A 61,153-nucleotide genomic window follows, 5' to 3' on the forward strand; every position below is an offset into this window, starting at 1 on the left:
TTTGAGATACCTGCTTGGACCATGATGTGGAAGCAGGACACCTTGTAGATAACAATGTCCTGAGTGGAAAATTCGGCAGGAGCCTGGTCAGAGGAAGCCTTTGGAGTCACTGAAGGAGTCCCTTAAACATGCTGCCAGGTACTCAGCAACAGGGAGTGTGTGAATGAGCACTCAATGGCTCAGGCCCTGTGTGCTGGCAGACTGCCAGGGCAGGTATTCACTTGTGCCATCCCAAATCTTCTGGGGTTAAAAGGACCCAAATTATCAAGATGACAGATTATTTAAAGTGAGTAATTTCACCCAACTGATTCCAACAGAAGGACATTTGGGAGCAGTGTCACCAGCATGCTGTCTCCACCAGAGATGAGCAGCAGGAACTATTATTTGGTTTGAGAATAGCAGGGTACCACACACACCCTTCTAGAAACAACCAAGAGATATGCAGAGGACAGGACAAATGATTCAAGTATTTCAAGCAAAGGCTTGAAGGTGATGGCTGTATTTAGCAAGCAGATATTTACTGTGAAGTAGACAACACAGTTTTACAAAGGCTGTAGGGCTACTGCTGAAATGTGAAGGTGCTGAGACACTGTTTTGTGGAGTTCAGACCAACACCCTTTGTGGCATTGCCAATCCCCCAATCCACGCAAAGAAAAAGTAGAGAAAAATTTATGCATCTACCTATCAAGTCAACTAGCTCCTGCTAGTCCCCTTTCCTGCCAGCACTGGCAGCTGTGGGAGGTGTAGTAGGGTGAATGCACAAGTGGTCAGACAGGGTGTGGAAGGAAGGTTGTGCATGGTGGGAATGTGAGGGCAAGGAATGGTCCTGTTGTGGGAGACACTGTGCTCCAAGCTTCTTCCCAAAATGAGTAAATCCTTTTGTTTACACTTTTGGATTATCACAGTAGAAGAAGCTGGGGCAATGCTCCTGCAATGTCTCTGGGCACATTTTTGTCCCTGCTCAGCCCTAGGCCTTTGTTCTGGAGTGATGCCTTCCCACTTACATAGATCTGCAGCAGGTGAAAAACAGCTGAATTGGAGGAGAGAATGGGTGTAAGAACTTGGGCTGTACCTCTTGTTTCCAGCAGAACCCATCCTTACCTAGAGCAATTCATAGAAAATAGTAGATTCCCTTTGGATTTACACCAGAATAGAAAAGCAGAAGCTCCTGAGAAGTTCATGTTCCCAGAAGAGCTATGTACTTTAGTACAAAGCACACCCACCCTTTTCTCTGGCCTCTTCTTTAGGATGACTCATGCAGATTTCTGGTTGCTGTTGCCTTCGATCACTCCAGTGAGTCTGCTGTGATTCAGCTGTTCTCATTTTGAACTCCCTCAGAGCATTTAGTCAATCCCAGTTTACCAAGATTGGAAACTAATGAAAACAACATGATACAATTTCCAGAGATGCCTGGTATGCTTGATGCTCAGCCACCTTTCTCTGCTGAATTGTCATACAGCTTCTCTGCAGGAACGCCACCAGCTTTAAATCCAGTTGGGACAGCAGGCATGGGGATGTTTGCCAGCATCTCCATTGAATAGTTCACATTCCAACCAAGTATTTTTTATCACATGTTATGAAGAAAATATGATGTTACATACACTAGAAATAGCTGGGAATAATATTTTACAGGGCCAGATGGTATAGGGCTGTCACTGTGGGCCTCAAGAGTCATGTCTTCCCTCTAAGAAGGTGATGGCCTGTCTGAAACACAAAGATGCAAAATTAGGAAGGGTCCATCTCCAAGGATGTGCAGCATATGGAGCAGATGAGTTGGAAACTTCTCTGTTTAGACCTGGAAGGTTGAGAGGGAGTCACATCTATGAGCTCAAGTACATGTTTGAGTGGGAAAATGGATACAAAGGGGATCTTGAAATGAACAGCTGGTAGGGGGAACCAGAGCAATGTGTCCACAGACCAGCCTGGCTTTTTGCAATAAATAGTAAAAATAAATACTTGAAGAGGACAACAAGCTGTTTTAAGTGGGAAGAGATGAAGGAAAAGAAAAAACCACAGACTTGTTGATTAGAAAGTAACATTACATTTAGCAAAGGCCTGAAGGAACTATGGGATGAGGAAAGACTTATTTTGGAGAAGGCTGCCAACTGAGCTGTGATGTTATTGTAAAAAAACTATTTTGGTTCTTGCGCAAGTCTTGGGAGACAGTATTTTAAAATTCCAGGGAAAAGAGAAACCAAAGCAACCAGATCAAGTGGAATCTCTTTTCTGTCTTCTTTTGTAAGCAATAACAGCTCAAGTTACAAATGAAGATTATTTGTGTTCAGGATTCAGCATGCTACCTTTTAATTTCCAGTGCACATCTGTGAACCATCTAAGAAGTTCTACAGCAAAAACAGGAAAGATAAATGATGACATTACCCAGTGAAGCAAATTAGGTAAAAAAAAAAAATCCTAAACAACCCAAAAAAATCCTGTTTGGAAGGAAACTAAAAACAAAGAGTTCCCCCCCCCCCCCCCCCCTTTTAAATCTACTATAAAGAGCATAAAGGGCACACATATAATTCCTTTTCCTTTGGGACACAATTGCAAACCACATAATGGAAAAAAACACTCAAACTCAAAAAGACACTCAAAAGTTGGCCAGAAGAATGGAGCAAATGTGTGGCTCATGTGGAAATACCTCAGCCTTGATTTCAGGTTGCTGATCTCAGGACCTCTGCTTCATCTCAAGTAAAAGTTCCAGCAGCACTGCACACCCACAGATTGGATCAGCCTTTGGCTCATGAGTGACAGAGCAAAAAACTTGAGTTCTGTCGAGCTCAGGACATTGCCTGGCCATCTGCAGTCTCCTGGGCACAGGGCCTGAGGAGATCAAAGGAACAAACCTGGTTGCTCTGGGGAACTACCAGCACCATCCACAAGGCCTTTTGTTTTCTGGAAACAAATGCTTTTCTTTTAAGCAAGTTACTTCCTTGCTCCCAGGTGACCAGATTTCACACCCACCTCTGTTCTTTGAAAGGTGAGTTCATTAAAAAGTCATTATCACACCACACCCATCTCCTCTCTAATGTGAGCAATCCTGGCTTTCCAGGCTTCCCTCTTGAGGAAGCTGTTCCCTTTGTCCTTTTTGGTTACCTTTCTCTAACCCGCTCTATTCTAGTGATGCAGAATTCAGAACCACACACACACGACCCCAAATGTGGGTGTACCACACTGGAAGAGCTTCCCTGAGGATGCTCACCATTTTCCTGGCTTTCTGGCTGCCATGGCACACTGAGCTGAGGTTTTAAGAGAATAAGCCATGGTGACTCCAGCAGCATTTTCTTTAAGTGGTGGCTGCCAGTTGTGAGTTCAGAACCATGTAAACATGATTCAGATTATTCTACAGATTTTTCTAGCCAAGACACCACCTTGGTGAACACAGAAGCTCATGTGTCACCCTTCTGCCCCCTCCCCTGGCTTTGTTAAGTACTTCTGGAGTTCTTCACCTGCAGCTCAGCACTTCACCAGACAAATGAGCTTGCCATTGAGAGCAAACCTGGGCACACACTGTTACTCCAGGCTGAAGGTGAGGATGTTAAGTAACACCAGAGCGACTTCTAGGGGTTCTGTTGCTGCTGTTTTCCATCCTAAAAAAAAGTCACAGTTGAGCCCTTAACTTTCCTTTCCATTTTCAAATCACAAAAGGACTTTTCATTCAGTCCACGATGACTTAGTATCTCCATAGCCTTTGTTGAGAAATTGTCAAAAGCTACCTGAAAATCTAAATACAATATGTCCAGTATCTCTACATTCTTGTTACCACCCCTATGGACTTCCAGCAGACTGATTGCAGGGTTGTCCCTTACAGAAATCCTGTTGGCCTCTTCCCTTGACATCACACTTTCCTGTGTGTACATGGTTTTTTTGGCTTTGCTGTTGTAGGAGGGATGGAAGTCAAACTCTCTGGCCTGTTGTTTCCCAAGACCCCTCTAGCTGAGGGGCTACAGTGGCAATTCTGCCCTCCTTCTCTGGCACAGAGGCCACCTGTAATGGCAGTTTACACACCTTGGGCCACCAGTTCTACAGCTTCACATGTGAAATATTCTGTAAATGGTGCCTGGTCCTGCTGGTTTACTGACCTCCAGCTTATCTGTTTGGTCTATTATTTCCTGTTCCAATTCTAATTAACTAACTAACACCTCTGCAGAATTGCTGTCAAGAATATGCTGGGTTTGGGGCTCTCTCTCACGTCTTCAACAGGAAAGACTGGAACATTAAACCCAGTGAGCATTTCTGCTGTTTTCTTGTCTTCCCTAAGTGCCCTTTTACATATTTGTCCTCAAACTAGTTGGCTTCCTGCCTTTCCTATACAAAGAACTATTTACTACCAGTCTCTGCAAGGCTCAATTCACCTTATTTTTTAACCCTTTTAATTTCTGGTATATGGTTGACTTGCCTTATTTTATGGGCTTTCTTGTACTCCTAATTTGGGTAAGCTTCTAATTTTTTAAACATTAACTTATTGCTTGTGATAGCATCCGTAATGTACCTATTGAGCTGTGAAGTGGCCTGTCTGGATTGCATTGTTTTCTTCTGAAATTATGTAAAAATTTTTACCTGAGATTTTAATATAGTATTTTTTAACAGCACCCAGGCTGCCTGTTCCCTTCTGGCTTTTGCGCTGCTCTGTTTAACACTTGCTTCCTTTCTTTCCTTTTTCCTCTTTATTTTCTTCTTTTTCTCTTTTTTCTTTTTTTTCGTTAATCTCATTTTGATAAACCTCTCTTGAAAATGAGCTATATACTGAATCTGCTTGGGTTGTTCTCTCCTGCAACAATGCCCTAACCATACTGTGATTACTGACACAGAATTGCTCTCCCAGTATCATCTGAAGCAGGTTCTGTGTGCCACCCAACACCTACTCCAGAATAACATATTTTGTGGGTTCTGTGGCTAGATTTGGTTTGTTTTCTTTTCTAAACAATCTTTTATTTGTGTCTCTGCATCTCATGTTGATGAAGATTCAAATGTGGATTATCCTAAAACCTGCCTTAAACATGTAGCTTTAATCTCACTTAACAGTTCACAGAATCAGAGAATAGTTGAGGATGGAAGATACCTCATCAACCCACCCCTGCTCAAAGGAAGATCCAGGCATAGCAGGTTGCTCAGGGCTGTGTTCAGTTGTGTTTTGGGTATCAAGGATGCAAGCTTAACAACCTCTCTAGCAAACTGTTCCAGTGTTAGACCACATTCACAGTGAAAGGTTTTTTTATTACATTTAAATGGAATTTCCTGTATTTCAGTTTCTGCCCATTGTCTCTTGTTCTTTCTTTAAATATCTTTGAGAAACCTCCTCTAAGTAATTGTAGTGATAGAGTTCTGAGAGATCTCAGCACAGCCTGGCCAGTTTTTACTTCATGACAGTCTTTTTCTTTGTTAGGATCCATGTAAAGATCCCTGCTGTTTAGTACTCATGAGGCTGCATTTGGACCACTGAGTCCAGTTTGGGGCTCCTAGGAGAACATTGACAAACTGGAGAGAGTCCAGTAGAAGGTCACCAAGATGGTGATGACTCACTGTGGGAACAGGACTCAGAAAACTGGATTTGTCCTGGAGAGAAGATTGAGGGAAGGTCGTTACATCTTCCTTGTGGGGAGTTACAGGAAAGACTGAGTTATGTGCTTATTGGTTGTGCATAGCAAAAGGAGAGAAATTCCAGCTGGACATATGGAAAACAATTTCATGGGGGTACTAGCCAGGGGAACATGTTGCTCAGAAAGGTGGTGGGATCTCCATACCTAGAGACACTCGACACCTGGGCGAAACTAGACCCTGAGAAACATGAAGTAACTTAGAACTTAGCTGTGCTTTGAGCAGTAATTCTTCCTCCACCCTTGCTTTTGGCATACCTTTTCCTTAAAGTTCACCTATAACTTGTGGCAAGATAATTGCCTTCTCTGGGCATAAGCATTTCTGAATGCCAGGCTTCATTCCCAGTCAGAGCAGAGAGCACACTTAATGACACAGCTCTCTGGTAACAGAACACGTTTGGCATCTCCCACTGCCTCACAGTGCCTGGAAGCATAAAGCTGAGTGCCCTCCAGGGCAGTGAGAGCAAATACAAGATGAATAACTCTTCTACTACAAGGGAAGATGGAAAAGACTCAGAACAGTCATGAAAATATTGCTCCTTTGCAGGCAAACTTATCCTTGCTTTTCCATCCTTTCATGTAATCCACCCACCACAGAAGGTTTCTAATGAGGACTTGGGAAGTAAAATGTGCATTAAATGAATGGGTTTGGCAAAGGGAACATCTGTTTATAAGTAACTTCTTGTTCTCTGCATATGATAATAGTTATGGATTAGTGTGCAGAATACTGAACTTGTTTACAGCTCCTAGGAACTGTATGTTTTGAATCGTTAATAAGGAGCATTTTCAAATGCAGAATTTCTCATCAACACAAGTGTTGCTGCTTTTCCCCTCCCTCAATAAGTGCAATTCAATTTGCAAATTAAATATCATTGAGAATCACTTAATGTCACTCTTTCAGCAGCCACAGAGATCAACATTTTTATTGTCACAGTCTGTTCTATTTAGTATATTGATATTCATGACACTTGCCCAGCAAAGATAGAACCATTTTCACATGATCTCTGAAAGATATTCCAGTTTTAATGTCATGACACCAAAGAAAGTAGGAAATGTTTACTAGGGGGCAGGGGGGAGGAGGAGGAGGCGAGTAGTGTCTGCTTTTTTAAAATAAATCTGGGAAACAGAGAATCTAAAATGAAATTATCTCCAGCTCTGACTAAATATATTTACATTTCTTTCTCCTTACAGAAGGGCAGTACCTTCTAGGGGAGATGGGCTAACCACAAGATCAATGAGGAGGACTCTGCATCTAGTGCTCATCTTTAATGAGTTCTCCATGATCTGACTCTCACCTTTTTTCAGGTCAGATGCTTCCTTCTCCTCTTGCTTTTAACTCTACTCTTTAGGCAGCTCATTCTCTTGTGGAGACACTGCCTTTAAAAGCCGTAAAATTACTTTTTAGTAGAAGTGCATGTGTGCAAATCCCAGCTAGCTGTTACGCTGACTTAAATTCCAGCCAGTGTTAAACACAGGTTTGGAGGGCTGGGATTTGCTGAGCTCCCTACAGACAGCACATGTCTTTTGCTTGTTTCTCCCTGTCATTTTCATGTGGTATTGCCTCTGCCTTGATGCTTATTTTCTCTAGATTGCAACGTGAGCCTCCCGAATGCCACCACTAGTGTGTGACTGGGAGGTCTGCATTCCAGTTTCCCATCTGAGCTGGGAGCAGAGAATAATCCATGACATATTCCAGTAGGAATGCCTTTTTAAAAAGAGCTTTTTGGCAGCACTCCAAACACAGCAAGTGCGGGATGAGGATCTGATTTCACCTCTAATGCAAGAGATATTCATGTGAAAACTTCTCTTCCGTAGAAGAGATTTCAACAACAGTTAAAAGTTGTAATTAGTTTCCCTTCCTTATCTGATTTTGATGAGCGTGCACCACACCCTCCACCACCATGCTCACGTCCTCTCTTAGCTAAACTAATCTGAAGGAAATCGGTTGTCTGTTTTTTCCTGCATCCAAAGGGATAAACAAAAGTACTTGGGGATGGCTGGACAATTTTATCAGACAAGACAACAAGAAGAAAGTATTAAATAAAAAGAAAATTCACATGACTCTGTTTTGGACTTCCTATTACTGCTTTGCCCAGTGCAGAACCTGAGGGAGGAAGATTCAGGCTAGGATGTGCAGTGATCTCTAAGCAAGCAACCCACATAACCTTTAAACCAGCTATCCACAAGAGAGCATTTTTCATAAAACAACTAACCCATTCTCCACTCAGCAGTTTTCAAGAAGGACCTACCAAAAAAAAAAAAGCCAAGGGATAGTGTTTACCTCTACTAGCTACTAAAAATCATCAGGTCAGCAGAGATGTTTGCTTCATGTCATCCTGCAGTGTTTCACACATCCTTCACCTGCAAATACCTTACAGTCTCAGTATTTCCTGTCTTGCTGTGTATCACCTCTCCCCTTACCAGACACTCTGTAGTCCATGAGTGTCTTACCTTAGACTGTCAAAATTATTGCATGAAAAAGAAACTGATTTCAAAGCGACTGTTTCTAACCAGTACCATGAAAATTGCATCTTGTCTCAGACCTGCAATACATGTCCAGATTCACAAATAATAGAAGTAGTTTAGTTTTTGAGTGCATAGATAGGTTGATCTCATGTACCATTCACCTACAGTCCTGTCCTCGTTTGTGTCCTTGGACCTTCAGAGCTATTATGATATGTAATGTCAGGGTCTGGACACAGGCACTTCCCATAATAACAGGGAGGCTTAGGCTCCCTTCTGGAATCAAATCACTCAAACAGCAAAGATTTTGACTCACAGCAGAGGTAGATTGGTTCCTTTGCTATCTCTGATGGTTTCTATGAATGTTTAAGACATGCAGACGCAGCAGAGAAAAAAAACATTAGCAACTATATGCAGACAAACTTAGAAGTCTTCATAGCAGGAAAAATCCCCCACCCTTTTGGCTGAAAGACAATGTCTTTGTTCCCAGCTCCAAGGTGTTGTAGCTCCTATTTGATTTCTTCTGCTCTAAAAGAAACAGACTTCTGCACATGCTTTGTAAATGAAAGGGATTGCATTGAAAAAATGTTTACTGTTATCTTTTTCTTCTTAACAAAAAGTGCCTGTGGGATCCCTCCTCTCAATCAAGGGCTTGTCAGAAAGCATCAACAGTGACACTGAAGGAGTTTGATGTGTTACTTTCATCCCTATTAGCTATTATTGATCCAGAGGAAGGAGAAGCAAGTTGCATTGGATGTCCCTGAGCACGGACTGCCTGTATTGGAATTGATCAGATATTTGAGCTTTGATAACTTTGCTCATAAATGCTCCAACACCCTATTAAAGAGAGGATGCAGTCTGTGTCAGATATGAGCCTGAGAGTTCCTCTTGAAAGGATTAAATATACCATCTATTCTATGAAGATTTGCACAGTAAGGAAAATTACAAACTTAAAAACATTCCAACTCACCTTCTGAAAACGAGACAACATATCAAAATGTTATAGTTTACTCATTTTTATATTTGAAAGTGCAAGTATTTTTAAAAGCTCAAGATTATTTCCATCCAAAATCTCAAGAAGAAGAAACCATCCATCTGGATCTTGAATTGTTATATAGGTATATCTACTTACAGGTACAAAATTTATAATAATATAATAGGGTGTTTTTCAAGTCTGAAAATTCCAAAGTTTAACACCTTTAATAAACCATCTTCTCCAGTGCTGAACACTGAATAATCTAAAAATACAATTAAGACACCCAAATATCTTGAACTCTGCCTTATTCCTCACTGTATCATGTTGATTTTTTTCCTCCTGTGAAGTCCCCAGGATAACAGAGATGTGAAAAGATGCCATGGGGGACAAGTGTGTGGGACATTAGCTCCTGATGACAATTACCATGGTGGCAGAGCTGACTGTGGAAATGTAAGGTGCCATGGCAGCTGGGTGCCTGACCCTTTCCCTTGTCTCTGAGCTGTAAAAAATCTCTTTACTTAATTCTGGGGATCAGACTTCTTAGGTCTGTTGTCACAAGCTATCAGAAATACTGGTCTTATTACCATGACATAAAACTATTTATTAAGGCTAATAGTCTAACAAATAACAGCCCCCTGCCAAATTGTGCATAACCTCTCACACAATGTCTTTCTAAATCTGAAGATTTATTAACAGAAAAACAAAAAGTTAACATAGCAGGGTGATGGGAAAAAAACAGTGACCCCTTTGACTCCATCACCCCTCTGAACGTGTCAGGCAGCGCATTTTCTGTCTCCAGCCATAGCAGGCAGATCTGGGCAGGCTCTTTTGTGACCATGAACTGTACTCTGAAGGTATAAACAAGACAAGAACCTCTCCAAACCCAGAGGGCCACAGAACCGCCTGCTGCAGCATCCTTCACTTCCAGCAGGCAGTGGAGGGCAGAGGGGTAAAGGATGGGAGCCTGCTGGGAAATGGGACTGTGCAGCTGGGACAGGGGCCTGTGTCGAACTCTTGAAGACAAAAGGCTCGCCTGTACATGAAGAGCATTTTAAAAGCTTCCTCTCATGGACTGAGTGTTCACAGGCTTGGTAGACAGACTCTACTAAAGCTATTTTAAAACTTTTCTTGCCTGACTTGAACACAGTGGGTCTGTTGAGGAAAGAGACATTTTCCTCTGGAGATGCATCCTGGCTAGGATGTGGTAAAGCATTTTTTGAGAAAAACTTTGTTAGCAGTCTAGCAGGGACACCCTCCCCTTTCACAGCCCCAAGAAGTGAGGTGGGGATGGCACTGGGCCAATGCAAATGGCTGGGACAGGAAACGAAAAAACCAGGAAGGGGACTGGGGTACAGGGACCAAAGCAAGGATCCAGGATCAATGCTTGAGCAGAACCAGGATCAAGCCAGCAAATATGTTGTAAAAGACTCCCTGGGATTCCCAGGGTGTCTGTGGGAAGCCAAGTTCTCTTAGGTTCCTTGGGAGTTCCCAAATGTGCCTGTGGTGCCCAAAGGCAGTTTCAATCATCCTTGAGCCTCACCCAAGTACAAGCCAGTTGCAAGTCAGGATGGTCAATTTTTGACCATCAAATCCATCAAGCATAATCTTCCCTGTATTCACCAACCAATTTGGGAACTGGATAGAGTCTCTGTAACATTCAAGACAACGTAGTTTAACACTAATAGCTAGCGCACAGATGGCATCGTAGCTTTAGCTGGTCCACCTGCTCTCCCCAAATTCCCTGTAGCTACCAACAGCATAAAAATAAATTCCTCCTGCTTCTCATTTTGCTATCACCATTATCACAGTACAAGTGTGCCTGCATCTGGATGGCTGGGGATAGGTATCACTCTATTGCAGGAGTGAGCAGGGGCCAGGACCTTGCTTATAGTAGGCACTGGTTACCCAGGAAGAGGCAATGCCCACTTGGAAGAACTCACAACTGCAGTGGAAGATGAAAATGGAAAGATGAAAAATCGAATGTTCATCTGAATGCAGTCTGGATTCAGCTGAAGGAGAATGATCAGGGCCAATTTTCCCCTAAATTCACCTCTTCAGACTTGGCTGACAGAATGATGTCTAGGACACTGTCAGGCTGATGGGAGCTTTTTCCATCCATAATTAACAGCAAAAGAGGTGATGAAGAAGCAGGCAACAAAGATTTTATGTGATATTTAGGACAGATTTACATCTCTTTGTGCTGTCTGATACAAGGAAGATAAAGGCCACTATCACTGAGAGCATTTTAATCTTGTAGTTGGTCATGAAGTCTGTGCCACAGCTGGTTACCACCATCTCTCTTGCCACACAAAAAAGCATCACAGTCATGATACACAACGCACATCATAACGCAGCACAGTCACAACCACATGAGCTTAAAGTCTGAAGTCTCATTCTTGCTCTTTTTTTCCTGTGTGAAGTTTCTGTTTAGGTCAAATGCATCATTACTGTGGGAGACACAGAAATAGAGCTCTATTATTTATGATTATGATCTATTTTGGGACATACTTTGCATTTCAGAGGTGTTAATCTCAAAATAGTGGCCAATTTCTTTGTGTTCACAATGTCCTTCTATTTCAGAAATTGCAGTGTTTGCGGTGTGAGGAAGCCCTTTCTTTACTGTTTGTTTTAAAGTTGCTGGATGGTCCTGCCCTAAGGGTGCCATGTAGACCTGGTCAAAAATTTCTAACTGAATTATTTTCCCTGTAAGAATGCCTCACTTACCCTTTCCAGAGTTACTTTTCCAGATAAAGTATATGCTGTGCCAGGGAAAGAGGAGGGAGGCTAACACTTTCTGCCTGAAGGTCAGGGCACCCTTTCTTGATGAAAGAGCTTGAGGCTTAGTTACTGTTTGATTACCTGAGAAACATCTGATCTTTTCTCATGTCCTTCTACAGAAACAAAAAACAAAACAAAACTAAAAAATCCTTGGTGTTAGCCAACTAGAATACTTTGAAAATTCTAAAATCTAAACTGTTCTTGTAGGATGGCAAGAACTTTTCATTTCACAATCCCCTGAGCCAGTAAGTTTCATAACTTCTTTGCATGGAAGCAGCAAATTTTAGTGGGACTGGACTTCCCCTCAGCAGCTCTTCCCTCTGGAATTGGGGTAATTTAGATTGGAAGAGACCTTAGAAGTCATCTTGTCCCTCCTCCCATTAAACATTAGTCCAGCAAGATCAGATGGCTCAATACAGTGTAAGTCAAGTTTTGAAGGTCTGGAAATGACACAGATTCTCTGGGCAGCCTGTTCTGGAAGGAAATCCCTTCATGGTGAGAATTATCTTCCTAACACCTGAATGAATTTGCTGTGCTGCAGTTGGTGCCCATTGCCTTTTATCCTGTCAGTGTGCACCACACAGAAGAGTCTGACTCACATTACTGAGCTGGAGACTAAAACCATCTCCCTTGGCCTTCTCTTCATGGGACTGGACAAAGCCAGCTCTGACTGCTTCTCTTCAAACACCATTTGCTGATGTCCCCTCACTGTCCTGGTGACTCTCTGCTGGTCTTGCTCCAATTTGTCAGTGAACTTCTTGAACTGGGGAACTTCCAGAGCAGACACAGTACCCCAGCTGTGGAATTCACAAGTGTGGAATATGAGAGAGGAACAACTACTCTTGGCCTGCTGGCTATATTCCTGCTAACAGCCCAACTTATGGCTGGTCTTTGCCAGCATATTACAGATCACAGAATATTCTGAGCTGGAAGGGACCCAGCAGTATCATCAAGTCGAGGTCTTGAATGAATGGTCCATACAGGGATTGAACCACAACCTTGGTGTTATCAGCACCACGCTCTGACCAACTCAGCTAATCTCACATCCTCCTTGAGGCACACCAGGACACTCAAGCCTTTTCTATAAAGCTGCTTCCTGGACAATTGGCCAGACTAAGATGTTGCACAGACTTATTCCATCCCATGAATGGGACTTGACATTTGCCCTTGCTGATTGTCATGATGCTCCTGTCAGTCCATTCTTCCCACTGTCAGGGTCCCTGTAAATAGCAGCCTTGCCCTCCAGAATGTTAACCACATCCCTGCAATTTGGTACTACCCACATACACACATTAATAAGTGTTGGCCCCAGTACCAGTCCCAGGGGAACACCACCAGTACTTCCCTGCCACCAGATGGATGTTGTACTGCTGATCCCAACCTTTTGAATCAGGCAGTCCAGTCAATTTTCTATCCACCTAATTGTCACTTACACACTCCATATCTGACTTTACAGAGAAATAGTGAAGATTTTTTGGTGTCTGTAAGATGTTTTGAGAGCTGCAGCCTCTGTGTGAAAAGAAAACCAAAATAAATTCAGATAAAAATATATGTGCTACATTTTCTGAGTGCTTGACTTTGCAAAAAACCTGAGTTTTTGTTTATACAATTGAATTTATATTTAAACCAAGTGGAAACTGTTAATATGGGGCTCAAATCCTTTTAAATACTGGGGGATGTGCATGTGGATATGCTAGTGTGTTGTTTTTTGTTTCAGTTTGGTTTTGGCTTTTTTTTTCTGCTAGTTACTTTGAAATCCTGTGGGTGAAAGATGCAGTAGGAATAACTGAGTGATTTTTCCTGACCAGTCTCACTCACTGCAGTGACAGTGACCAATACCACGGATGTCCTACTTTTCCACAAATCTTCTGCCTCCAGTAATGGATTATGTGATTATTCAGGTTCCTCTCCATTTGCTTGCTGTTCCTCTCTGTGCTACCTGAGGGATGAAGACATCCCTCCAGCTGCAGCAGTCATTAGCTTCCCATGGCACTGGCAATGGCAGAAGCACCTCTGACTTCAGGACCACTGCAGTCTTTCCCTGTCCCTTTCCTTCTCACATTAGAGCAGGTAATCCTTGCAACAGCAAAAAATCAGTTTCAGTTACAGTGCTGAGAAACTTTGAACTCCATTTGAACAGGTGCCGAGTTTACTTCACAACCAACATTAAATGGGACAGCAGGGGATGGGGGAGGAGGATAGAAGGATTGCATTTGAGATGGGAGGGTTTTTTTGCAAAGAAACTGAAGAAAACTTATTGAGGAAGTTCATTACTCTTTACTATACCATTATCTGGCAGGCATGGCTGTGAAATGCTCATGCATACTGAAATTTCTGGTTTGCTTCTGCTTAGGCAATAGAAGAGCTTAGTGACAGCTTTCCAACAACCAAAATTAAGGAACTGCTCAAAGGAACTGTTCAACTGCTTTGAAATAGGGAAAAGGAAATAATACACGAGTTCATAAAAAAGCTATTTTGAGAAAAAAAGTCCCTGTTTTCCCACAGCAGCTGCAACTGCTGAAGCTATTCATTAGCCTGCTGAGTTGTTTTGGATATCTGGATGAAGATGGGTGTTATCTGAGGAAGGGAAGCTTGACCAAAAATAGGGGGGAGGGGGGAAAAGGGAAACAGGGCCTAGAGAGACTGATGCTTTCTTGTTGAAAAGTTCAACTGGAAAGCACAAACACAATGCAGCAGTGAGAGATCAAACCCCACTGGACACATGCTAGGAACAGTGCTTAAGGCAGTACTGGAATGCACTCAGAGATGATGGGGATGTGGCTAGTCATAAGAGCCAATGTAGAATGAAAGCTTTGTAAAATTTGGCATTGCTGTAAGTTCAAATGGTTGTATCTCAGGGTGGAAAATTGTTTCTTGCTTTTGTCATTGAGTTTTCAGCATACATTGGGACACAGAGACCCAGGAGAGCAATGGCTTACCATGTTCTTACTCTGTGAGGGTTGTCCTCACAGGAAGCCAGGTACCTCATAGCTGGACAGTGTGAGTAATGGGTACTATTTAATGCACCCATGCAAATATTTTGGTGATATTTTAAAAATATAAATTAAAAAGTAATGGTATGCTTTAGAAGAAATCCCAAAGCTGATTGCAAATTAATACCATAGACACAAAACAGAATGAAGTAACTTTTGGGGAGGAAAAAGACAATTTTTCTTCCATGTAGCATAATGATGCTCAAGCTTGTCAGAGAATGAGGAATACTAAGGTCAGCTCTAATGGTCTGTGCTTTTAATTCTGTTTAGCATGAAAAGTGACAACTCTGCTCAGAAACACTGCTATCTACAGAAAATGTTTTGCTGACTTCTGCAGACTATTGTAATGTCAGCTGGTATCTCTTCAGAAGTAATTTATTCTTTGAAATAACCTTGAAGATATAAAAACTCCATTATTATTATTATTACTGAGCTTTGCCATCAGCAGTCTCAGCTTAAGGGTACCCTGATGATTAATACTTGGGGAATGTCTGAACAGGGTTTGAATGCTGTGGAGGAACAGGATGCTTGTGCTGTGCCTAACACAAACAGCTCTGGCTCTGAGCTGCAGAACACAAGGTTAGACATGGTAAAGAACACAGGTACTCTTGGCAAAATGGTGAATCATATTACACTGACAGAAAGAGGTTATTTCAGGGCAAGAACTAGAAGGCTGTGGAGAAGCATGAAGTCAGTGCTCAAGGCCAGATACAGCTTTCAGGTAAACAGGTATTTACCTGTATTTACCTGAGTAATGCCATCAAGACAGAATCTACTTCATATTTGCCTAATTAGTTTGGTAGAATTGGTCCCTGATTTTCCATGATGTAGTTTCTTATTCTTTTTTTTTCACTTTCTTTTTTGCATCCTTTCTCACCACCAAATTCCAGGCTCCCACTGGTTTAGTCCATTCCATTCACACCTGTGTTCACACTCTTTCTCTACTTGCCCTGTTTTACTTGTACATAACATAGTTATGAGCATTATAAAGTTTCATGCCCACCTGCAACATCTTTGTTCCCAAAGTAACTATGGTGGTCAAAGAGAAAAAGAAAAAGAAAAAGAAAAAGAAAAAGAAAAAGAAAAAGAAAAAGAAAAAGAAAAAGAAAAAGAAAAAGAAAAAGAAAAAGAAAAAGAAAAAGAAAAAGAAAGGCATGCCATTTCAAACAAATGACACAAAGAATTGTTGGGCTGAATCTATTGCTCTTCAAGTCATCAATTGTCTTTCTGATAAATGCCAGTTCCTCTCAAGGATCCAGAACTTGCAAGAACTCTGGAAATCTTTAATTATGGCAATCATGTACACATCAGCCTTTTTAGAACTACACAGCCTATGACTTACAAAGGCTGTGCTGGACCCTGTCCTTCATTGTTAGCACAGGGAGAAAAGATACCGGGTACATAAATTTCAAAAATAAACCATAGAATTTATTGTTTCCATTTTTAATACCCATGGCAAGATAATATTACTTTCTCATAAAAAGACCTTCAGTGTAATGTAAATGATGAATAAACATGGAAAGTAAAGACAAAGCCACTGAAAACTCATGAGGCAGGGTGCCATTTCAATGCATTAAGTGACCTACAGAACTGAACACTAATTTTATTTTTTAAAGAATTATACCTCATTAGTTTCCCTTGCCTGAATCACATAGCCTTTTATTTGGTGTAAGTCACTCTCTACATAGAAAGACAATTCTAGTCCCATTCATCGAGTCTTTCTGTTTTCTACTTGGCTGAAATGTCTAACCAACTCTCCTGTCCCTCTGGAAAGCTGGCTTTGTCTTCATTTGCTTTCCAATATGCTATTCAGAATAATTTTACTGCTTTCAGGATATGGTCTTCAAAGCACCTTATAATTAAAACTCCAAGTTATCTCATTTTTTATTTTTTTTTCCTAATACACAAAAAATGCAATCAGAGTTTTAAGCTAAAGATGGTGCAAGCAGAGCCTAAGCATCTTAATCAATATTTAATTTAGCTAGATTTGCTACTTAATTCTGAGTAGCCAAGTTCCATGCATTAACAGTTGCACCTCTTGGTTTTACAAGCAGTCTTTACCAGTACAAGCACTGCTGCATCTGCAAGGACTGAGTGAACAAGCTAGAGGTTCACACTTTGCACTTATTATAGCTATTTATCTTAATATTCCTTAGGAAATGATTGAGATCACTTGGCTGTAAAACTACCTTGCCCAAGCCTTAAGATTATTTTGGTGTCACAGGAAGCTGGATGGACCTAAACTGAAAGAACTTCCAGAAATCCTCAGATATCTGCACAGTGCAGCCAAAGGATTGACTGTGTCATCTGCATTTACAAAAGCAGGCAAGCATCTCATCTTAGAGCTTGCTCATTAAGAAAATCCAATGAAACAACAATCTGCCCAGCCTGGTGATTTATAATAGCTAAGATATTTGTTTACAAATTGTAACAACTCCTTGAAGGGTATTTGGCAATATAAAACAGTTTATCTTGTCTTTAGAAGTTAATCTTGTCTGTAGAAGAGGAATCTACACTTTGCTCAGGGTTTTAATGATGCTTAGAGTTTGTCAGTTGCAGCATTCAAGCAATGTCACTTGCCTTACCCATCTCATCCCCCATTCCCAGAGGAACTGTCAATCAATATTCCCAGCCTTTTGTGTTTCTAACATAAACCTTAATCATGTATTTACATACCACTGAACTGCTAAGGCAAAGTCCACTGCATAGCTACTTGTCCTAAGTTAACTGCCCTACTTAGGCATACCAGGATCTCTGGTGAATGGATGAGCTGCCCATATCCAAAAGAATAAATTCTGGGCTTTGAATGGTTGGAAATTTGCCTGCAATTCACAGAGCTGGAAAGAGACATTATTGTTTTTTTAGACAACTTTGTCAATCTCTACTGGATGCCTCTATGTACAATGAGCTTCAAGACAATAAGACAGACAATTCCACAGTGGAAAGCTGGAGCAATACCATTGCTTCAGTGGACTTACTCTGGATTTACAGTGTGGAAAGTCAGATTGGAATCTGGACAACAAATAATGGGTCAGTAAAGCCTTTTCTCGCCTTTTTTTCCCCCTCCCCAAGAAAGACAGCGAAGCTAACAGAAATGAAACTGGACCAAGAATAAAGTGAACTGGCTGTTGCACACTGTTAATGCTGCACCCAGTGCTCTCATAAAGAACAGGGAGTTTCCACATGGGAAATTCCCTTAAATTCTGTGTTTATCTTCATGGGAGGTGAGCAAGCAGCCAAATAAGAGATTGCAAAGGATTCAGCTGCTCCAAAGGAAGATTGGTGTTAGACTGCAGAGGGAGAATCAGAATTGCTATTATTCTTCAATTTAACAATCACTGTAAGCAATAGATCTCCTAGTGGTCAATGAGGCCAACACAGGCTTTGACAGGAACATCTAATGAGAGAGGTTCACACTTGATCTTGTCTCAGCCTAGTGCAATAAAATATGTGGTAAAGGACATTTTTCTCAAGTACAACACAACAGAAAATAGAAACAACACAGCTCACACAGGAGGTCTAAGACTGCTTAACTCATACGTCTTGCAACACTAAGGGTATTTTTTAGTCTGACTGTTTTCATACCAGAGAATTGTCTCTGATGTTGCACCAAGAGCCTCACCAACATCAGGATGACACTTCAAGGCAGCTTTTCACAATGCAGCACCCTGAACACTGGTGTTTTGTTCCCATAGTCCAACACTGTGCACAGGGGTGGTGAAAGCAGTGAGTTTCACAGTCAAAGCCTCACAAGCCTGCTATCAGTATCTTGAGTTCCCTTTACTCTTCCTCCCTCCTGTCCCTCAGTGGATTCTTGATTGCATTTACTTTTCTTTTTCCCTTGAAATTTCCCAAACTTTTTCCTTCTGGATACCAGAAGGAAAACTGGGCTCTAGCTCTGAGAACAGGCTGCTTGTTTCTTCTAAAGCTGTGAGGAGTTTTGGCCCTGACCTCTACTTCACAGGACCAGGTGTTGCCAAGGGCTGAACGAGAACTGAGTAAGACCTTGAAGATACAATCCTGTGTGACTGCCTGGACTGAAACCCAGTGAGCAGAATGGAGGAGACTTGGAAATGCTACAGGTAATAAAGTAGCTCCTTTTTACAAACTCATCTTCACCCTGTGAGACTGGAGCAGTCTGAGCAAAGTAGCTCCACAGCTAGTCCAAGACACGGCTGGAGAGCACTCCTCAGCTTCTTGCATTCAAACATGCAGTGTCTGGCCTGACTTCTGAGCCTGGATGCTAGATTTAGGACCTGGCCATCAAGTGCTGTCATTAAATGATGTGCTAAGAATGGAGAAATGTCACTGAAGACCTTCCAAAGCTCTGATTCCATAGTTCATACATCCTCTTGCTGCCAGACTTGTTTCCAGAATGAAAACTGATCCCCTGCTCAACAGGGAAATGTGAGACCCCCTGCATTCACCAGAAAGAAGAAAGGGAAGTGTCTTGTTCACAATCCTTCCTTCTCTCTTTACACTGAACCTCAGCCAGAGGCAGTGACACAGGGAGTGAATTTCTTAGAAACTGCAGGAAATGGCAAACACCTGGCTCAGCTTCCCTGTTTTAATCTTCTTTCATCTCCATTATGTCAAGCTGAAAACAGGCAGTTCTTCCATCCTTGGCCATGGTTCTGGATCTAAATCTTCTCTGGACACCAATTACTTTTACCCACAGCTACTGAAATCAATGTGATTTCGCACTGGTGCAGAAGTTTCAGCTGGACAGTGATGATGTAAGATCAGAGCTTTTGTCTGCAATTCATACATGCCTAAGAGTGCTAAAGAAATAAGTTAACAATGAGATTATTAACTGGCATATCAAGGAATTTGTATTCCTTTGTCATGAATAGATCAGGTAAAGTGAATGTATGTATGCTGAGTAAAAAACCCTACAGGCTATCAATACCAATAGTTAATCTTAAAGACTTTTTATGCATGTTAATGATAACATTGCTCTAAGATTAAGGTATTCTGGTTTTACTGGCAGGGAAGCAGATGTTAAGTAAGATTTTAAGGCCACACAGCAAGTCCTTGGATTTATAACTCCCAAATCTGCCTTCTGCTCAGTCCAGCAGGTCATGGTGACTAACTGTGGAATGCATATTTCCAAAGAACTCTTAAGGGACAAGAGGAATCAGGAGAAACAAAAGGTACAGATAAAGTAAGCATTAATTCTAAAAAAAAAAAAAAAAAAATAATAATAAAAAAATCCACCATTCAAAACACACAAATCAACTTCTGTTTAAGTTGTCATACCTCAAGCAGTGTGTTAGCCAGGTACAGGAGCACTAGAAGAACATGAGGGAAATTGTCCTGACAGCATTTTTAACAAAACTAAAATAGACACAACAGCTTTACGTCATGAGATTTCCAACACAAACAAAATCTAATATGTGTCTAAGATTTCAAATGAAGTTTATGGAGGTTTATCCCAATGTAGCTGACAAGTTCAGAGAAGCCAGAACTGTTCCCTTCCATGCAGATCTTGGCAGCCACAAGACTGCAGGAAACAAGCAGTGATGCTGTTATTTCAGCTTCTTGAAGACTATTTCTATGCCACTGCTCTATATTATTTAAGTCTGCTCCTCAGAGTTGGACCAATCTGTATGTACTGGAATATTAATTTTTTAAAAACCTGTTTTAAGCAAATTAAGAATTTAAATACTAATTTACTCATCTTAAAGATGAAACCTTTTCAGAAAATTAAGAAAATTAAATTGAACTGACCCTGCACTTTCAAAGACCTTTTGTCAGACATGAACCAAGACAAGTGTGAAAGGAAGAGCTGATTATGTGACAATACTATAACCAGACCATCTGGAATCTGACTCTGGAGCAGGAATAAAGAATTCATTTCCATTCCATCAAGAGTCCCCATCCATAAAAAATTAATTTCCTTTTACAGGTAAACAAAAGGGGCTTGCTCAACCTGACACAGCTTCCAGAGGCACAGAGTGGTTGAAGATGCAAACTGCCTTTTTCTCCCTGTACCCTTTTTTGACTGCACCTCATTTATTTTTGCACACCTTATGACATGGGACAAATCCCAACCTGTTAGGGCAGATTAAAATTAAGTACCTGCCAACAATCTTTCTCCCTAACTGAAAGAGAGGTAGGTACTTGGAGTCAAGTGACAAAGTATCAACAACAACAAAAAAACCCCCTCAGAGATTAAAGAACTGAATGGCCCTGTTTGAACTTGGCTTTGGTTAAAGTCAAGCAGCTGGAAAAGCTCCTGATCCCATATTCACATGTAAAAAATAGATGGAGAAATCACATATTCTGATACTTAATTTAGAACCTGACATTCTAAACTTACTCTGTGGATAGTTAAGTCAGAACCAGACACTACTCCTACTACGCATTACCGTTTCAGAAACAGACTTCTGAGACCTCATATACAGAAACATCTTAAATAATATTACAAATAAAATTCACATAAAGAATATAATTTGTTTTAGTCTGGAGGAAGATCTCCAATTCCGCTAATATTTCTTGTTACAAAACTAGGAATATTTTGCTCAGTCTGAGAGCTCTGATAAAACTACACTTAGGTATCTGTACCTGGAAGAATGAAAAGATTTCCCCCAAACTCTTCTTTTTGTCAGGAGCATGGGAGCATGTTTGTGCCTGCCCAGTCTTCCTCAGAAACATCTGCAGTTTCTAAGGAAGTTGCTAATCTCTCTCTGAATCTTTCTCCTTACTCTTTTTGATCCATTAGTTTCAGCATTCTTCCTTCGTGCATCAAATAGTCACACTGAAACTCAGATCCTAATACTTACCTACCTAAGCCAGGGGGAGCTACTGAAATGAATTATTTTTATGAAGAAAATATGATCTGTGCTGTGGAGCAGTGGCTGTCACAAATGGTATGTGGCCTCCAAGCTGGCCATGCAGAGAGAGGAGACTACACAGGACTGACTCCACTTCCTCACCTCCCCACCTTGGCACTGGGAGCACATCCTTGTCTCATCTGTGAAGCGACAGGGCACAGCCAAAAATGCCATGGTATGTTCACAAAGCAGGGTAGGTGTGCAGCTGGTTCTGCCAGCTCACAGACCCTGGGTGGTGACTGGGAACCACAGTGTTCTCAGCTCTTAACATCTGTTTTGGCCTCAACAGGCTGTGTCCTGGGCTGCTTGCAGCAGGAGTACCTGCAGTGCTGTGTGTCCACTCCAGAGGTTGTTTCAGCATCCTCCATCTCTCTATTATGAAGCCATAGCCAAAAGATGGGTGGTAAACCTGGGCCACCTCAGTATGCTGACCTGTGCTGCTGCTGCTGCAAATGTCCAGAGCCTGCAAACCCCTGTTCCATGGAGCAGAGTGGTCTCCCTCCAGTCCCACTGTCCCATCTCACAAGAAGTGCAAAGATTCCTTACATCCACTCTGACCTAAACCAAGTTCAGCTTGCTCATAGGTCACATTTTGGACATTTCCTGTCGACAGCTGAAGTAATCCGCACACTCAGTTTGATTTAATAAAAGTAATGAAAGAATTAACCACAGCATTGAAGAAGGGAAGTAAAACTGAAAACAAGGCTCACATAACAAGGTTAACTTCTTGTATCTTTATTACAGGAAAGTCTAAATTAGAAAGATGATTACTACTGACAGCAGTGAACTAGTGAACCGGAGCCAACTGATAACCCTATCTTCAAATATGGTCTATTCCATCCCATAAAGGGCTTTCACTCCAGACAAAGCTAGGCAAATAAAGATACCTTGGAAATGACAATGGCTCAAGTGAGATAGGGGATAGTGTGCTGTAAGCAATAAGGATGAGAAAATGGAAAGAAGTTCCAGGGAAGAAGTATGTTCTATGAGCAGAGTCCTCAGTGCACATGAAACGGGTAAATCTCAAGCCTAGGAGAAGAGTAACAGAGGCAAGGAGTGGAGGGCAGAAAGTGACATGACAAGGAGGGGCAGAGTTAGGAAGAATGCAGTGGGAGTGAGAGACAATTTCTGTTAGGGTTACCTGACACAGCTTCCCAGTTCAGGCCCTTGGGGTCAGATGCAAGCACTAGTGCCAGGGCAGGGGCAAGGAAGCACATCAGGAATAAATCAACAAGTGCCTGGCTGCCCGCAGCAGGGGGGTGAAGTCTGTGGCCTCGCATCCTTATGTTACTTAAGATTTAAAAACTGATTTGCAGTTAAGATTACTTTCTTGGCTTAAAAATACCTGTAGAGTATTCCTAATTGCTCTAGTGGGGCATAACTTGTTTCTTGGAGGAAGACACAAGTTTCAAAATATATCTTTGAATTTCAGAACTTACATAACAGCCTGAAGTTTCTGAAAACCTATTGTCCTTCGGGTAGAATGACTCAGAATGGCCAATATGAAATCCCCAGGGTCCTGGAAAGCCTGAAAATGTTATGGATAGACATATTTCCAGCTTTATTGCCAGATCACCTTTTAATTCTCCCAAGCGTTTGTTCCATCTCCAGAACCTTTCTGAAGGATCGAGTCAAGCCAAGACCAATAGTTCCTCTAATTAGTGTTAAATTTCACACAAAAAAATGGACAAAATGATGAAGTTTTTAACTAAACAAACTGTACTACTATTGAGCTTCTCACTTTGCAAAACAGAGAGCATAGCTCTAAAACCCAAAGAGAACTGATATTTTTAAACTGACAGATTCACTTACTACCAAAGTAATGGTGCTCAGTGGGGAAGCACACCTCTGAGAGGTAGGTAATGTGATCTACCCTTCTTCTACCACCAGGACCAAGAAAATATGTCACTAAGTCAGAGCAAGAAATAAAAACAGAACTGGTGGCATATTAAATACCAATCTGATGACAAGTGACAAACACCAGAATTCCTTAAATCAGACTTATTTCAAACTGATCTCACTGGAGGCCTTGTTTGCTATTCCTAAACATCCTTTTGGCATAGGAGTGCATAGAGTAAGGACACCCACATGCTCATTATCTGTGCACATTTGCAGACTGTAGTTCTTGTAAACATTAGACGAAGAAAAAAGTTCCTTGAACTTTGAAATAAAGAATAAAGCTTTGGCTTCCATTATAATTAAAAACTTTGAGAATGGCCTTCAGTTCAAGTCCTGTGTTCACCACTGGTGTTCACAGACTGACACAAGGGTTCAATCCAATACCATAAATGGGAAAACCACCAGTCCTGTAAGGAACACATCTGGCAGGATTGTACAGTCCACGTAGAAGCTGTCATGACTTTCAGTAGGATACTTCATTATTCTTCATGTCCTCTATAGAAACTGGTCTTGACAGCTGAAACCTATTGATATCTACACACTTCATTTTTGCCTGAAAATATCCATAGCTAAGAAAACTAAGCCAGATGTTCAGCTTGCAATGAGACAACAATATGAGGATGAACATATGGCATTTCAATCTTACATCCTAGCAAAAATCTACTCTATTACCTAATTTGCAGTATGCACACTTCATTAAGCCAAATAGCCTTTAAACATTACTACCTTCACACCCCTGAAAGGCTATGCCAGCTTTTCTTTAGAAAACTTACCTCAGAGTATTTCTTTGAAAAACCCCTCATACTAAGAAACTTGGCTCATTAAGGAATTCATGTTCTACAGATCAAAACAAATTTACTGTGATCTTCTTACTTTCCATTAAGATAATGTTATCTCTTCTTTATTTTTTGGCAAAGGAAAATGAGACATTATTGCATATACTTGATCCTTCATCTGGATTCCTGCCATCTAATATTTAGATAAACATAACTTAATACACCAGAAATATTTAATGTTTTACAAAGAGCTTCTGTTCATATTTGGTAAAACTTCTTTTGCTAACCTATGTGCAGAGGGATCCTTGTATAAGAGGAACCAGTCCAGCTTCCACATGAGCAGCTGTTAATGTAGGCACACATTCAAACACGCAGTTGTCTGAAATAGCAGTGCTGCAGACATTGAAAGCCAAGAAGGGCCAGCTCAGGTTGCATGGCCATCCCTGTGGCATGGTGTAATCACAAGCCAGTGTAATCCCTCTCCTGCTAGGAAGCTATTGCTGGTCACTCCTTGCACTGCTTCCAAGAGCTGGGGTTGGCCTTTAAGCAGTGATTCATGAAGGTATCACACTGCTCTGCCTGCCGTGCTGCTCTCTTGGCTCGCTGTAGTCACTTCCCTCCTAGTTTCTGCAAACCATACATAACACACAACACATTCCATTCCAAATGTCTCTCTCCCCATTTTTTCTTTATCCAGAAGGTAGTTTAAAATCACAAATGGAAGGAATGTGTCTACTTGAAGCCATGGTTATGACTGGTTCACACTTTGACTTCATAAGACATTCTAATTTGTTGCTTTTTAGTTTTGGCAATTTCCAGTAGATTCCCCGTTCCTTTGGTACTAATGAAGAACAACAGTTTTGTCTCATCTCAGCCATTAGGAAATACTAGTTGCTCAATGCTTAGTTACAAGAGTGAATTATAAACTATAAATGCCTACAGCAGAGACACATTTTTCAGTGTTCTGCACACGAAGACTGCTCAGCTGCAACACCAGAGCACTCATCCCGCTTTGCGTAAGAGCACAGACACAGCAGATCACTCAGTCGGGGACTTCTAGTGTTCATCTCAGATTTCTCTGGCAGCATGACCCTGGGAATACTTCACTTCCCAGCAATAAATAGCAAAGAACTACCAATTAGTTGCAATTGTTTCCTAATACTGTATGTTTTAAAAGTGTTCTCTCCTTGAAGCATTTGTTCAGAGCAGCACAAAAATGCCAGGCACACAGAATTCAGCTGAAGTACTTATATATTATTAACATAACAGGCACACCATAACACTCTGCGAGTGCATGTCCAAAATTATCTCTGTTGTCACCAGAAATGAATTTAATAATATTAATACAGATTCAGGATTCTTGATTCAACAGTATTTCACCACTTACAGTTCACAGAGAACTGCAAGTTATGAAGCTGCAGTGATATTTGAATTCTAGAAATCTGCAATACCACAGATGAAAAGTGCAGGAAGGACTGGCAACGTTTTTTGTAACACTTTGGATCACCGAGGAAATTTTACAAAATGTATTACAAGTAACCAATCTACAATGATTAATACTGAAATGTAAAAAAAAGAACAATGAATGAAGGAAAAGCATTCTGACCTAATTCTCACATCATTGAAGACTTATTTTAACCACCAATTCCAATGTGAATTTAATAAAGACCTGACTTCAGAAAGAGGAACAACTTCAGAAACCAGTTAATTTGTGTGTCAGCTGAGGAAGCTATCAGCTGTTAAACAACATTAGCTTGGTGTAAAATTTAAATATATGCTAGACTTTTGAAAATCCTGAATATGAGACCAGTCAATATTACCCTTTTTCTGAGTTTTCAAGGAAGTCACCACTTGCAATTTGTACTTCAGAATAAATTACTTAATTTGCCTTTCTCTAAGTAATTATGACCAAATATACTTTGACTAGAAAAAGAACGACTTAGCTAACTAGCCAGAGCCAGAGCTGATGACTTTATTTATTAAAACAGCCTTAGGTATTCATAGATTCTTGGTAAAATCAAACTCCCAATCAGCTGCAGACCCAGAAACTACCAAGATCTTATGTTTCAATATTTCAAAGTGAAACCATGTTCTTCCTTTCACAGGAGCTTTTCATGATGAAGAGCCTCAGAGTCCCAGATACATCCAGTAATTAACTACCTGTTGTACTGTGGCAGCCAGAAACAGTATCTACTCACGACAGTCACCCAACAGAACATCCCCTTCTGCAAAGCAAATCATCAAAATGAGTGAAAACAGAGCCCTTGAAGGTTTGTGAACAAGTTACTGTGAGGTAAGATAGGTGTGATCTTGCCATGGGACAAATGTGAGCACCACGACAGCCCACTGCAGAGGAACCTGTGTCTGCTGTTTTCACACTCTTACCTTGCACTGTCTTGTCCACCAAATTGTTTCATGTCCCTGGAAAAAGAAATCTCTTCATAGCTGTTTGTTTTCCCTCTTAATTCCTTATTCCATTTGAGCTCATTAGTCCAAGAACAGCTTGAGAAAACAATCTGTTTTGGATTTGAAGAGTGACTAATCTTGAATCTGTATTAACATTATGAAATTAATTTCTGGTGACAGCAGGGATAATTCTGTACCAGCACTTGCAGGATTGTATGATGCATCTGTTATCTTAATCATATTTAAGCACTTCAGCTGAATTTTGTGTTGCCTGGCATGAAAGTGAGTACCTGGATCAAGGTACCAACACAACTGCAATAAATAAAATAAATCTTATTTACCTACAGACAATACAAGATCTATAAAAGCCTTTATACTGATATAGTAAAACCCCCTATGACAAGTAAGCTAAAGTTACAGAGGTAAATTCATTCTTTAGAAGCAGCCTTTGAAAAGGTAAACATTAGTGTTTGTAGATACATTGAAAGGCACAGCAGACCTTTTTCAGTAACAGAGGTATATACAGAAAAAACTCCACTTCTATCAGACATTTATCATGTCCTTATTTCAAGGAGCAGCACTCACTACACAGTGAAGTTCAAACAGTGCTTTGGATTTTTCTGGTTTAAAACATGAAATATCTTAATTTCAAACACAGTTTTTCAAACCTTTTCAATGTGTAGTTTCTATGTGTCTGCTTATGCATGCAGCGAAATAGGAAAGGCTACTTAAGACTCAAGCTTTGCTTTCTTGGTTGTGTTTTGTACCTCCTCACAGGTAATCTTAAATTTTGAGAAGCCTCTAGACCACATGGCCAGTACCTGAACTCTCAGAGAAGAGAGACAGCCAGACAGCAATTTTAATTCAGCAACAATACTGAAAACAAAACCGGCAAATCTGAAGAACCTGTGCTCTAAATTCTCATTTATAGCAGCTGCACGGTTGCCATTTTTTGTGTAGGGAAGTTCCTCACTTCTGAAATATTCATCAACGCACAACAAACTTAGTAAAGTAGGGTAGCATCCTTACTGCTGCACTAATGTAATAATAAACCAAAACATATTTACTACATGTATTTATTTGTGGCATTCACCCATACTGAGAATACAATTACAAATTATGCAGATAATACATACTGAAAGATGTCATTAATCACAATGCATGATATTATAAACAGAAATACTTATTTAGACAAGTACATGTAATTTAGGTACGAGTTTACATTTATCCGTTTGTGAACAATGGTACCATAAGTGAAATACTCAGAAGAGGAATATGTTCCTTTTTTTTTTTAAGATGTTTTCTCTTCTGCAGCACTGTGCTACTGAAAAAGTATTGCATAATTAAAGTCTAACTTAAGAATTGAGATCAAGATTTATTCAGATGCCATTTAGAATGGGGCCCAGCTCCAGCAAAATCCATGTCACACATCAAAACAAAGACAGCAGCCCCCTTCATTCAAACCAATAAAGAAGAAAAAAAAAATACATGGTACCAGAACAGAACCATGTAGGTTACATTTAAATGTGCAATAAATGTTTTATGTTATTTAGCAACAACTGAGGAGTGGCTAACTAAAAAAAATTAAAATTGATTGCTTAGGCTGACAGAATTCATTTGATTTCAAGGGAAGGGCAAAAGAGAATTAGCTGTCTAGTAAGCATATGGAGAGAGAATCCACTTTCTTTGAAAACCTCCAACTTACTATGCAATACCTTTCTAGCCTTCATAAAGGAATATTCAATGGATTCATATCCCTAGGTTATTTGCAACAAAGGGTTTCACAGCAAAGTACAGAATGGATCAAGATTTAATTTCATAAAATGTTCCTAAATATCAGTATTTTAAATACCTTTATTCCACATACTCAGAAAATAATTCATAAGTCTGTAGGTTCTGTCTGAAAGGAAGTGAAATGGAAAACAATTCTAGAAAGAAATTCTATTCAATCATGCTCTCTCCACAAACATGAAAATGCAATTACATGGTTCAGTCTGATCCTTATGGGAGGAAGAAAAAGTTATCCTTCATGATACATTTCACAATGATCTTACAGAATTATTATATACATGGCAAAACACCTAAATCACTTTTTAATTACCCTTACAAAAAAAGGTTTGCTTAGCAACATTTCAACAAAAATGCAAAATTTTCAGCCCAGGGCTTCTTCCAAAGCACAACAAACAGTTTTGTTCTACAAAATTTATTTCAGGCAGGTATTAACAACATTAAATTCATCTGGGAAAGACACTACATTAACCTCATAAATAAAGGAGTGATCTGTACATCAGAGACATAGTAGAACTTGAACTATTTCTCATTCTTTTGATAAACAAGCAGATAGGAAACCATGGAGAGGCATTAAAATAGCTATGGAGTTGCAGCTTATCACCATCTATATATCAGAATGTGTTATTACATTATTGAGATTTCTTGAGGAGGACTTTTAAGAGTATTTTTCTTTCAACTGAACCACTTACAAAAAAAATCCAACCTCTCTTCATAGGAACAATAAACCAAATTTGGTTCTGTGTTAGGGTATATTTTTCATACGCAGGAATTTAATATTCATAATGAAAGGCCTTTTCTAATCACAATATTTTATCAGAGAGGACTATCTTCACATCTTGCCTGCAAATCAAGGTAAGTCAGAGGTAGCTTAGAAATGCTTTAGAAATTAGTGTTATACTTTAATTAATTCCTCTTTCAAAGGGGTTAATAGTAAGTACAAAAGGCAAACTGTATATACAGCTGCCACTGCCTGCACCAAGAGAATAATTCCAAGTTCAAAATAAGATTAGATTATAACAGGAAAAAGGAGACTGTACTTCTTTGCATTTGGTTCAGTGCACCAGTTCAGGCTGGTTTTCTACAAAAGGAAGCACCCCACTAACATAATATGCTATTCCAAGGGACAGAAGAGCAATGACAATGATGAGGAGTAGCACCCTCCAGAAGCCCAGGTCTTCCACAAACTCTTGCCACGTTGTGCGGAAACTGGAAAGAACTCCTTCACCTTGCTGCAGGTTTGGATTAAGAAGGGAATGGCTTTCCATTGCACTACAAAGGATTAAAGTTAAAAATACATCAGAGAAAAAGAACGTACCTGTAAGTATGACAGTAATCCTACTAAGGGCATCTGAAACATTCCAGATTAAAAATTAAACCCCCCTACTGATTTATAGTATAGCATAGCTTCTGCTAAATCAAGACAAATCAGATCAGGAAAACACTCCTAATTATACACTTATTTTAGTTGAAAGGACATTTTATTAACCTGTGCAAAGAGAATTATATTTGTTTATGTATAACTGCACTGAGTTTTCAGGCCTGCTACCCAGGAACCGTCAAAGGTCAGTCCCCATAATTCCTACTAAATATGGCTTAGTAAAATATAATGAAGCATAAGTTAAGACCTGAAGAGGTACACATTATTTGTTAATTAAACAAATCATGAACTAAAAATAAACTCTAACTAATAAAGTGGAAACTTTAACCAATACTGAGATGCTGAATTCTGCAGTGACCTGTACTACTCTCCTGGATGTCTTTGTTTACATGCCTCTTATCTAGCATAAAAAAAATTCACAGAAAACAATAACTTTGGATAAAAATAAGTTCAGAAACTTTCTGAACAAGCTGGCATTGCTGTGTTTTCTACCATATGGTGTTCAGTGACTGCTTTGATGTTTTAGCATTCCACTATCAATCCATCAGGCCTCCTTAGATTGTCAGACTATAAAGTAGGCAGTGGAATTCTCACTTTTAATGAAAAACAAACATAAAATCTGAGAGAGAGAATCTTCTTGACAGTTGATCATCTCTAGAAAAAGATGTAGGTTGTCTCAAAATCCTGCATGGCTTCTTGTGGAATTCTCATGATTTTGCTGGTTTCACAATTGTAACAGGAAACTATCTGTTGCTTATTAAAAACCCCATGAAGAATAGGAAAGCTTTTGCATAGCTTGACTTCACTTAAAATTTTGGCCATCTGCACAGTCTTACTACTTCTCATTTGAGTGAAATTACATACATGGGTGTTTAAAGGATCAGGCCCTGACAACCACAGAAAGGAAATGGTGGAATCAACCACATACTTGATGTTAATAGCAGAATGTAAGAAATAAAATAAAATTCCTCCCTTTTGAATGCTTTCCATTATCATATTCCTAGATATGTCATACAGGATTCATAATAATATTTTTTTAAAAAAATTAAGGAAAAGTAATTTCCAAGTCAAAACTAATTGTAGAAATGCTGCTGTTCTTCATGACAGAAATAAACTGATGGTTATCAGAAAAAAGTCTCATTCAGGAAGCTTTCTTCTAAGATTATACCATGGGAAAACTTCACACTATTCATGTGGTATTTTTTTCTCAGGAAGTACAACCACAAGAACAATTGGCCAAAACTCCCACAGCTTGCTCAAGTATTGCAGCATCATGTGTACAAGATTTCAGGAATTGCCTATTTAACAGCCTGTATTTTGGTTTTTTAAATATTTACCATGCTGTAAAGCTATTTTAGCTTGCCCATAGCAATGACTACAGGATTTAGTCATCTTCCTTGCCTATTATGATTTCCCAAGCAAAACAGAGGGTTTAGTAAAAGACAGGCCTTTATGCAGAACACAACTTCTTAATCAGAAAGTACTAACTAGTTAATATGTAACCACAGAGAGGTTAAATAAAGGTGCAATGCAATTTAAGTGGAGAGGTCACATGCTTGCTCATTAAAAAGGGTACATAGAAAACATTTTTGCTTTACTCATTTTATATTATGACCCAATCAAAATCAGTGATATTCAAGATATTTTTTCTTATTACAAATTACAGCTGCATAAAAACTGGTTAATGAGGCAGAACATGTCCTCAGAAGAGTTTGTGCCACACAGCCCAGGCAGATGTTCTGTGTCCAAGAGCAGGTGGGAGTTCCCATTTGGACACGCTTGGGGCACAGCCACAGGTCCAGCTGGGCTGTGCAGAAGGACAGATGTCTGTGTGAGAGAGGGACAGAGGGAGCTCTGCCTCCTGGCAGCAGGGCTGCTCCTCACCCGCAGGAGGGCAAAGCAAGCAAAACCAAATTTGACTTGGGAACAGAGCTCTGGCCTCTGCTCCCCGAGCAGCAGCAACAACTACGGTAACAAGGAGCAGGAAAATGAACTCCGAGACTGCTTTCAGAAAGAATGTTATTTCTCCATAGGTTCATACAGAATGTAAGAGTTCAGAGGGCGGATGTGAAAATAATACAAAGAGGGATTAAGTGAAACTGTGGAGGTCTGAAAAGCCAACTGGGAAAGATATTTATTTACAAAGCAAACAGCGCACAAGCTTCATTTGCTTTGGCTCCCGTAGGCATCTGCTATTTGTTACTTGTAAAACAATGTATTTCAGACATTTGAAACACATTCCCAAACAAGCTGGGTAGTGCACTGCTTATGTCTCTGTGCCTGTCCCCAAGGAGAGTTGCTGACTTCCTGGCCAAAGCAAACAATATAACATATATGAAGGTCAAATAACAGAAAGGGACCTATGTTTGTTAAAAGCACACCATCAAATCAAAAATTAAATTTTAATTGGAGCTGAGCTGTCCGTCTATATGTTTAAACAAAATCAGCCTAAGAGCATTTCTGTATGTCAAGAATTTTTCAATAAAAGATACTGAAGCCAGAAAGGTAGTATGCATTAATTCTTACAGTGTATAACCATATAATTTTGAAAATAAAAATAATTTTCTGTTTCAGGGCTTAAAACAGTCTGACAGGTGAGGTCAACTGAGGCATAAGAAAAAACTTCATGTATGCTCACTGGAAGTACTGGATTTTATTTCTGCAGTTTTGTTGGTTTCACCTTTTCTGTCTACTCAGCTTAGATCTAACTCCATCTATACAGCTTCTTTTCTGTTTACAGTACAGCCTGTCTACATTTTCACAGAAACCAAGCAACAGCTATATGATAAAACTCCCTGTCTTTTGTGATATAAGGTGCCACTAGTCATAATTCATGGTCATCATAAGACAATATTTTAAAAGCCATGGGTTTTTTTGAATGGGGGTAAACAGCATAATAAGATATACTAGAGAACAGAACTCACCATTCCTTTATACAACAGGACTGATAGTTTTCTTTATGTAGTAAAAATATCTTATTTTGTACTTTGTAGGACTTCACTGCATTTTTCAGGATACCAGTAACTCCTGGAACTGACTAATGCAGCTAGCCTGTTCTCCTTATATGCTTGTTTTCCACTGAGAAACTTCTATTTTATGGCATACAGCTTTCAGTAATTACAGTTGCATTTTGTGCCACAGAATCACAGTTTATTACTACTGATTTCCTCCCCCTTGTAATTCCAGGTTTTTGTCTATGTCATCCCAAATTTCCTCAAGGTTGCCTGCATCTCACTTCTTGGTATCACTAACCTACTTTGCATGCTTTTGCTTTTTTTATTTAATAAAATTCTAAATAAGCACAGTCCCAGAAAGAGACTTTTAGGAATTTGCTAGTAACTTCCTTCTAACCCAACAGTTTCCCTGAAATGGTCACCAGTTTTCTCGACATCTTCAGTTCTGCATTAACTTTCTCTTTCGCCACCATAAAACTCTTATTCTCCATCTTTTCCATGACTACTAACAACAGAAATTTTAGATGTGACACCATATAAAATTCTTTATTCAAGTTCAGATGGATGAAAAGTCTGCTGCCCCTTTTTTGCATAGAAAATCATCAAAAGGATGTCATATTAGGCTGTGGTATTTTGCATTTCACACTGCTTCCTGCTTGGCTTTTTGGTAGGTGATGGAATATTTATGTTTGGGACTCTGTAGCGGAAAATTAGTAATTATTTTTTTAAATTTCTACCATAAAATTAAAATCTCAATGGAAGTTTTTTTTTTCTCCTTACATTGGATCTGTTTAAAGAGATTTTTCCAAAATCTAACCCTCAGTTTTGATTTTGTCTGATAATGTCAGGCCAAATTTGATATTATATGTTTTGAGGAATAAACAATCAAGTCAATCCCAAAAATCTAAAAGCCACAGACATTATTTCTCCTGGTATTTTTTTTTTGTTTGGTAAATACCTTTCACTTTCAGCTGTTTGCATTGTCTCCAGCTTTGAGTGAGTTCCTCTGTTAAATCCTTTCACCTCTTGCTCCTCTAAAGATTCCAGCAGTCTAATTACATCTTTATTCACTCCCCTTCGTTTGGCAAGAACAAGTGGTGTTGCACCTTGGTGGTTGCTAAAACAAGCCCATAAAAAGACAAAAAAATTTTAACACAGAAATTTTATAACAAGTCAACTCAGCATAACATATTACAATTTCTTAAGTCCTCAGAACTGTTTTCTGTTTTATTAGACAGTAATAAATTCCAATCTATCAAAGTTACAGCACAATTGGCTATATAAGAAAACCAGTATATTTAGGTTTGAAATTGCACAACTCTTTTCCCCCTCTAATAAAATCAAAATTCCTAGGACTCTAATCTAATTGGATTCTCTGGGTGTTACAGCAAAATAAAAAAAACCACTGTAGATTTATGGCAATGTTCAAGTTTTAGCTTAATTTCAAGAAAGAATTGTGCAATCTGGCTTCTAATAGTTTCTTTTCCATAAGGGTATTAGGACATGAGACAGAAATGAAATAAAATACAGATGGTCCCTCTGCTGCTATTAAAATAATACTGAATAGGTCCAGAGCTGCCTTTAGACCAGGAATTTCCACCAGAGCTGTTTGAAACGAGGGAAAAAAATCCCAATCCACAACCCATAAATAATCTGGTCTACCAATAAATAGTTTTGCTGAGTTGAAAATATTAATGAGGGACAGGTGAAAAAGGGACAGATTTAAAAACTCAAAGGTTTTGTCATTACTCCTGGTTTTTGCACACATAGTGAATATGCAGAAAGTTCCACAAACAAAGTAATTCAGTACAGGAATGAAACAGCGAGCTATTTTGCAGCTTGAGAGCTTCCATCTGAGCACTGGCATCTGACAGCTGCTGGAAGCCAGAAGGAAAGAACATACAATATTCTGAGTCACAGGCTTTGAGGGAGGGCAAAAACACTGAAAGGAAGCATTGTTACCAGAGGAGTACGGGAATGAACTGACACACACATATACTGTATTTTCTTTGTCTTATATAGTACAACAATAGAAAATGGGATGGAGAAATTCTTTTAAAGTAGTGAATGTGATTTTTTCTTTGGTGCCAACCACCCACACCTGGTTGTCTGGCCAAACCAGGGTAGCAATATCATCAATGAGGCAGAATTGGATACAGCAGCTCACACCAGCAGCAGCTATTTTCATTTGTTTTGCTTGTTGCAAAGACTAGCAGAATTAGCCTCTTACTGTTCTTCTGCCTTTTTTTTTTTTTAATTAAGTGGTATCTTTGTAAAGTAGAAGTGCACCAAATACAGCACTTCAGCAACAGATTTATATGCAAGGCTCTGGTGACAGAAGACTAATGTATTATAAAATACCTACTGTAAAAAGTGACTTACCAAATATCAATTTTAAGTCCATTAGAAACTAGGAACTGGATGGTATCAACATGCCCACACAGGTGAAGGGCTGTGTTACCCTGGTAATCAGTGGCTAGTAGGTCAGCACCAAATTTATGCAAGAGTTGACAGATGTCTACATTTCCTCTGGCTGCAGCCAGGTGAAGGCCAGTTCGGCCTCGGCTGTCACGAATATTTGGATCAAAACCACTCTCTAAGAGTCGTTTGGAATAGTTAAAATCTCCATCAATACAAGCCTGCAGCAGAGGCACATTTGTCTGGGAGGAGTCGTTCACAAAAACATAGGACATGGCTCTGATTCTCTCAGGAGGAGGTGACCAACCTGCAAGTAAAAGAGTGAAGAAATGATGGTGAAACCAGGAAAAATAAACAATGCTAATATTCACTAGACTGCTCAGGTTCCCAAACAAGAATGCAAACTAGCTTATAGGTCAACTCTAAAATCTTCCTGTCACACACATTAGCTTTGTGTGCTGCATTCCCTTCTGGTAAAAAGGCAAGAGCTCACACCTCTGGAAAGAGCAGCAAAGCTTTGTTATGAGAGAAAACTGGTAAGATATCTGTCACAGATGCCAGACAGGTGATTAGTTTCCAACCTAGTAAGGAATCATATGTAGTAGTATTGATATTGAAGGGCAAAACACCACAGATTGGGACAGAAAGGAAGAACCTTTCATAAACTGGGAAACTCTAAACAATTCAGTCCACTGGTACAGTCACACTAACTGCAGTTTTTACCAGCTACGAGCAAAGCTGCTTCAATGGATTTTCACCCTCTGAATTTGAACTTCAATGCACAAGCTACAGTACAGCTGAAAATGTTTGATTAATAAAAATACTAATTTCTTCATTCTGCAAGAAACGTATTTTTCAATACTCTTTGCAGAACATTATTTTTGCAGTGCCAGAGATACACAAACTATCTAACAAATAAGAACAGCAATACAGAACACAGAAATCTGAATGTATTAGGTGAAATTGCCCACCAAAAACTGGAACTGGGTGCAAGGAAGACAAGGGTAAAATCAAGCATAGAGCAATTGTGGGTTTGACTGGAACCTCAACATGGAGAAACATAATGTAGTTTTCTCTGTCTTAATATTAAATACAGGATTAACTCCTTTCCTGTATCAGGACATAAAAGAGGAAGATAAATGTTTCACCATGGATTACTTGGTATAGAATATTTGATGAACTATGATTTCAGTTTTTCAGAATAATATTTTAAGTGTGAGTCAAATCATGAGGTTATGATGACACTCTGTGCTTAGTCCCGTAAGCACAGAAAAGATTACTTGAAAACAATAAGGAAAATGAGAATGATTTAGCAAGAGAATGGTATAATGTTCATGATGCAATTTTAAGAAGCACTGAAAACATCTAGAAGGCTGGACAACAGTCCTATTTTTGTACTCCCTCAGAGAGGAGGTATAAAAGAAAAAAAATCACACAGACAAGTAAAATTCCTCTAGAAGAAATCTCAACAGACACGTGACAAAGTTCAAGTGACAGGAGGGAAAAGTGATTTTGCTAGATAAGGTTTGAATAGAAAGTGAACTGAGATGTCACTTGAAACAATATTTTTCATTTGCCCAGGGTTTCTATTCTGGGCTCATGGTGTAGCAGTGTTCTGATTTACTATCTGAACTGGTCATTAAAACTGCTATACACAGATTTAAATTTTCTCATCTATATAAGGTATCCTTCCACACCAGTGCACTCATTCAGCCAGGAGAATGGAAACATGGCCAGTAGCCAAAGAATTCAATTTAAAACCTCTCCTTTTTTGAGAGTTCATAATGTCTATATCTTAAAGCTCTTCCCCCATGTTTTAGATCAAATTCAAGATCAAAGTACCTACAGAAGTAATTTCAAAATGTTTGCACTGATCTGAATAATAGTTCTAGCACTGGGGGCTGTTGAGATTAATAAATAATATTTAAACTTCACTAGGCTGTGTTTCCTATCTGGACAAATTCTGCTACATACATCAACACTGTCTTAGTCTTCCAGTGCAGGAATGCACAACCTTTTTTTCTTTATGGGATGTTGAAGAGAAAGAGATAGAAATAAATTCTATGTCTTGGTATCTGTATAAGGAATGATTTTAAGCAGAGTACATTCTTCTAGGCTGCAAGTATGTTTTTAAGCATGTGATAGTATATCACTGGCTCAAGAACTCTTTTCCACAACCATCTCCAATAGCAAGTGGCCAGTTCACTGATACACCACAAAACTTAATGCGAGACTGGTGTCATGCAGGACACCGACAAACACTATACAAAAGCACTATACAAAAATAAAGGAAAATTTAATTACTCAAATTTTCAATGAATATGTTACAGCTTTTTATGATGCTAGAAAGCTATGATTCTCAGCTGACAGCAATTTCAATTTTCTTGCCCATTTTTCACCCAAATCATGAAAGATATTGAGAATTCTTCTTCCACTCAGCTCATCCAGTCTTCACTGAGAAAAATAATGGGCACAGTTTCTCTGTGATGTGATTGTTACCTCTATATTCTGCACTAAATCTTCCCTAAAGCAAGATCATAAATCATTTAAAACCTCCAATTATCAGCCATAGTAGCAGCATATCAATACCACAAACCTCTACTTGCACTTGACAAAAAGATCATGGTTTGCTTGTAAAATAATGCTTCATTGTTTAAACCTGCTTAATAAAACAAGGCCTAACATAAATCAACATGAGAATATTATACTGGAAGAAACTTTTTTATTTGAGAAACAGCATGGCATGCTCTGTTAAATGTAAGCTGTTTGTATTTTCATACCAAACATGCACGTCTAGTAAAGTAAAGCCTTACAGAATTCCCCAACTGTGATGAAACATTAGCTAATAATATCAAGACAAAAAAAGTCACCTCCTTATCTTCTCAGAAAAGGAAGCACAAAGACTAGCAGTTAACAGATAGTGTAACTGGAAGTCACTCTCATTCAGAATTTAGTATGACTAGAATCTTCTGGAACTGATCACTGATGTGTAGAAGACTAAATTAAAACCTTAGTATTTCACAGTAAGAAAGACAAAGATGAAGCAAATCCTTCTTCCCAGTACTGGAAGATTGTGGACTAAGCAAATGCATTCATAAAAACAAACAAACAAACAAACCCAAAACCCCCAAAAAACAACAACCTGGACCATCTGGACCATGATTTATCTTTGTGATTAGAAGGATTTTTTCTATTAACACAATTCTATTTCGCATATGGCTAGCTAACCTATGCCAAATACAAGCTGCATACAAAGCTGATCTATGCACCATCTTTAAAATGTCAGTCCCCAAATGACATGTTCTTGCCTCAAAATTAACCCAGCCAAGCAAAATTTCCTGTGTAAGAAAACTCATGAAAAAATCACAAGTCAAATAATTAGGTATTTTTGATTAAACCAATGGTGGATGCATTCTGCCCACTGTATCAAAAAGCTTATTATTGCAATGACTATCTAATACAACAGATTTAGGAGCACAATTTAGAAACAAAACAGCATTAGCCATACAATTTAAATTGCTTCTGAAAGGCAAATCAGGTAATGACTCTGAAGCTGTCCCTAAGCTGATCTACTACCAGTAAGGACTGATTTCATGGGCACCAATTAGGACAAATGGTCTTGCACTAGTAATAAGACACAAAATATTGCAAAATTACCATCCTGAACATCCCAAAAAATTACTACTAGTCAAATAAATCTGATTTTTAAAGACAGAAGTAAATGACTGCTTGTAAAAATGCATCACTACCTACAGAAAATGTATCTGTTAAATAATATTTTTGTTTAAAAAAAAAGTTTTGCATTTAATAGCTTGGTACTTTGAAAGAAAATCCAAATACATCCTTCCAAGCTAGAAGGATTCCCATTAGAAAGGTGTAATATAAGAATACATTTTCCCCAGATTTATACATTTATTTAGCCTCAACACAGTGTACTTCTTAATTACTTTAGAAATTATGCTGTAAGCATCTTCAATGTGGGCTAGTCCAGGATAAGAAAATTTAACCAAGCTGTTTTTTTTTCTTCAAAAGGAGCGCTTATATTAAGTGATTCTGTAAAAATAATTTATTTAATAGGAGTCAGTTGTCTCTCACTGTACTGTGTATAATGGCAACTCATTCTCACACACTGATCTGTTGCTGGACACGTTCTCACCTACAGAAGCCAGGAGTCATCTTGAAAAAATCGAACCACAGAGCTAAATGCAAGTTCTGGCACTTTTAAACTAGTCCTAAAATTTGTGTTAACTGTGCACAGCTTCATTTTACAGTAAACATATGCTGTTGTCTCTGCTTTCTCACTAAGTTCAACAGCTACCAAATAGGCCCATGAACAGGAGAGAATGGCTCCACATGAGAGAGAGAATCACTCATGGGACCCAGCCCTCCACTACAAAAGTAATAATGAACCTGCCAAATTGGGAATAATCACCCAGTCACTGCTCCACAGGACATACCAGTTCTGCAGAACAACAGTATTTCCCACTACATTCACAAAAACTGAACTAATTTTCCGTATTTTAAAACAACACATCAGTACCACAGAACACTATCAGATTGCTCCATCCTTGAGACTTGTCAATATTAATACACACCCTGACATCTAGAACCTAGGCATCAGTAAGATTAGCACTAGGGAAACTCCCACCACCAAAGAGTGGAAAGTAAAACAAATCCAGGAAATAGTAACTTCCTATGCCAGCAAACACACAATACGTGTTACTTGCAAAATTTGCATTTGTCAACTCCCTTGTGGTAAAAAGCATCCTCTTTCTGTAATGCACTTTGAGACCACTTCAGTGGCAATGGCTAGCACAGCTCCTCCTCTTCATTATTTAAGTGAATGAAAAACATTCCACTGCTTTGCTTAAAATGCTGAGGGAGAAATTCCTTGTTAACTTTTCATGCACATGTATTTACGTGTAAGTTACTGAGAAGTCATTTAACTGAATAAATATTATATTTAGTAAAAAAAATGTGGTCAACTCATTTACATTTAGGAAAGAAACCCAATATGTACATTAAAATCCTCTTAAGTTCTGTATTTTCTATTAGAAACCTTTATCTTTTCAGTACAACTGGAACTAGTTTATGGCTCCACTAACATGAACTGCTGCTAAATGCAGCACCTCAGATTAAGTACAGCATGATGCCTATTTTACACACTGCTATATTTTGCAGATTTTCACTTTCTAACTTTAGCTATTTTTTCAACAGTTCCTGGATTTGAGGTATCACAGTAGGTTCATAACACCTACATCCCCTCTCATGTCCCTAGTCAGCCACATGGGTAGGTGCTGGCAGAATAAAATTATTTATGCCATTTGTTTCAAATAATTTTCATTCCCTTAGGCAGACATCAGACATACAGGTAATGATCTCTTGATGTCAGGACCACCCTGTAAGTAGAAACTCTGGCGCACTGCATATACAAAGGGCCTTACAAGTACAAATTACAGAGTGCTTTATGAAAAAGTTTTAACAACTATGGCTGCTCTTATGAATCAGCAGATGATAGCACTGGGAAACAGGGAGCTCTGCTCACTATTGCCCAGTATGTCAACAGCACAAGATAAAAAATATACAGGACCTCAAGTGCCAATCCAGGGTTGCAGAATGCTTCCCCAGATAAAAAAGTACAAGCTTTGTGTGTTTAGGTACACAAAACAAGGGAAAAATAAGAAAGAGATAATTCTTTTAAAATGCCTTTATCAACAAGCAGAGTCACAAACATTTTATCCTTGCTAAACTTAACTGGTAATTCAGTTGCATTACATGCTTCAGCACATTTAACTTCTATCTAATATAGAGCTAAGTATTTTTGAACATTGCTCATCTTTCATCTTCTGCACAGTAACTATTTAGGAAAAAAGGCAATTTAAAGATATCTTCAAATAATCTCTAACTTTAATTCCCAACAATTGGCTCAATTAAACCAGTATATCGCTGCAGTACTTGTCTAATAACTGTGGCCAGTTTGAATACACATGTTTTTATATAAGGTTATTGAATGAACAGAATCATATCAGTCATAATTATCAACCTTTCCACAAAGCGTTATCTGAATTCCTTTTTGGTTTCTGCTGGGAACATGTACGCTGATGAAGAAAATATGAAAGGTTACTACATAATGTTTTGTTGCTGGTTTAATTGTCTGGTTTTTAAGAGAGTATAGAGAATTTGTCCCACTCTTAGTTGTGTTTAAATTTGCTGCAGACTCGGAGCAGTGTTCTGGAAAAGACACTGACAGAGGAACGAGGGACATCTCTGGATGGCCGCAGGCTGGCGAGGCAGGAACAGTGCTGGAGTCTGGATGGACACTGCCACCACGTGGACTCAAACAGACTTTTTCTACATTTGTGGTGTTTACTATTTTCCTGGGAAGGTAATTATGAAAGGCCTGAAAATAAGATTTTATAAAACTTTATTAAAAGGATTCTGATATCCAAACTGCTACTTCTCTGCAGTATAAACAGCATTCTCATTTAAGCTTTGATCCTCTATTAGTGAAATGAGGACTTAGGTATGTTGCTCGAGTTCTGACACCAAAGGTATTTAATTTTAGAAAGTATTTATTTATGCCTGTTTCTTAAAAAGCACCCACAACTAAATCCAAAACACCCGACACACAAAAAGCCCAGTCCTTAAGTAGTCAAACACTAAGTCTGAGATGACACATTTACTAAAATGGGGAAAAATTTTCAGTGTTCAGCAGGAATCATCAGAAATCAGAACTTAATAAAAGCAATAAAACAAACTAAGAACCTTTCACCAAATGACTTGTTACATAGTTAATATTTTATTACTTTTTTTCCCATAATATATATAATAGCTTGTCTGTCCTTAGTCATACATAATCTTGATGACATAGCCTTAGTGCGCAACATCAAATCTGGTTTAGTGGCTAATGAACAGAAGCAAGACACTTTTAAAAGCAGATGTCTGCTAAATTTGTGACTCATTGTATGCTTGACTTTACCTTTGAAAAAACACCTCACTCTGCTTGTTTATTGAAGTTCATTATGTTATACCAACGATGTATTTATATTAATACACTAATAAGACAACCAACACTGTTAAACCAACAACTCTTACTACAATTGCTGGATACACATATTTCTGCTCAGAATTTTCATGTTTGCACAGTAAATCACTAAACCAGTTTATCAAAGACAAATAGTAAATTGATATATTTACCCTTTCAAATATTCTAAATATCTGTTAACACAGCATGACTTTAAAAACCTAACTGTATCACCGTGGATCACATTATGACATAGTAAGATGAAATGGTAACACTATTAAGGTTGTATGTCTAAGTAGCAGACACACCATGATACTAGTTTTGCATAAATAGTTGCTTCACCACGCTTAGGCTCAAAAAATTTCTCCATGTAACTTTCTCCAGGCAAACATGTAGTACTAGACTAGTGTCTGCCCAACTTCAGTCTTAAGGGACTGAAGGGAGTAAACCAGCAGCCTAAGCATTCCCAGGACAACAGACAAGTCCTGGGAATAATTAATAAGAGGATAATTAGGGAGGCCAATCTCAAGCTCCTGATCTGCACAGGGGCTGGAATTGACCAAAAATGCAATGAAAGATGATTGAAAAGAACCCGAAAGTGAAGTAGATGAATTGATGTTTACCAACTGCATGAATTTATCCTGCTGAGCCTGAAAACAAAAGACATCACATATACAGGGGAAAACTCTATCTTTAGATAACTTAGCAAATACCAGCAACTGATCTGTAAAAGACTCAATGTTCAGCATGAAACTCAGTGTCTAGTCAATGAACAGCAATACCCAAGTTTCTTTAAAGAGGTTTCACAAGTTCTGTTTGAGAAGAGATGAAGATAAACTGTGAAAAACGTCCTCGTCAATTACAACTTTTGTGAAGAAAAAAGTAGCCATAAAAGTAGCATAAAAGTAGCCACAGCAGATCACAACAAAGGTCTATTTAGGCCTAGTATATTTTTTCAAGAGGTGGCAAAAAGCAAAGGCCAGAAAGAACATAGAATAGGGTAAGCATATATAATATTGCTTTATCTATTCAAAATGGATGGGGTTTATACATATTTGGCTCTGCCTCCACCTCTGAATCCGCTCTTTCTCCTCTGCAACATAAATACTTTGAATACCCACAACATACTTCGGTAAATTTTTCAAGTCAGGTACCTATGAAGAACAACAACTTTTGGTGTTGCTGAATCAGGGCTTGAAGGACCTTGTGGACCCCCAGCCCTCCTGCACGAAGAACAGACTGTGCACCTCTGCCTGTTCTTTTCCTGTCACTCATGATTCTACAGGCCTTCATCACAGCCTCCTCAGACATCCCTTTCCAGGAGGAATTTTGCAGTCCAGCTTTCTTGGTCATTCCTCATTTGAAAGGGGGTCAGCATCTATGACCATTCTTGTTTTGCTTCTCCGAATCGCACTCATTTTTACTGTTTTGATCTGGGAGACAGAGCAGGGGTGACTCAATCAGGATGTTTGGGGTGAACCATGGATTAATAAGTGCCATGACAAAATTATCTGCTTTGTTCTTTACTTGGTTCTCTGTAATATTCACTGTTTGTTTAACCTTTTTCACTGCTGCTTAACACTGTTGTTACATTTTCAGGGAACCATTCATCAAAACGACAAGATATTGCTCATTACTGAGAGACCAGTATTTCATATGGGAAGTTAGGATTCTCTTTATGCTACCTGAATCCCTCTACTTACACTGAACTCATGTGCCAGTACATTGTATTACCCAGTTACTCAGTTTTACAGGGTTCTTCTGCAGCTTTTCATAGCCGACCCTATCTTTACAACCCATGTCCTGGCAAACACTATGACCTTGTTGCTCACTGTCTTTTCTAGGCTGCACATGCAAATTCTAACAGTTCAGAAGCCAGAACTGAACTATACAGAACTAAAATTATTCCAGTCTTCCTGATCATAAGTTGACTAAAACTGGTGTCCTGGATCAGACTGATCCTGCTCACCTAGTGCTCTGCTTTCAAAAGCAGCCATCAAAGACCCTCCTTTGGGAGAGCACGAGCCTGGCTGCTCCCTGCAGTCCATTCTCCACACACACCCATCAGCCACTACAGTACGTTGTGGACCTCCCTGAGCTGCTCTTTTAGCAGCCCCTCCACAGACTTTTTGTCCACTTCCTAACTCCTTCCTGAACCTGCTCACACTGCCACCACAGTGCCACTGTCATCCTTCCCTGTGTCCATCTGAAACCATCTCCTGACAGCCCCAGCACGCAACTCTCATTTTAGTACCTGAACACTGGATGAATAACTTGCACTTTATTCACTGCCTTCACTGCACAGCTCTTGGTCATGCCCCAACAATAACCTGTGTGAACAATCCTGATTTTTCAGTCTTTCCTCTTAAGGATGCTGATCCTCTCACCCCTTCCAGTCACCCTTCCCTATCCCACTGTATCCTTCTTCCAATGCAGAGACTGGAAACACACACACTTCCCCAGATGCAGGTACACCAGCTGCAGCAGCAAAATTGTGCCTTCTGTCTTCTCACTAGCTCTCTGAGGACAGTCACCATTTTCCTGGCTCTCTGGCTGCACACTGAGCTTAGGTTTCCAGGGAAAATCCAGTGGTAACTCCAAGCACCTTAAATTGATTGGTGCTGCCAGTTATGACTTCACCACCATGTGAGCATGGTTTAGATTATTCTACCCAAGACATCATCATTATGTACACAGAAGCTCATGTGCCACCTTTCTGCCTCCTTCCCTTTTTTTTTTTGGCAATTTCTTTTTGCCTTATTTATAATTTTTCAACCCAACCACTTCTGCATGTAAGAAATGTCTTTGATGCTATACACATCCATTCTCCTCAAAAGCCTCTGGTATGGTACTTCACTTTAAAAAGATACACATCACCTGTATCTACAACCCTACTCAGTAACTCTGAGTAAGAGCTGATGGGCCTTGGACGTAGCAAAACTCTGAAGATGTACCCAGTCTCAGAGAGAACCAGCTCCTAAGGTACTAACACATAACAGGGACAGGCATATTCTTCCATGGCTAAAAAACTCTGAGGTGAAGAAGACATACAAGCATTTTACACCATCCATGGGAAGCCCACACATCCCAAGCCTTTTCTGAAATGTGCTGCTGCCCTTTTTCTGCCAATATCCACTGGTGCTGATCAGACACTCTGAGGTCTTGAGCATGCTGAAGAATATCATCAATAAGCATTACAGGATTTATGCCTTTGAGTTTACATTATAAAATTCAGCTAATGTATCTGCATTGCTTGGATGTCAGAAATTTGCTGACTGACAAAACTGGTGTTTAAGCAGCTGTGCTCCACTCAGCCAATTGCAATTTTATTGATAAAGTAAAAGAAAAAATGCCACTTGGAAAAGCGGTGTTGATACATAAATGGAAGCCAGAACCTAAGTCCTGTAAGTGCAAACAAGGCTCCAGTGGGGGACTGCACAACATAAATCATTTTTTTCCCACATATTTAGTAAGTATCATCTTTAAATAGCAAAGCAAACCACAACAAAACTGACTGTTTCAGTATCTGTGCTCTTGACTTACAAACACTCACAATGGAAATTTGGTGGACCTAGCCCATGCATCCAAGACAGGCCTGTCACCTGCACTAACAGCATTCTATGGGTGGTCTCTCCAGAAAGCCCAATGCTTCAGGGATCATGGATTTCACATAACATGTAGAAACCAGTGCCTTCTAAAATATCTTATGTGCCTATTAACTGGCCTATCTGGAAGTGGAACATCTGGAACTTCAGATCCTGTGGGGAGATATTAACTGACAGACTCACCAAAAGAAAAGAGTGGCAACCCTCAAAATTCCAGCACACCCAAATCCCTAGAAGAGCCTCTAGTAGTAGTTCACTCCTTGGACAACCAAGTATCTCAGGACTTCAAGGCCACATTGAGTTCAAAAGAATGTGAGGTGAGATAACACAACTTAAAGCACTGCTTCAAATCCCTTGCTCTTGCTGAGGAGACAACTTTAACTAAAGGACACCAAAACCTGCAGAGAGGAAACACATCTCTGATTACAGATCAGAACTGAATTTTAGAGTCCCCTCACACTGCCCTGGTAAGAAAACAGCAGATGCACAGACTACACTTCAACTTTCAACTCATCTCAGCTTACTTATCAAAACCTTTTCTTCAACACAAAAAAGACAGCAATTAGCCATTTAATTTCCTGATGGTCACCAACTCTACTATTCAGACTGCAAACATTATTATAAATATTTTTCTTCTAAAAACAATTTAGCAATTTAATAATTTAAGTTCTTGCTAACAACCTATTTCACAAACAAAAAAGAAAAACTAGTCTATAGTCTACAGGTAGCACTAAGCTTGGGCCTCTGCTGCAGCAAACAAAAATATTATTTTTATAAACCAGTCACAATCTATCTAGTAAGTGTTCAGTTTTTGCTCTTCCTTGACCGTTTGGAAGGCTGGTCCTGAATATCAGTGCTCTCTGATGGTTAGAAATGTTCATATATTATTAATCTTAAAATCTATGTTAAATTATTCACGTATTAACATAATCCTTTAGCTCAATTTACTTCCCTCACATTACATTCCCTCACATTTTTTTTAACCTTGATGGTTAAAAAAAACCCCAAAACTACAATTATTCTGCAGAATTAAAAAAAAACAAATGCCTTTTCCAACAGACTCTTAATTTCCCTACTTAACCTTGGCGTATCTGCCTGTTTCTGTTCCAGTTTTTTTTTTTTGCTGAGAATGATTAACATTATGCAAAGAATTCTAGGGTTCTGTTCATGGATAACAGTAACTCCTTTAACTGGATCACTGTAGTCAGCATTTACCTTTTCCTCAATTCAATACCCTGTAACTACTTAACAGTCTTTGGTTTTGTGTTGCTTTCAACTGGTAAGAATTTCTTCCACATTTTTTTTTGTGCAAGGTTACAACTCGAAGCCTTTATTCTTTACATTGTTATTGAACTTATTTCATACCCTCATTCTCATCCAATTCTTCCTGTGTAGTACTATAACCCTCTTTCATAATGTCAGTGCCTCCCAACTCTTTATCACAACCAAATTAAGACAATAAAGTTTTAATTGCTACATCAGGACCTATTAAATATTTAATAAGACTGGTCTCAAGACTGATCTTCAAAGAACTAATTTTATAGCCTCTGTTACTCAGATTTGATGGATTTTCGATTCAGTATTACTCACCATAGTTTGTCTCTAGTTACTTCCCTATCCTATCTACAAGTCAGGTGTTATCCCTACCTTTTCACCACAATAACAACGTACAGCAGCCTTAGCGTGGTCTAGAAAATAAAGGGAACTACTCCATTTCCCTTAAAAACAGTAACTGCTTCATCAAAGACAGTGATGACAGCGGCTTAAAATAAGTATTTCGGTTTCACTTCTTTTCTCCTAGAAAGCACGTCCAAAGCCGCACAGCTCCCAGCGCCCCGTCAGCAGGGCGGCCGCATCCCCGCCCCCTTTCCCTCCCTGCCGTCCCGTGAAGGCTGGCGCTGCTCCCGCTGTTCTCCCACCCGACAGCACCACAGCGCTCCAGCTCTCCGGCTCCCGGGCCGGGCTCTGCCCGGGGCCCGTCCCCGGGTCCCTCCCCGGGCCTGGCACAGGCCTGTCCGGGGTGACAACTCCCTGCCGTGCCCCACCGTGCCCTCCCGCTGCCGCCCGGCCGCCGGTCCCGCTCCCGATCCCGATCCCCATCCCGATCCCGATCCCGGTCCCGCTCCCGGTCCCGGCCCCGCTCCCGCTGTACCTGCGCGCGGCTCTCGGGGGGCGCGCGGGGCCTGGCGGAGCGCGCGGCCGAGCGGCGGGGCGGGCGCGCGCGCCCCCTGCTGGGCGGAGGCCGGCGGGCGCTCCGTGCCCATGCGGGCCCGCGCTCCGGGACGGGACGGGCCGGGCCGCGCTGCGGAGCGGTGCCGGCCCGCCGAGAGCCGCCGGTCGGGAACAGCGTGGCCAGCAGGACCCGGGACGGGATTGTCCCCCCGTACTCGGCTCTGGTGATGCCAGCCCTCGAGTCTCTGTGCAGTTCAGGTCCCTCCGTTCAGGAAGGACATTGAGGAGCTGGAGCGTGTCCGGAGAAGGACGGCGGAGCTGGGGAAGGGTCCGGAGCACAAGCGCTGTGCGGGGCAGCTGAGGGAGCTGGGGGTGTTCAGCCTGGAGCGAAGGACGCTCGGGGGTGACCTTATCGCTCTGTCCAGCGCTGAGAGGAGGCTGAACCCAGCTGGGGTCGGGCTCTTCTCACCGGGAACAGGTGACACAGCAAGGCGACATCGCCCCAAGCCGTGCCGGGGGTGGACGTCAGGAGGAATTTCTTCACAGAAAGGGTGATTAAGACACTACCCAGGGAGGTGGGAGAGTCTCCATCCCTGCGGGTGTTTAAAGAATTGAAGACTGGACCATGGTGGTGTTGATGGGGTGGTGTTCCGGCAGAGGTTGGGCTCGGTCTCTAATCTTTTCCATCCTAGCCGATTCTGTGATTCTGCAATTTTGACGCTGCTGTGTGTGTTAGCCCTGTAAAACCACAACAATCAGCAAACTAAAAATCCAGGCCAAAGTACAGTGCCTCTGTCTCCACCTCGCCTCAGCACCAAGGTTCTCTGAGTACAAGTGAATGGCAGCGGGAGTCAGGGGGATGTAAGGGTGTGGACTGAAGGTATTTGACTTCACCTAGTAGCTTTTTCTTTTTTTTTTTTTTTTTTTTTTGATGGATGATACCTCAGCAGGTCAGTAAGTGAACCAAAATAGTCTGGTCTGCTTGGAAGGATCAGAGGAAATGCATGCCTTTCCCAGACAATGCCTATTGAGAAGCCAATAGCCTTCTCAACCATCAGACACTCACAGAAACATTACAAACTGATGTGCAAATTTTCCTTGCTAATAGAGTAACACCTTTCCCGTCAACCCTCCTCAGAACAGTGGCTGGGGAAAGGGAAAACAAAACAAAAAGCAGAGTCTCAGTACCCTTTCTTACTAGTAACTAGATTTGTAAAACTATAAAGAACAGTGCACAGGCAAGGAATTACAGTGAATGTTTTTGGTTTGGTTTTTCTGTTTCATTTTGTGTTTGGGGTTTTTTTGTGTTGTTTGGTTGGTTGGTTGGTTTGTTTTTTGTTTTTGACTTTATAATTGAAGACTTCAACAACAGGTTTTTTGTTTCCAGACAAATAATTTTGAAAGACAGTATCTAAACTAAATTATTAAGGCCCTCTTCTCTTACTCTCTCAAATACACAGTCATCTTCATTTCACCTAACTAAAAATCTTTTACTTAAGATACAACCCAAATGAACTACATGCAGGGGAACAAATAAACAGTTAGAAGGGCATATGCATTTCAATAATTATATGTAGATACAAACAAGCTAGAAAATCTCACGTAGTACAGTTCAGGTTGGTCTCTTTGAGATATTTCAGAGAGAACAGAATTATTTTTTTCCTGCTGGAATAGAACACAAGAACAGTTGTTTCTGCTCTAAGGCTTATTGCAATGTACTGTATGTGTGGATTGAACAGCAGTTTCAAATGTGCCAACGTCAGTGTTATTTGGCATTGTAGTGGCCACAAGGACATATATACAGGCACTTTAACTGCCCAAGAAGCCTTCTGAATTAGGTTGACTTCTGTTAATCTCACATTCTTTAACCATAACACTGCATAAATGCTACCTTTCAACTCCACTTTTCCTAAAGGGTACCAAGTACTGTCTGAACCTTCTGATTACCATATCATCTGGCAGATATAAGCAGGTGAATTATACTATTCCATTGCCTGTATCTGCAGTTTTCTGTTGTATTAGGAAAATTTATGGCACTGATTTATCTTCTTGATACATATTTGTTAAGTAAATGTCCTGAAAAATCTAATGAAAGCATCTATCATGAAGCTGTGGTAACCATCCTGCAATAACTAACATCAAGGCATTAGGAAGCTGGAACCAGGTTTTACATAGATTATCTCTGTAGAACTTATTTCATGCCTGTTTCAAGATTTCTAAAAGACATAACAGCAGAATTGCCTAGGTACAGGCAATTCTACATCACAGCCTCACTATCTGCAAAGTCTACCTATGCTTCTCCTTTTCCAACTAAATCTTACTGCTGCACTAGATTGTGTATTCAGACAAGACTTTCCAGGCTGTTATGCTGAGCTAGTAGTATCATGTACCTTGCAGGATCAGAAACAAAAGTTATGTTTTTCTTCTCATGAGTCAGCAGTAAGTTTGCAGAGTCTATTGACAGCATCACTTAAACTTTTCTCCAACTCAGAGCAAAGATTTGTAAGACTCTTCGGGATGCTAATGCCAAAATTATAAAGACCCAACTCAATCAACACTTTTTCAAAAGCGAATGTACAAAAGATAAACTTTTACTACATTTTTCAAGCATCTTGCAAAAAAAACCCAAAACTAGTAGAGGAAATCCTTAAGAGCATTGTGATCACAGCATTTAGAAGTTAGCGAAGCATGGTTTAAGGTTTTATATTAATTCTCTAAAAACACAGCTTGGTGTATGAAGATATAAACCACTTCAAGTTTGCTGCATAAAATAACTTTATAAAATAAAATGGTATGGAAATACCATTCCATACTATCACTGTTTAACACAAGAGCATACCATGACTTGGTTTAACATCTTTATTCTAATTATCAGCTTTAAGTTTTTAACTCACTAAGTTTTGTGTCAGCAGCCAGACAGCTGATAAGCTCAGTGATTTTCTGTTGCCCTGTCCAAGGCTGTTCTTCTCACAAAAAAAAAAATATTTTAAATATGTTCAGGTCAGACCAATGGCCCAGCGTGCCACAGAACTTAGTCCTTGCTAAAGCTTTGCCACAGCGAAGCCACTAAACCAGATCCTTTGGCCTCCAGCACAGGTGCAATTTGAGTCAGAAAATGTTGTCTCTCTTAATGTCATTTCCAAGTTATTTGTGAATGGTGAATGCCACACCTAACCTAGAATCTCATCTCCAGCAGTAACAAGTACAGAGCACTTCAAAGAAAGGGGCAAGAGAACCCACCACACAGTTTAATTGATTTGCAGTTAGTGATTGAACAGTTAGTGATTGGTTTTAGGTTTCTGAAGGTACAGCAACATCACTTTTTTTCTGAATTCAGACTGAGTTTTTGGAAATAATTTTCTTTTAGAAATATTTTTCTTCAGCCAATCACACACTGTAACAGAGGTGTTTATTTTAATTCACATTATGTTATTCCCTTTCATTCAACAAATTACTTGAAAGAGCAACATCATTTAGCTGTTCAGGAACTACCAGCAGTGGATACTGATTCCTGCAAATTAACTTGGAATTGCATCTTTTATGAAATGGGAATGTCCTGTGTATGGTATGTAGCATGTCAGATTTTCCAAATGGGTATGATTCCCAACCAGAGGGAAAAACAAATGCACAAACAATCCTAGTGTGGAATCTAAGTACAAGTCTGTAAAAATATCAGCAGGTGAATGCAGATATACATACCTGATCTCCAAATGCATTCTGTCTTTCTGTAAATTTCAAATGTGTCATTCAGAAACACTTGCAATAAGCAAATAAAATGAAGCAAGTTGTTGAACCATCAAGCTAAAATAAAATATTTTATTCAGACATGTTTTTTGCATTCTTCATGCTACTAAAAATTCAGGTTTTCCACCTTTTCCTACTCAAAGAAGTTCTTACTATTTTTTTAAGAAGTTTACCTAGCCAGAAATCAGATGTTGGGCTAAACAGCACAAGCAAGAACACACTGTATTTACATTTTGGACACAATTTCTCACTCACTAACTTGTTTTTGTTGGTTGCTGGATTTTTTACTATTTTTCATCTATTCAGGCATCTTTATCTCCAGAATAGATTGACAAATGTAAATTGAGAATAAGCTGAAATGCTCTTCTAAATACTGTAACAAATTATGCTGAGTTATGTATTCAGTTACATCCAGCAGCAACAGTCTAAGAAATGAACTAGCAGAGTGGCCCTTCTCTCATAATTCTGTTTTAGTGCTAGCTACTATCCACAGCTGATTAGTTATGTAGTAAATTATAATCTTCATAATTAAAAGTTTACTTCCAGTAGAAGAAAATTTAGAAATAAATTTAGAAATAAAGAGGTCTTTCCCAAGATTAAAATTGTCCTTTTCTTCTGAATCAGTTACAGTTTAAAGCTATGAAACAACATGCTGTTCATTTCCTCACTGTTCACTCTCATCAGCATGGGCCTAGATTACACATGGTCCTTTCTTTTTATCTCTTCAGCCATTTTCCGTTGGCAGACAAAGTCTTTAGATATCACAGGGTTAAATAAATACATTAATAATGCTGGAAATTATTTTTTTTAAATATCAAATATCTAAACATCCTTCCATCCTGAAAGGCCCAGACAAAAGATAGGAGTATTTTAGTTACAAATCAGTCTTTGAGTTTATTAACACTTCTATTGAAAATAAAACAATTTCTCTGTGCGAATGTCACAGATCTCAATTTGGTCTAATATTACAGCAGATGGAGCAAGCAAGTAAAGTGGGGAAAAATTGAAAGCCAGAAATGGATACAACAGGCTAGTGTAGAACATACAAAAAATTATACCATCTATATCCTTTCTCATACTCAGATAAAGTCAAAGTCAAGCAGAGAGAATGTAAAACATAACATTAAAGCTGTGATGATAAACCTTCTAACATTCAGAAAATCATTTCAGTAAAACTGACCAAAGATGTGCTTTATAGTCAATTAATTCTGGACTGAAATTTTGGAATGTGCAATTTACTTTTCCTCAATGGTACTTCTCTTAGCACGGTTGTAAGAGTGATAGAGTAGTAGCCTTATCTCATATTAAATACAAATTCCTATACCAATACACATGCTCACCATGTCCTGGTCTTTGCCTGCCTTCATTATCTGTTCTGATATAATTTTTTTCAAGCAACTACTGAACACAAAGGTCTAAACAGGATGAACCAGAGAACTTTCTGATTTTTTCCAAATGATGTGCTTGACTCTTCCATTTCTTCTCCAGGAGGAAATTACAGTTCCTAACTACTGAACGATCATTTTCCTGACTCAGTTAATTTTACCATGTTCTTAACATCCTTATAATGCAACAAATGAGCTGCAGTTCCTTATGGCCCAGCCTCAGCATGACTAACTCTGTAAGATTACATTTTCCTCTGATCCTTTCCTAAAAGGATTGAGAAATAACCTGTTTTGTGTACAAAATTATCCAGTTTCATGTGCCTTAGTCATTGTACTAAAATCAGAGCTCTAGTGTGTCTTCTTTGGCTTCCTTTGTATACCCTGGAAAAGCAAACAAACAGCAGAATGAAACAAAAACTCTCCAGCTGATGAACAGAGGGAACAGCTAAAAAACTGCATTAATGTGTTCAGCCTTAAATCAGAATCAGTCAGTTAGGTTCATTTTATACAGTATACAAATAAAACAGCTGAAATATCTACCAGAACACTTTCCCTGTGGGAGGGAGCAAGTGGGAGGTAGCAAGGGGGAGTCTTTGCAAGCATAAAGCTGGCTAAAGCAGTTATTCTGCTTCCACATGAAACTCTGACAACTCTACTTCCAAAAAGAAAGGAAAGGGGCAGGTAAAGCATGACATGGAATGCTAGGAACAAAAGAAAACATCAGAGTAAAGAGAGATGTTTCACTGCTGCAAAGGCTGCCAAGGGAATATGTTTCAGAGTAGGTTTGGAGGGGAATATGGGCAAGTGGAAGAGATTTAAAACACGACTCCCTTCTCCCTAGACATTCCAACCTTATTTTTCATGGAGAGGAATTGAATGTAGATACAAAGTTGTCAAGTTATTAATGGGTCTGAGTCTTCAAAGACACAAGAGCAGTTGTTTGTTGCTGTTGCTTATTGCAGAAGTACCTCAGTCTCAAAGGCAAAGAGTTCAGAATATTAAAGTCTGTGCTAAAGCTTTTTGGCATAGAGTCCTGAGCAGAAGAAGCAGCAGCAGCTCCCTGGCATTTCCTCTTCTTCTGGGTGGTGATGATGGTGGCAATGGTGTTCTCTCAACACAATACAGGGGGTTTTATTCATAAATCATCCAATGAGCTAAAAACACGAACCTAAAACATTCCTTCTATACCTATTAGAATCTTAATTTTGGAGTACGAAAGTAGTGGCATAATTTAAACTTATAGCTCTATCTGTTCACATGAATAGTTCTATCTGTTCTATCTAGAAAATGTAAGCAACATTCTTTCTATATTTTCATTATGTCTGGGGCTAAGTTTCTGAACTTTTAAATAGGCTTTAGGCTTCTTGAACTTTAGCTAGATTTTAGGGCTTTTTACTCTTAAGGCACTTATAGTATATTCTTACTTAAAACTAAAACTTAAACTTCCACTTCATGTCTGTGTGGCTTAATATATTTTAATTTCTCTAAGGGCTGTAATTCAATCCCTCCATTCTTTTCTCTCTCTGAGGGACTCAGAGAGGCTTCTATTTACACACTCCAACAAAAAGTCAGTGAAGTACTTACAAGAAAAGTAACCTGCCAAATTCTTAACCTGTTGATTTTAAAACTGAGTTCTAATTTGGTTAGTAGGCAGCATCATGCAGCAGCTAATCTCATCATTGCCAATATGGATGTCAGCTGAGCAGCTTTCTTCTGGATAGTCACAAATAGAAGGATCAAACATCAAGCTGTATGTACCATAGAAATGCATTTCTCAAATCTGCATTGTGAACTGCACTAAAAAGACAGAACTAACACAAATTGCTATAAAGGCAAGTAAGCCTAGTGATTTGGGGAGAAAAAAAAAAAAGCCTGAAGAAAAAGGGCCATAAGACAAATGTTTAAATTTCCTAATACTCTTTCTTCCAGAAGGACACAGATTCACACAATAGGTCAGTGCTTGATTCATAGAATAGTGCTCATAGTCCTGAGTAAGAAACTTGATTGTTAATTTTTTTTTACCAGGATATGAGGTGGGTCCTTTAGATGATTAGCAGATATGATAATAGTAAGAGATAAAACTAATGTAAGAAATACTGTGAACAACAACCCAGCAGTCTGAATTTTCATCTAGTCGCCTAAACTGAATGACAAACTTTTGCACCTGAGTTTTCCAGAGAAGAATAGCATTCAATCAAATACTTCTTGCCATCCCTTGATATCCAGCTCATTCTGTTGGGATTTTTAAAAAATATTAACAAGATAGGAATCTCCTTTTCTATTTGGTGGTTCAGTGTCTGACCAGGAGAAGGGAGACCTGGGTCTCTAGTTCAAACATCTCCACAAACCTATGCTCTGTTTTTGAAGCCCCTATTATAATTTCTTTCAAAAAACCACTTCTTTGCTCTGTTTTGATTTTTTAAAAATACTGTTTTACCTTTGCTTTGTTTACATTTCTTTTAGAAATTGAAGTTAATGCATCTGCTCATGTGTTGGTTTAATCCAATTCATCTTAACTTCCTGAACTGCCACAAAATAATTTTTAAAAATAGCAAAAGCCAGCAAAAGCATATTTCCTTTCACATAAACATTCAGAAATGCATAGAAATAGAAAGCTTGCAGTTTATTTTGGTTTTTAAACAAACCTTTGATTTTAGGACAAGTTCAGTCTACACATTTCTTTCCTCATGAATTAATAGTTTTCAAAGCTGTGTGTAGATGTACAACTCGACAAACCTACAGTTCACCTACATGCTCTCATATGATGGCAGAGTGCCTACATATTAGGAACATCAGGATACATATATCACCTTGAAAATACAGTGGATAGATACCAAAATATGTCCTTTTTATGTAATATTTTTGCCATACATAAACCATAGGTGAGTTAGAATCTCTAACACAAGGGTTTGAAGGAGAAAAAACCCAAAACACCAACATGCCTCCCATCAACAACATCTATATCCAGCACTCAGAAAAGTGGCACAGATCAGAGCCAACAAGAACCATTTATAAATACGTCAAGAATTTGTATAAAAGATTAAATTAATGTTGGAAAGGTAACCTTTAAGACTACAAAGTCCTTTTGTTTTACCTTGCGTTATGTAGCAAGTTCAGTGAAATTCTACAATCCATCAGCACTGTATTGAGAGAAGGATCCATACAACTTTCCCAAGCCAAGTGAAGAAAAGTAATAAAGCATGAAGAAATTCTTCTGCTAAACAGTTGTTTGAATTTTTCAGCTAAATAAAATGGAAGCACAATCCAGAAAGATTTAATTACTTACCAGACTAAAAAACACCAAACCAAATAACAGATGTGACCTTGAAGTGTGTCCTGTGCTCATTCTTTCCACCTTGTAGCAGAATGGAAATAAACTGGGGTCAGGTTATCCAATCTCTCCACTGATTTTGGTGGCACCAAACATGTAAGTTACAATACAGAACTAACACTTTTTCCTCCTTTTCTCAAACAGCTCTGGGTTTCTTTACACAGCAGTTGGTAAGGCTCCTAGAGCAGCCACTGGCATTCAAGACCTAGCCTGAAGCTAGCGAGCTGCAGCACCAAGCGCTGTGGAGCTGTGGCAGGCTGAGCTCAGTGCTGCAGCAAAGCAAATTGAACTCTCAGCTATCCACATGCTGGGGGCACAGCTGGCCTGAGCCCTTTGATTTAAGGCAACCTGGGTGAATCTCTATACCAGAACCATACGACTGGAGCAGCACAGGCTCCACGGCCCTTCACTCATTCATTTATTCATTCACGGATGTATCGTTCGCACTACGCTGGGTCTTGCAGCCCAGTCAGCCCCATTTCCTATCCTGGGCTTGGAGCAGTGATGGATGGGGAAGGATTTACTCAGGCAGACAGTTTGCCATAGCTGAGAACCATGCAGTTCTTTCACTGGACTGCTAGTTCTGCAGTTCATAAAGGCACATATAGGGAAACAGAGAAAGATTTGTAGAGGCTGAGCTTTAATGCAGTAGATTGAAACCAGACAAGTTACCAGCATCAAACAATAGGTTTCTGCGTACCTTTCCTTGCTGCCACCAAAAGACATGGTCTGTTCTTCCTCTTCTGCTCCATTCATTCATCTGCTACAATCAATACAACTCACCAAGCAAGCAAAATTAAATTTTTTTCCTTTGTTTTTTTTTTTTCCTTTGCTTTATTTTTTTTTTCTCTCATTGCAGGGAGGCATAGACCTGAGCACAACTGCAGCAGGGAACCATTAGACTGGCCCTGCTCTGGTGCCTAACTGGCCCCTTGGGGCACTCTGATGAATGGGACCTTGGAACCAGTTTCCCCATCCCCAGGGTTTATCCTCACCAAAAAGTCAGCATTACCATTTGCTGCACAGCAAACAGAACCAGGGGACTGACTCAAGCCAAAAACAGGCCATCAAAACCAAGTAAAAAATAAAGAGCCAGTGTTTTCAGACCAGGTTAGTTTGCCAGTCCAGTTCACCACTGTTTGCCCACACAATCCCATCAGCATAACAGAGGAGCAGCCCAAGGAACAAGCAAATGAAAAGGGAAGAGTGCTCTGTTTAAGCCAGACCCCTTACTAAAAGAAATGCTCAAACTATGGCCTCAGGTATTATGTATATTAGTGTATAGAAATGAGTACTTCAGATAAAAAGTAATCCACCTCTGCCCAGAGGGGCAGCTTGCAACTCAGAACTCAAAGTTCTCTTCTGTATTGTTTACGGGTATATTTTTATTTCTGGTCACTGCATTGTGCAAGTATAAATATTAGGAGGCAAGGAGCCACAAAACACCTTTCTATAGATCCTGAAAGAGAAAGGGAATAAATAGCTAGCTACAATAAAGGATCCTTCAGGGATAATATGGTGCTAAAATTTAAAACATGCAACACCATTGAAACCAGTCAATTCCAATTAAAAATTGGCCTCAGGAAAACAAAAGTCAAGCTGCTGAAGCTTGAAGGCTTCATAACTAAGTTATTCAAGGGATTTCTTTTTCTGCTTATAGTAGTTGTCATGCATCTTAGTAGTTTCATTTAAGCTTCTTGCTCTCCACTTTCTGCTCCCAAGTTTACAATGCAACTCCTTCGTGCTCTGGAGTCTCATGTAAGGAAGTTCTAGTTCTGCCACTTTTTTCACCACTGGGAAAAGAAAAAAAACCACAAATACATTTGGTGAAATCTAGTGAAATAGCTCAACTACTTTCATGTATCTGTTATTCCTGGCTAGCAACATGCTTTTAGAGAAGAGAAAAAAATATAGATTATTGGGTAAAGTAAGGTGACAAGTTAGTTATCTTCCTTACTTCTCTGAGTCTAATCTTACAGAACTCTACTACTTACAGAACAACTCTACTCCCTGAGATTGTGGTCTTTGATAGACCATGCATGATAGATGTTCCAGGACACATGGATGGAAACTTCCAGTACTGGTGCTTTCTGGAACAGATCACCAGACAAGGTGTATAAAATGTCAATATACAGCAAGAAAAGCACGTTACTCTTCAGAGATCACTGGTTTTCTGCTTACCTTTTTTTTAAAAAAATGTAAGTCTGAATGCCTAGATCTGTAAACATTTAATTCCAAGCTGATAGCATGATTCAGCAGAACACTTAAACATACCTTTTTAAGCCTGTGAGCATCTAAATATTTTTTGGCAGTGGAATGTAGGTTACATTTGGACTTGATGCATTTGTGAGGATTATCAGGGATACATAAAAATGTAATCAACTGAAAAACTTTTCTATTCTCCTGTGTATCTTATCATATCACAATATTAGGCAACAATAATTCCATCTGGAACTGAACTGGAAGATACATTTGAGATGTAGTAACTGCCAACTGTGTACTCAGAAATATCTCTCACAGCAGAATGAGGAGGGCAAGGGAATAATAAATAAAATAAGACACAAGCTGTAAAGTTCCTATGTTATTAAGTAAGCCTGAGATCCTTAATAAGTTCAGTAGTAACTGGTCCTTCATTTTAAAACATTCAGAAGAGCACTTATGTCTCTATGACAACAAAAAGATTGAGAAAAGCTAAATAACTGCAATGCCTAATCTAACTCTGGTCAAGAGCAAAGACTTTACTGTCCTGATGTGGCCTGAGCCTATCCCAGTCACAGGCCTGGATTCTGCCTCATCCATGTACCCACCCACACAGGACACAGGACATCAGCAGACCAATGAGGATGCAAAAGCCTCTTCACATTTTATGATCATAAAGGCACTCACAACCCCAGTTTGCTTAATAACACTGTGGACAAGGTTCTGCCAATTACTGGCACTTAAGAAAAGCGGTATGTAATGATATAAAGGAAAGTAAACTAGAGACATTGTTTATAAGAATAACAAGAGAGCTTCCTGTCCTATTGTTAAACTCAATGTGTGATCTGTAAATTAAGAACTGTTTCATGTAGGTATGGTTATCCCATCAAATGCCTGCCTAGAATACACACTCAATAGCTCCCATGTGGTAAAGTTGCTCTGTGACTTGTAAACTCAAAGGGATGATATTCATACATGAAAGTCTTACCCCTACACCACCCTCTCTCTTGCCACACTTTATTCCCCACTACCAGACTTTCCAAGAAGTAGTGGGAGAGAGCTTGAGGGAATTTATTAGACCAGATGGGTCTTTTAACTTTAGCAGGATCATGCAAGCCTTGTTCAGATTTCAGAATCAGTCACTGCAGCCAACAGCAGCAACAACAAAAATCCAAGGGAGGGTTAAGTGCCAGGTAAAACCATCAGAGAGAGCTTCATCATCACAATCCTGAAAGAAAAATAGGCTAAAATATTTTATGAATTCTCTCAACAGGCCCACCTCACACAATATAACTTTCAAAAATAAAGGTCAGAAGCTTCACTATATATTAGCATGAATAAGGAAGAAGTGTTCAACACCTATTAATGGAAAAACTGTTTTTAAATTTTCCCTTATGTCACATTTAACTGCTCATTTAAAAGTATAACCACTCCCATATTCAGCATGTGAATTTGTGATGAGTTTACAAAGTTTCAAAACAATGTAAAAATTTAATAAAATAGGCTGTTTACTACTGTCATATATTTATTTTCTAATGCAAGGCATCTGCCGTGTTATTCCAGATCTTTACTACTAAATTCTCAAACCCTGTTTTACAGTGAGCACTGTGTGCTCTGAGTTAACATTACTCTTGAGCATCCAAATACGTATTTTTACAGGACTCGTGTATTTTCCAGGTTAATTGAGTTATCTTGTTTTTCTAGGAAATATCTACATAGCCTGCCCCTTTAGTGAAAACACCAGTCTTGTAGGGCTCTCTATGAAGGCTTCTGACAAGAGCAGACTTGAGCTCTGTTAACTTTCATTATTAATAGTGCATAAGGAGGAAAAACCTTATCTGGCTTGACATTTGGATTGCTTTTAGTTTGCTGTGGTCTCTCTACATCTTCTCTAAAAGAGGGAAGAAGTAGCACCGACAGAAAATGCAGACAATATTTGCGGGACCAGCTGCACAATGGGATGGTGGGGACAGAAAAATCAGGCAGAGGTGAGCCCACTATCCACTGAATCTGATTGGGATAGTTGTCTTATTCTGGTTTAGGTTCTGAAAAATCAAAGCATAAGTTTAAACAGCTATAACCTAAAAGAATGTGGTATCATTGAAGCATTCCTAAATTTCACAGTGACCATAATCTCCTGAGCTTGCTCAGGAAAGTGGTGTGACAATTACAAGAAATCACTTCAGTCCTGAGAATACTACTGTAATAACTGCTCTGGCAGACTGTGCAACCTCATACTTTGGTCAGAGAGGATCGACTTTGTCTGAGCATAAGGTGGAAGTGCCAGGTTTCTCTTTTTCAAAAGCATGCCAATCCCAAAACACTTCAAACTCTGTCACAGTGACAGCATTGTAAATTCACCTTCACAGTTCAGAGGGGTTTTCTCCAGCTGTGTCAGTGGGTTCAAAAAGCAGACGTGTAGGAATGG

The 61,153-nt window shown here is 39.5% G+C and overlaps 1 protein-coding gene across 1 annotated transcript; it reads right to left on the minus strand.

The window, feature by feature from the left end:
- Nucleotides 1–27,812: 27,812 nt before the first annotated feature.
- Nucleotides 27,813–48,088, minus strand: ANKRD46 (ankyrin repeat domain 46). Its single transcript, XM_062503287.1, has 4 exons — nt 48,047–48,088; nt 35,230–35,572; nt 33,806–33,964; nt 27,813–29,784 (listed from the first exon to the last, which is right to left on the minus strand). The coding sequence occupies exons 2-4, from the start codon at nt 35,538–35,540 to the stop codon at nt 29,568–29,570; spliced, it is 687 nt and encodes a 228-aa protein (XP_062359271.1). The 5' UTR covers nt 35,541–35,572; nt 48,047–48,088; the 3' UTR covers nt 27,813–29,567.
- Nucleotides 48,089–61,153: the final 13,065 nt, after the last annotated feature.

Source organism: Cinclus cinclus, chromosome 1, assembly GCF_963662255.1.
Source record: "Cinclus cinclus chromosome 1, bCinCin1.1, whole genome shotgun sequence".
NCBI classification, from domain to species: domain Eukaryota; kingdom Metazoa; phylum Chordata; class Aves; order Passeriformes; family Cinclidae; genus Cinclus; species Cinclus cinclus.

Bases quoted from the DNA above. Each gene is read 5' to 3' on its own strand.
- ANKRD46 (XM_062503287.1), bottom strand. From the start codon at position 35,540: ATGTCCTATGTTTTTGTGAACGACTCCTCCCAGACAAATGTGCCTCTG. The intron at 33,965-35,229 runs GTAAGTCACTTT...GGCTTGTTTTAG, and splicing joins GGACTTAAAATTGATATTTG to CAACCACCAAGGTGCAACAC. The intron at 29,785-33,805 runs GTATTTACCAAA...AATCCTTTGTAG, and splicing joins CAAACAGCTGAAAGTGAAAG to TGCAATGGAAAGCCATTCCC.